The sequence below is a fragment of the Rhodamnia argentea genome, chromosome 8 (genome assembly GCF_020921035.1).
Source record: "Rhodamnia argentea isolate NSW1041297 chromosome 8, ASM2092103v1, whole genome shotgun sequence".
Taxonomy (NCBI): domain Eukaryota; kingdom Viridiplantae; phylum Streptophyta; class Magnoliopsida; order Myrtales; family Myrtaceae; genus Rhodamnia; species Rhodamnia argentea.
In genome coordinates this window covers 28,307,434-28,379,522 of record NC_063157.1, presented here as the reverse complement: position 1 = coordinate 28,379,522, position 72,089 = coordinate 28,307,434, and the positions used below count along the sequence as shown (strand labels likewise).

The window sequence follows — 72,089 nt, the reverse complement described above, 5'->3', positions numbered from 1 at the left end:
CAAAGCCTCTTACCGGTCGCCGATGGTCCAGTGCGGGGAAGGCACTATCGTGGTTGAGGAAGAGGAGAGGAGAAAATTAAAAGGAAAAAGAAGAAAAGAAAAGAAAATTAAAAAAAAAAATTAATAAAGATTGTTCACGTCGGCCCTGGTGTTCACATCACCGCCGATCAAGATGCACATCACCACCGGTCGGCATCCACGTCGTCGCTGACGGACCAAAGTTGGTCGAAGGTTTAGAACCGAATTCGCACAAAAAAAGATTTAGGACTGAATTAGCAAAATTAAAAAGTTTAGGACTAAATTGGCAAAAGTGTGATATTTTGAGGACTTTTTTGACAATTTTCCCAATCAATCTTCCAATGAATCTTTTGGCTTCTTCAACATGCAAAGGCTTCCAAGGACATCAGCATCCTTGCCAGTTCCTCGTCTTCACCGATCGACCATATCAATTTCCAAAGACCTCCAAAGACATCAGCATTCCCGCCGATTCCCCATTTTCACTGATTTGACTAAGTAAGCTTCCAAGGACCTCCAAGGACATCATCATCCCCAATGATTCCTCATCTTCATTGAACACATTCAGATCATCTGTATTATCACAGTCTTCTACCTCATCTGATAAGAACTGCTCTAGCCAATAATTCTTTGTCCCGATAATGATCCGCTCTTCTATCGTTTGGTCCTTCCAAGCATATTGACGATTAGGACTCTACCAAGGTATTCATTTTTATGGTCATTCCAAGCTTTACTGAATTTTCTCGATCTAGGCTTGTTCACCATCACAAGTTCCATCCAATTATTTACTAGATCTTGGTACATCCAAGTCATTATGAATATCTATGTTCTTCCTCAATCAAAATCTTTTTAGATGTTTAACTGACCTCATGGTCCTACCAGCTTGTAATCATCTCCACTCCCAATACCTTATTCACCCTTGACATCGCCAGCGATCAGTTCATATTGACATATCATTCCCATTATAACTGAGCACTCGGCATATTAGGATTACACCTGATAGGACACCATCTACAACGTGCCTTGTGTATATAGCACTCGGCATATTAGGATTACACCTGATAGGACACCATCTACAACGTGCCTTGTGTATATATCACCCCATACTACTCAACATAGGAAAATTTCCCAACATCCTTCTCCTCCACACGCGCACCGTTGGCTTGTCTTCTTATAGTTAACAAAATGGGGACGCATATAAAATAAGATTATAGTGTATAGAAAAAGTGATTGCTAGTTTTGGTCTTCGTACATTGTGTATCTCCTTGTAGGGTCAAAGACTCTATGGAGTTTTCTATTCTAAAATACACCGCATCTAAAAATCATTTTTTAAAATGAATGATGAGATGTAATGAATTCTTTAAAAGCACATAATTTCTTTTTCAAATGTTTTAGTTTGTCATCTAAGCTCTTATCGATCGCAAAAGTTCTACGCTATAAGATTCACTCTCGCAAATTTTACCACTAAGGTAATCAACTTAACAGTTCCTTCTTGTACCTCTCGCAGGAAGTGGAATCCAGATTGTCTTAAAATTGAGAAAATGATATTATCGGTGTCATAAATTTTATACGGTGGCCACTTTAGTGTCAAAACTTGTCACTGAATCACTTAAGTGCTATAAAAAAAATGATTACTTACTTACCAATTCCAATTTAGGATGCTGGAAATCCAACTCGGCAATATTGTAACATTTTTTTGACCGATGTGCCTTGCTAAAAATCTCAAGTGGCAAAATTCAACAACAAAGCCCTTAAACGATGTCGTTGCGCTTGAAAAGCCCAAAATTTCCCTCTTCTTCAAACCCTAACAGAAGGCTTGCTCATTTATCCCAAAGTTCACCTTTCCTTGAAACCTGGATTCAAAATGACGAGGGAAAAAACTAAGAGCTGAATCTTACAATGGAGAAGTGAAAAAGCAGAAGCGGCTCAAATTTGTGTCTACAAAGCCAAACGAAGGTGAGAATCAAGCTCTAGTGGCATTGAGCCCCAATTTTTTTTTTCCTCTGACATCAACCAAGCCCTAATTTTTTCCTATACCAATTGAGTGAGTGAATGAGAGACGATGATGCCAAGTAAGTGAGAGAGAGAGAGACAGAGATAGACAGAGAAAGTCCAAGTCGATGGATGGAGAAATATGTCTATTTGAAGGAGAGATTCGGATACAGCTTTGTTTAAGTATGAAGTGGTCACCTCATTGCCAATGTTGGACTTTTTTTTTAATACAAAAAGTCACGTTTGACCTAACATTTTATTTAAAAGGTCACGTAAGAAACTTTGCCGAAATTTATCATCGCAGAGGTTAAGTAATTATTTTTACTTCGATTTAGCATTTTAGTAATCTGGCAAAAAAATTTGATACTAAAATACACGCCCTACGAAAGTTATAACACTTCTTTCACGGTCATTTTTTATCTTAATATCAGTGCTTTTTTAAAAGCGAGCTTGGTCCATCTGAACAGGGATGATTTGTTGCAGATGCTATCAAATCATTCATCATTGGAAATGATTTTAGAATGATTGACTGTATTAGCTGGAATATATACTGGTCATGTCACATGATCACAATTGGTGTCGGAATTGTTTTTGAGAACATACTGTAGCTTTGGGTTCCCCAATCACTATTGAAGTTTTCGTCCAATCGCCTTGCTTTTCTTATTTTATATAAGTCATTTATTGACGTGTCACCATCGAAACTATTTACTTGCATGGAATCATTTAATCACATAAATCTTCTTTTCTTTTCTTTTTTCAATATGATGGAAAATCACCTGATGTATCATCTAATGGGTTTGAGTTTATTCTTTTGAGATTACTTTTTAGAGAATAGATCTATGTATCTCTAATAATTAGTGCTGGGACATTACCACATCTAATAAAAATCGTCCAGAATGCATAAAGAGTTTCAAACATTTCATTATTAACTAAACAAATGTTATTTTGTGACCAAATGCTATACATATATTTTCTATAAAGTAATCTTCTAGATTTCTCACACTTATCTTATATGTTGGACTAATTGCATTGGATGCACCAAATAACTTGTCGGATCATAAGCTGTACTGTTTGTCGTGTCGTGTGCCTATACACGGATAAACCAAGAGAAAGCATGCCTCGGCTAACTATCCTTCAATTTATTAATATAAGATCTGATGTTAGATAGTGCCTCAAGGACAACTCCTCGAAAAATTAGCTTTTCCTTAGCATGGACATGCAAAAATAATTTAAATAAGAATTGCTAACATGCTATGATCTTTGTGCAATAACTTGCAAGTTGCAGCGCATTGCTTTTCCTAACAAGTATCACATTAAGAGGTGATTGTAAAAAAGATTTTATATCATTTTTGATAGGATGCATGTATGAGTTTTGTTAGAGAAATCTCACAACGGATAATTGATATAACATTGAGCAGTTAATATACCATAGTTGACTCATAACTCATTGATTTAAACTTTTGAGTGAAGGTAGATCCAACTGGATATGTTGACTGGATTAGATTTGGGCTCCCTCTTGACGATCTTCTCGGGTGAAGGTATCGAATGTTTGCTCCTCGCTCCCACCGAATAATATCAAAGTTGATGATTGGTGACTAATGCGATTTTCGAGCGGACCCAGTGATAGAGTTTCATTTCTACTTGCGTGCAAACGTTGACTTTAGAAGTTTAAATTGTTCAAGTAAGGATTGTATTATTTTTATAGTTGAACGAACACTCTCCATCATGCGGAAGCTAATACGAAGTGAAAAAACGTAAAACACGCAACCCGATATGCGTGGCTTTTGGGCGAAGGATTATTGAAATCAGCATACATATTAAGAAGGAACCCGAAATGAATGGCCAATGGGAGAAGGATTGAAGACATTCAAGTCATATTGAAGAGAGGAGAGAAAAGGATACTACAAGTGTCATAACTTCTCATTAGTCTTTTTTTCGATCACTTGAGTGCAACAACTTATGTATGACGCTCATTTGGGTGCCATGACTTTTTTTTGGATCACTAAAGTATCACATAACATTTTATTCGATCACTTGAGAGCCTAATTTTTAAAAAATGTTCACTACAAATATTATGTCACGTTGGATTTTCAACACTTGGATAGATGCTTTTTAAAAGTTATGTCACTCAAGTGAATACTTTTTTAGAAGTCATGACACCCAATTGATGGAAAAAAAAAAAAAATAGAGCACTCAAATGAGGGTCGCACGAAAATTATCACACTTGTGGCGTCCTTATCTTGATAAAGAAAAGCCATACTTCGGTTAAAAGGATATGATGAATCCAACTCGAGATCATTCACTCTGATACTGAGACAAATTCATGTTCACGACATTTTACTCAAAATCTCAAACTATTAGAATTTGGTGCGCAAGATATTTATAACTTAACAAACTACAGTGGAAGACCAATTGGCAGCTTTCATGTAAAATTTATTCGAATCATACCTGATACTGCTGCAATAGCAAGACAAAATAATACCTCAAAGTTAACTACAAAACATAAGTATGCATCCCCCCATCAATTCATTTATTAAAGCATGAATTTTTTTTTAATAAGAAATAGAAACATCATCATTGTAATTTTCGTTAATCAAAAGTAATATTTAGAAATTACATTCCGTAATTTCTCTTAATTGTCCGTAAATTGCTACCATTTAAAAATCATCCGACGGTTATTATTATTATTATTATTATTATTATTATTATTATTATTTTGAATTGTATTCCTTTCGATCCAAGTATTCAAACTACGTTAGACGCCGGTCCCTTTAACCCGTTTGGACCGGACCAAAGAATTTTCCAAAGAGAATAAAGCAAATGCAAAGACCAGTTGGGAGAAAACAAAAGATAAGGGGAGAGGAAGAAGAAGAAGAAACGTCACTGATAACGACGGATCACCCTATTACAGCTCCACCCCACCTACCGAGGCCATTAATATAGCCGCCGGCCGGTCTTTCCTTTCTTTGAAATTTAGCTTAGAACAGCGTTAAATCCGTCCCTCCGACAACCACTGTGACGATGTAACAGTTAATGCTTAATGGTCATTCACGCGACTAGAGTTGTTAAATTAGAATTAAGAATTTGAAAATGGCATATATACGGGGATGATTACCAAGAAAATATTTTTAGGCATATTCCATTCGTATCAATTCAGTTATAAACCTTTCAATTTGGCTAAAATATTCCTCAATCTTTTGATAATTCGCCAATGTAGTACACATCCAACCAAATTTTTCGAAACTCACTGACATGGACACTCGAGCGTCCCACTGGGCATGTTTTTTTTTTTCAATTTTTTTATAATTTTTTGAATTATTGATTTAATTTATTTTTCCTTTCCTTTCTTTTTTTTTCCCTTTCACTATGGCTGGCGAGCACTAGTGATCGCAAAACCCTCGCTAGTCGCGGGCAAGGGCGACTACACCTAGACCATCGTGGGCCTCGCTAGAGCTCGCTAGCCACAACGAAAAGAAAAGAAGGAAAAGAGAAGAAAAATTAAAATAATTATTCACGTCGGTGCATATCGTTTCTCATTGGACAAATGACATCCACATCGTGATTTTTGGACAAAGTTGGCCGAATAGGCTAAGATCCCGATTGGTTCAGCATTTGGCCAAGGGACTTTGAAAAAATGCAAATACCTTTGGGTTAAAGGCCTTTTTTCAAACTGTAAGTAGTGTTTGGCAAAGTGTATTTTAAAAAAACATTTGGAAAGCAATTTTGACGTAAATGTTGTTTGGTGAAAAATGAATTTTGTAAAGTATTTTTACTTTTTGAAAAAAAAAAAAAATTGTCGGCGGCTGCGGCCCGCCACGGGGAGCGAGCGATGGCGGCCGGCGGGCGAGCAAGAAGCGTGGTTCGGCGAGCGGGCGGCGACAGGTAGGCGCCGGTGAGCGGGCGACAGCAGGCGAGCGGTGGGGGCCGGCGGGTGGGTGGCGGCAAGTGAATGTGACAAACTTAAAATAAAAAAAAAAATTAGTTGCATTTCACAAAAGTCTTTTAGTCCGAGAGGTACTTTGGACTAAAAAACTTTGGAGAACATTTGAGATGCAATTGCATCTCCCTAAAGTGAGTTAAAAAAGTAGCCAAATACCATTTGCATTTGACCAAGAAACTTTAGAGCCCCAATACTCATTTCCAATGCTGAACCAAATAGGGCCTAAATTGACAATACGTCAAAATTTTTATGACTAAATTAGCCAAATTAAAAAATTTAAAATCTAATTGGGACAAGTACAATAGATTTATGATTTTTTTGTTATTTTCTCAAGATGCACAACGAGATACGAATTATGAGCCATGTATCCAAACCATGTGAATCGTGTTCTTCTTCATTATTAATCATGTGGGTTCCATCGTGAAAATCCATTGGTATGATTTGTAGACCACACAATAACCCCCCTTGTCGCATTTACGGTGTCCATGCCACGTTTCAAACAGAAATGCGAACGTGTTGTTTTCGTATGTAAGCAAACACGCTAGTACAACAGCACTTGGGAAGTCACTTCCCCCAATTTTGAGAAAATTTCGTTGAACTATCCTCATTTAATTGAATAAGGGCAAGAACTGAAAGTTATTTCAAATAAAAGTATAAAGTAGTCATATCAATCTCAAATGCGGTCTTGAAGTAGCCATGGCAATTTTAAAGGAGGGTTTGACCTTACCGGGTGATTAAATATTTCAGTCGATTAAAGACATTTTGGTTCAAAGACAACCAGAATTTTAAATTATTTTTTCATTTTTTTCTTTTCTTTTCTCTCATTTATTCTTTTTTTTTTTTTACTTTGCTACGTCCGACGATTGGGCAAGGGCCTTCAAGCCTTTGCTGGCTGCTAGAGCCCAGTCCCTCATTGGTGGCTTTCGAGGGCAGCCTTGCCCAACCTCTTTAGGCGGCCACCGAAGAAAATTAAAAAGAGAAAAAAAATTCAAAAAATCACAAAACGAAAACGCCTTTGACTGGCTAAAAGGTTATGTCCTTCTTTGAGACTAACATAGTTACTTCATGTCATTATTTGAAAGAAAAAAAATAAGGATACTTTATGTCTTTATTTTAAACAATGCACGTTTTAAATTCCTATTTGAGAAAATAAGAGCATTTTAGATTCTTATTTAATTTTTTTCTCCAATTTTGTGGATATGATGTACACTTGAAAATTTTGGTCTCCCCTCTCTAACTTTAATTCTCGATCTGTTATTGGACAGCGCCACCCGAGCAAGGGGCTGGGGCCCTCATCTCGGCTCGGGGGCGGCGGTAGCAGCGCCGCCGCCATCCATCTAAGAAGGAGAAATTTCATGGTCCTATCAATGATCTCCACGTTTGCAGGACCTTTTTCTGCCATCTTCACTGCTCTAAAGCTCTTCATCACCAACTCTTTCCACAAATAGATTATAGAATGAAGAAGAGAAGCTGAATCAGCCGATGCTTCCACAAAAACCTCAGCAAATGAAAAAACCCCAAAAATGAATTTCGTCCATCGGGTCCCGCAATCAGCGGATGATTTGTTCAATGTCAATCTCGGCGGTGAGCGGCGAGCTGCCGGCAAATGCCAATGACTCTTGGACAGTGGCCAAGCCGAGCGGCTCTTGGATTCGTAATCTTTCATTTTTTGATTTTTAATTATGTTAATCCCACACACGTTGATCTCCGTAGGCATCATGTGCCAATCGCTGGTCTTAATTCATTTTTTTTTAACGGCCGGATTTCCATGGAAAATCTAACAAAAGGACTTAGTATTATCAGTTAGCGAATGTATCTTATATTAGCTAACCCCGGCTAAATTATAGAAACATGTGAAGGTTAGATCCGTACGAATTTAATTATTAAGCAAGTCTTAAGTTCATGACATTTTCCCAAATCTCTTCTGCGGTTTTTAATTTCTATTAGCAAGTTGCCCTTCGTTACACGTTAAGGCAAATGAAAATTGATGAGCACACTTACCGAGACAACTTTGAAAATTCCCAAAAGTTGAAACATTGCTGACAGATAACAAAATGTTTTTTTTTTTTTCCCTTCTTTTCCTCCCTCGGACCCGCTTGAGCATCTTGCTTTCTTTACGTAGAACACCCACATATAATTCTGGAAACTTTTATAAAAACAGGCAAGGAGAACATTCCACGTGTCATGCAACGGGGACGTTGACGACCACCCCAAAGTAAAATTAAAAAAAAATCAATATTTTTCCTTGTTTTTTTTTCTCTCACACGTTGATGTAATAATTCTATGTTAATTTGACCCCACCCTACTTCGTTAATGCGGCTTAGGTATGACAATTCCTGGCGCGACCCACTTTTACAAGACGTTCTCGATGCGTGGTTAAGCGCGCTTTAATTAAGGCTAATCGTGTACGTGTCGAAACGAGGGCATTGAATTTTGTGGACATATAATAAAGCAAGTTGCTCACAAGTTGACGTTAAAACCCGCTCACGGTGCATTTAGACACTTTAGTTAAACAGCTGAACATGTCATTCGTATCCAAGCGACACGATTATGTCCGTTCGGACAAGCTAATGTATAGATCAATTACCACACGTTTCTATAAACGAGAGATTACATGGTAAATGTCTTAGGGACGTCGTGTCATGTCTGCTGGTTTTATGGATTTACCGCGTTTTGATTGCAAAGATATTCACGACCGATAAATATGTCAAATTTGGTAAGACCTGAATTTGACAGGGAAAATTGCCGAATCAGTTTTAGGTCTATTACATAGATGTTGGTTTAGTCCTAAAGTTTCAATTTTGTCAATTTTCTTTCTTGAATCTTAGCTTTTATCTTTATTATTCATTCTTATCACTATCACTTTACAAGCCAGGTCGAGTCTTAAAACTTTATGCGAAATACTAATATAATCATTCCAGCCAATTTCATCGGAAATCATTGGTAGAGAAAATTAACCGGAAGGACAACATTGGAATTTCACTCAAAGGTTGATAAAATTAGAAAGTATATGGCTGAGTTAGCATCCGTTAGATGGGAGGAATTAAGCGAATTTTTGCACAATCACTCTCTTTTGTCCCTCTAGGGTTTCTAGCACCGCGAGTGGCACTTCCCGAGGGAGTCTCTCTCTCTCCTCCTGTCCCTCTCACTCTCCTTTTCCATACAGTATGTTTAAAACTGATTGGACAAGTTCTCTAAATTTGACATGATACGATTACGTCACAAATTGTCGGCCCAAATTTGACTCCATTCAAATTGGGAATTCAAACTTTATATATATCCACGGCCGTAATTTTTTTTTTGCGGTAACCAAGTACAATACCTACCTTCGACCAAAAAAACAAAAAAAAGTACAATACCTACCAGTTTTTGGGTAATTGGTGTGAAAGGGTGCCAAGTAGCAACTACTCAAAGGTTGACTGCTGGAGACTTGTTGACTGGTTGAGGGGACTCATTCTAATCAAGTTTGAGTTGAATTTGAGTAATTCAAGAATTAAAAAAATCAAATTTGACATTGAAAATAGTTGGACAAAATTGAGCTCGAACTCGCAATACTTGATTCAAGCTAGTAGCAAGCCGAGTTTTGTCGTCAAAATCATATTTACATTAAATATATGATGTTTGTAAAATCATTGAAAATGAAATTGACATTGCTTTCAGTTTTTATTCTGCTTTGCACCTTAGCTGGCTCTAAAATTTTTAGTTGAATTAAAGTTGAGAGCGTAACAACAGTTCTCAAAACCTAAACCGTTTCAAAAAAAAAATCATAATGCACGGATGTAATCCAACATAAGACGATTAATATAATAATGAAAGAGAAACCTATATAGGGATGGATGAAATCCCGTTATGGGAGATTGAACTCAAAACCTTTGGCTCAATTGCGATGTTAATCATAGTATCACGCGTAATCTCTTGGTCTGGGAGCTTAAACTGTTGTAGTTGAGGGTGACTCGAAGCGATTGACCCAGAAGCCTAAGAGTTCAAGTGCGCCGACCAATCACGAGCCATATTTCGAGACACGTTTGGAGAGCATGTCGAAGTTTTTAAGACGTGACGTATCAATGGCAATTCGATGTCTAGCAATCGAGTCCGAGCTCAAGCACACAAAATCATGCATCGATTGAGCATGAGGTTCGGTCGGATCGGTTTAACTCGATTTAACTTTTTTTCCCCTTTTTTTCTCCGAAAAGATGCTAATTTGGACTCTCTACTCCACCTTGCCAACGGGAATGGAATCTCGTAAAACCTAAGATTTTCACACATGAAGACCGTGGAGAATCCGCATAGAACACACCCCTCCGCCCCATGTTTCTCGCCTTTTTCCTTTTTGTACTAACTTACGCAAGTGGACGGAGAATGACTGATAGAAGCCACTGAATGATGAAGTAGCGTAATGATAGAAGTTGGCTTGAAAATCAAGCTTGAGTTTGAAGTCCAGCATCCGGACAATAAAAGAAAACAATACGGATAGTTCCCGAATTTTGATTCAATATGTAATATTATCGCGAAATTTTTAATTTGTAAAATGTGATCCCCGAACTTTAGTCCAAGATCCGATATAGCTCTTAAACTTTTGGTACATATTTAATTTAGTCCATGGGCTAAATAATCTAGAGACTAGATTTAATCCAGGGATATAATAATACATGGACTAAATTGAATATTTACCAAAATTTTAGGGACCATATCAAATAAATTAAAAGTTTAGAGATCACATTGAACAAAATTACAAAAGGTATTAGTCTTTGAACTTTTAATTTATTTGATATGATCCTTAAACTTTTGTAAATGTTCAATCTAACCCATGTATTATTGTATCCTTGGATTCAATCCAGTCCATGGAAAACTTTATTACTTTCAATCCCTTCAAAAAATCCTAAGGCTGTGTTTGGTCATCAATATATGATATGTTTTATCTTATCTTATGTTTGGTAGCTGTCTAAGATATGATAAAGGGAGATATAACCCATGGAATAGACTAGGATAGCATTTCTTAAGAGAGCAAACATGATGAGAACTATATTTTTCCCACAACCACCGTCTCTTTTATGAGTTGGGCTACCTCTCCGGCGGTGGCGACTGTCAAGTGTAATCGCCTCTTCGATGGCGCTAGGCGGGGGACTCCGGCCGCATAGTCAAGTATTTCCATGACCTTATTTTTTAATCAATTGTTTGGCGTGAGATGCGATCACATACCTCATCCTTTAACCGCTTGAACCTTTCTAGCATTTGTAAGGGGTCATGACATGTGATGAAGAACTCGAGGTTGATCATTGACTTTCAAGGTAGCTCTCTTGGACAACCCGCATGAGTGTATCTTCAACTCGTGAAGAGAGGATGAATAATTAGATTGTCGGCACTTATTTATTCACTCGATAAGACAATGAACAAGGCTAGCGGCTCATTCTCAAAGGATTCGATTTCAAATGAAGACCCTCGATTTTATGGGGTCTACTTCGTCGATATTGCGCTCAAATTTAAATGGCACAAATCTTTATTCAACAATAACTTTCTCTTTAAAACTCATCGCTGAATAATTTTTAAAGCATCCTTTTTCATCAAAATATAGTCGATCTCAGAGGCGCCTTACCTCTGTTTATCCAACTTTAAATCCATAGTTCACCAAATAGTAGATAAGATATGATAAAATTCTGAATTTCTTATCTTATCCTATCCTATCCAGACTCTATCTTGACTAGAAGTCCATACCACCAAATGCAGTCTAAGCTTTTTCCCATGAGATACACGAAATATTTTTCCGTCTCACCAATACCTTTGTACTAGTCATCCAAAAATACCTTTTGTAAGTTTCTTTTTATAATTGCCTTTAAAAATATGACAGTGACAACATTCAAGAACAACGTCGGACAAATGATTCCGACATGGCAATAGTTGCGTTAAACCACGTCAGATTTTCAACGGCCACGTGAATTGGAAGGCACTTTCGAATCATTAATAAAAAGTTTAGGATATCTACGAGACAAAAAGAAAATTCTAGGTACTAGTGTCTTGTAGGAAAAAAAAAATGCAACTTTTTTTTTTATGAGATTATCCCTTTTTCATTGAAGATTTTTTTTATTGGACCCGAACTCGAACTCGACCCGACGACAAGTGGCGCTAGGTCTGGCCGCAGTCATGCAAGCGCGACGTAGTCACCTCCACCTCGTAGAACGCGAAAAATATTTCCGTGCATGAAGATCGTGAGGACTCCCACTTTTCACATAATTAATCAGTTTTATTTTTAATCCCTTTATCCTTTTCTCTTTCTGCAGCATTTTCTAAAATATTTTAATTGGCTCCTTTTACCAATTTTTTATTTTTTATTTTTTGGTTTTTAAAGGAAAAGTCTTTTATTCAAAGTCCAGCTAAAGCGACCAAAACAAAAGGTTGCTCCGCCATTGGCCGAATCTGGTGCTTCGGACAGGCAGAAACGACGACAAGAACACGCGTTTCACGAAAACCCCCGTTGGTTCTGGCCACAAGCTAGCAGCGATTTTACGTAAATACCCCTCGGAGGATTTTAGACGCAAACGTTTTCCCCGAAGGGCCCCCCCTCTGGCATTTTCACTTTAGCCTGCTTTTAAAGAACCGTATCTCCCAAATTTACTTACCCAAAAACACATTCACAGAGACACAAAAAAGTTGCCCACGGATGTTACTTTTCAGATATTGTCATAAAAAAAAAACCCTTTAATTTAAAAAAAGAAAAGAAAAGAAATTATTGTGAATTTATTTTAATTTTTTTTCCGATTTTTCCTTTTTCTTTGCATGCTAATTACTTGCCATATGACCTAACTTTCACAAAAGAAGGATGAACAAAGAAGCCCGCCCCCGCCCCTCCTCCTCCTCTCTTCCTGTTGTGCAAAACCATCATCAAAAGGTTAATTTGTCAAATTGGAGATTTTAGGTGGGAGTTGGGTTTAGGTCTCGTGTGGTTTGGCCAGCATATGGGGCTACATTTGCTGTCCCTGACATAATCCACAAGATCCAACATTTAATGTTGCACCAAAAAAAACGAGGTTTGATGGTAGTTATGTGTATTTACTAGCCCAAGGTATGGCATCCAAAGATAGGTGAACAAACTAACTTAATGGACCACGCTCGCCATGAGATTGTGACGAGGTTATGATTTTTTCTTTCTAAATAAGCAATACGAACGTAAGTCGAAGTACTCCGTCATACGATTTAGAAACTATAGAAGTAGGGATAGGTGAAAAAAAATAATATATTCTTTAGAAAAAAAAATTATACCTCACAAAAACATTGCAAGAAAATGTGTGTGCTCGTGTTTTTTTTTGTGCGAGTGTTTGCAAGTTTTTCTTAGGAATTGAGCTTAATTGGGCAAAACTTTACCCACATTACAGCAAGCTGTAGTACTAGGAAAGAACTTGCGCAAAGAGAAACTATCCAAAATTTTGTTACACAATAGTAATTGACGTAACGACACTAAATGAGTGGATAGGATCGTATCGGATCTCACTCGAACGGTAAATAGCCTTTCGTGCGAGATTTCGGTTTCGAGATTCTGTGAGCAGTTAAAGAACTAGCGAGATTAGCATGTCAATAATCACTTACTCACGCGGTGAGCAGCCTTCCATGCGAGATCTCGGTCCTACGATATCGAAAGGTAGTGTGAGACTTGGTGTTCGGAATTCTGAAAAGGTCGTCAGCAGGTAAGGAATAGTGAGATTGGCAAGTCAATCACCAAATTTTTTTTTTTTTTTTGGTGGTGGGGAGGGCCAGAGCAGGTGTCTACTGTGGTGCATGAAGGTTTGTTATGTCACGAAATTTGGCAACAGCCAGAAAGGTAATTTTCAGATTTTTGGAAGTCATGAACTGGTTGGTGTGGCCAGTCTGAAGATACCGAAGGTGCCCCCCATACCCATCTCTCCTATTATATAAAAGTTGCATTTTCTTTGTCATCCAATAAAATAAAATTCTCCCATCTATCTATTTGGTCTACTCTCTTCTCTCTCTTCTCTCTCTCCTCTCTCTCTCTCTCTCTCTCTAGCTTGTTTACCGCGACGAAGACTGGCTGGGCTGCTTCCGGCGCGGCATTGATTCGTTTCTGCAGCAACCCCACCCGACGCCGGCCGGCCGGCCGTCCGAGTCACGACCAGATCGGTGAGCTGAGCTCGAAATCGAATACCATTCTCGTCTCCTCCAAATTCCGTACTTCGGGCATTGACCCACCCGGCAGTCTGCAGCTGTTTCTGATTTTTTTCCTTTCGCTGTTGTTCACTCATTCATCCCCTCCCCGTATCTCTGAAGATTCCGAGGAGATTTCCTTCTTGTCTCGGCTGCCTTGTGGATATCGATCTCTCGCATTTGGGAACTAATCAAATCCGCTCCAACTCCTGCTGATTCAGAAGTTTCCATCATTTTCTCTGATACTTGCTAGTTTTTTTTTTTTACTTTTTTTCTCCTGCAATCTGTTTCCATTTCTGTTCGTGACTTTCCATGTTTTTAAGAGCTGGGCATCGTTAGCTGGATTTAGTTGTTGAGAAATATCTGGGTAAGTCATTAATGTACAATTTGGTTCAATCAGGTGAGGAGCCTTCTCTCTCTTAACAGCTGACGATTTCACTGGGTGCATGGCACTTTGAGTAGAGGTTGTGGTTCAGCAAGAATTCGATTGAGGGATTTCCAGAAGCACGGTGAATTGAGGAAATGTGGTACCAGAAAGGACCGGGTTTTAGAGCCAGACGATAGAATTCTGGAGAATCTGCTGTCTTTTTTATTTTTTTTTTACTTCTTGTTCTTTCGGTAGCCGCATTTGGCTACCAGAAGAAAATAAAGACATTCGAGATTCCAGCCAACTGGAAAAGGAATTGTACAAGGGATCGAATAACCAGGTGGTCGCATGAATTCCGGGTGGAATTCGGGCGGTGGGTTCCCAATGCCGCAAGGAGGAGACTTCGAGATTGGCAATTGGGAAGTACACACACCGCAGAGACCAATCCCAGTAAGATCTCGTGCGACTCCGGTTGATCAAATCGAGAGCCTACATGGCAGAACAAATTGCCCAGTATTTACTGGCCTCCCCAATGGCCATGGTTATATGCAGGAGATGCCTTATTGCAATGGTGGGTCGGTCCAAAATCTCAACTTTAGAGCACCAGCAGAGGAGATTCAGAGCTACCTTGGGTATGATGTAGATTTAGCCCGGACGAACCAGCTGATCAATCGGATTGCTGGACAATCGATGCCTATCTTCGATATGGATGATGAAACAGGTTGGAATAGTGGACCAATGATGAGTTTACTGGGACTCGACGCTTCTGCTTTTGATCCATCAGTTGAAGGAGCTTCAAGCAGTGGTGCCAACGAGGTTCAGAGACCTTGGTCTTCTAACTACCAGCCAATTTCCAGCAGCGGCAGAGATTTCACCACAAGCGACTTGATTGGCAGTCAGATGAATGCTGCAAGCACAAGTGCATTGAGAAGAGATTACTCATCTACTCAGACAACCAAATGTAAGTATAAAGATTGTTTCGGGACTTCCACAGTAGCGCAACTAAATATTATCAATTGCCAGTGCTTTAGATTTTCCTTGCGCATTGAAAATATTAGACTTTGTAAGGGGTATTTCATCGGGATATGCTTCTGTAGAGAAACATATGTCACTCCACCAAGATAGTTACCGCAATTAACACAATATTTGAAGTAAATCAAGAAATAAAGAATAGATCATTCTAATACAAGTCTTTATTTAAAATAAGGTTAAGACACCATGTGAGTCGACAAAAACAAATAGCTCTAGACCAAATATAAAGGCTATTGGTAGGAATACGAAAAGAAACCTTGCCTTCATAAATAAAACAAAACCGAAGAAACATGCATCCTTGGACTGAGTAGCATCCTCCCCATAGTAGAGGTTCCTCAGGCTATGCGTCCTTGGTGTCAACATATACAACCATATCTTTTTTTGGTTTTAAGCTATTCTACCTCAGAATTTGTTAACAAGACTTGAGTGACGCTGAAAATTTTGAAGTTATGTATGCTATGTTGCTGCTGACAGTGCAATACCATAAAATATTCATTTAGCCGACTCAGTAGGATGAAGCTTGGTTGCTGTCTTTCTTGTTTGTGCCTGGTATTTTTAAGCCTAAGAATACCATTCCTTCAAAGATTATACCGTGCTTCCACTAACAGTGAAAGATTGAACTCTGTTTTTCACAGATGAATTTCCTTTGCCTTCACGACCAACCTATGATCTAAACTCCACTCCACCAGAAGTCAGTTCCCCACCAAGCATGACCAACTTATTGTTCACACCAGCAACACCTTACCAGGACAGCCAGCTTTCTGCATTTCTTGAATCCTCACCATTCGAAAGCACAATCCAAGAGAAGAACAAGCAGGGAAAGTTGTTCTCATTGACAAGTGAGACAAACCATTCAGACGAACTCCTGGAGAATATTGTGGAATCTTTCAAGCAGAAGAAGGATGCCATCGTAGAAAGCAGCCAAGGCATTGACCTCAATACAACACCCCAGCAGAAAACACCCAAGCGAAGAAAGCACAGACCGAAGGTGATTAAAGAAGGTAAGCCAAAGATGACTGGAAAACCTGAAACTCAGGTAAAACCAAAGAGAAATGAGAATCCATCTGGAAAGCGGAAGTACATACGCAAGAAAGGCCTTAAAGAATCAGCAAGTGAACAGGCAGATGCTGAACAGGAGACCGCAGTTGGCAATGATGGAACTGCTGCAAAGTCCTGTAGGAGAGCTTTGAATTTTGACTTAGAAAAGACAGCTGAGGCAACCACAGTAGCTGGACCAGAGGAGTTGAGGAATATGGAGGGTTTTCGCTTGCCTGTAGATTCACAAGCCTCAGAACTAAGCAGGAGAGTAAACATTCTGTCTGGAATAACATCAGCTCAGCAGATAGGTCACCATGACGGATCAACCATGATAAATCAACCGGAAGCTGTGAGTTTGTTTGGAACAAATCAAAGGCCCACTACATTTTTTCCACTGCTACAAAGGCAGGCTGGTGAGTGCCTACCAGCCAGAACTACAGACCAACTGGAACATAGAATAGCCACACGGGATAACATGGCTAGGGCCATTGGCATGGCTTGCCAGATGGGTTTGAAAGATGGACAGCTCCTTAAGCAGAAGCAATTTGTATGTGCAGAACGAAGAGAAGTGAACATTCCAGGACTTCGCAACCTTCAAATGTCTAGGCAAGCAGTGCCTCAATCAGCACCATTAATTTTTTCCTACTCCAGTGAGGCAAGGGGACTAAAGAGGGTGTATCATCAAAATAATGAGCAGACGTATCTCCCTAGCGCAAATTCAATGCCCACATGGCTGCAACAAATGGTCCGGACTAGTGAATTCAGCAACACTAGCATTCTCAGTTCGGCTTACTCAGAGACCCAGAAAAGGAAGAAAGCAGAGAAAACACTTGATATTAACAGTGTCTCATCTTGTGTTCCAGCGATCTTAGATTCTTCAAGCCAAGTGCATGTAGGAGGTGTATCCGGTGAACCCACATATAGAAGTACGTTACAGATGAACGATGAGATGTTGAACCCCTTTTTAGCTTCTGGAAGCATTTACCACAATGAAAAAGACAGGCTGCAGAATTGTACGAGTGGATGGAATCTTCCGTCTCTCGCTTTGGGTAATGTTTCAAGAGAGCATCAAATTTCTGCTGAACAGCATTCTCATGAACAGAGGGAGGAAACCAGCAGATTGCAAGTGAAAGACATGCCCAAAATAGCTTGTCAGGATTATCATCAAAGGCAAAAGGCTCCAGAACATACTGTTCAACCAGTAAAGAAAGGAAGACCAAGAAAGCAGCAGGTAAATCGTTTAGCAAAGAAGACTGCACCTCCCACCAAGCGGAGTCCTTCCACAAAGAAGTTCCATAAAGAGCAGAAGGATCCATGCCATGAAAATCAACAAAATGGTGAAGTGACAAGAGGTATTTCCTGGAACCCATACTTTAAGCACTTGCAAGGCCCGTATATTTTGCTAGAGTCCACCATAATTATCAGTCTATTCATGCTATTCAGGTTCAAACTCATCGATGGAAAAAGACCCCAACGCCCTTGATGAGATCATATACAAATTGGAGGTGCTCAATCTCAATGGAGAAGGCAGCAAACTGAAGGAAGCAGAGCAAAATGCAATTGTACCCTATACTGGAGCTGGCATGATTGTTCCCTTTGAAGGCAGGAAACGCAAACCACGGCCAAAAGTAGACCTTGACCCAGAAACTAACAGGGTATGGAATCTTCTAATGGGTAAGGATGGAAGTGGACTTGATGAAAATCACAAGGACAAGGAAAAATGGTGGGAAGAAGAGAGGGAAGTGTTCCGTGGACGAGCAAATTCATTCATCGCCAGAATGCATCTCGTTCAAGGTGAAGTGCTTTGTCTAGTTTATGTAGATCATTGATCCATCGCACAAACGTCAATAGGCACTTCCAGTTGCATCAGAGCAGAAAGACCAGCTGTAATATTCTCGACATTCATCATGAGATGTCCCTATAGCATCTGATCAATTGAGAGATAGAGCAGAAAGTATTACATAGATTACAATTCACCAGCGAAATCATTTGTAGACAAAAAACATAAAATCAGCAATAAAACATCTATATATATATATAAGACCCTAAAGTGCCGACCCTCTCAAAGTCAATATGCAAAGATCAACATTACTATCTCGGTGAAAGTGCATGCATCATGGATCAGGCATTTTATGTTCAGAATTAAAATAACAGAGAGTCCTGCAGAAATCAATTTTGTATTCGAGTTGCAGTCATATGAAAAGTCTCCATATTGCAAAAGTTCATTTCATTATAATTTTCCTATAAGCAAAAGACCACATAACAGCCCACATAACAGCCCAATCAACAGCATCAAGAGTTACTGAGCATGCCTATTTTACCTCTCACAGGTGACAGACGCTTTTCTCGATGGAAAGGATCAGTTGTTGATTCGGTGATTGGAGTATTCCTCACTCAGAATGTCTCTGATCATCTTTCAAGGTAAGTAAACGTTTTAGGAAAATGCTGAACAATTGCCAACAGAACACATCCAGTAAAACTGACCATATTTTGTCGACAATGCAGCTCTGCCTTCATGTCACTGGCGGCACGGTTTCCACTCAAGTCAACTTCCCTTGGAAGTGGTTATAACAAGGATAACACAAACACATTCTCCAAGGAACCAGAAATAATCATGTTGAGCCCAACTGACAGTATCAGTTTGCATGCAAAAAGGCACCCAATCTACAGCCAAAACTCAGTGACTGACCATGAATCAACCGTGTCTTGGCAAGCCGCAGAAATTCCAGGGACAGAAACCATGAACTTGTTAGCGGGACAAACTCATAGCTCGGAGGAGGAAGTCCTCTCTTCCCAAGAATCTTTTGATTGCTCAATCAACGAAAGCATTGGAGGGATCAGATCCTATTCGGGCTCCAATTCTGAATCAGAAGATTTGGTCATCGGCCACAGACCTGAAGAAATTCGCCGTTCAATGTTCGAATCTTCTTTACGGAAGGAGAAAGCCCTTTTCCAGGATCTATTCACCCATCAAAGCAGGGGCACATTGGGATCTGGGGATCAACAATCAAAAGATAATGCAGACAACAATAGAAACTCAGCATTCAACACTACCAATAGGATTAATGGCTCATCATCGTACACTCAGCTGATAAATTCGGATGCTCAGCCTGCCCATTTTCCACCAGTTGCTTTCATTCCACAGCACGTGCAAATTAATCCAGATTCCAGAATATCAAGATTGGAGGATGACATGCTTGGTGATGAAAGCATATGTTCATGGCCAACAGCATCTAAATTCAGCACTGCAGAAGCAGAAAATCTTATAGCTAAACTGGTAGAGCAACAGGAGGAAAGTCAACATATATACGCAGTCAACCACCAATTGTCACTACGCACTCAAGAAATACCAAGGATGAGCTATCACAAGTCTTTGGGCTCAAATTATGCATGTCCTCAGAGTCCCAACTCTGGCCCTGATCTCACAATTAGCCAACCTTCTTGCATCTCCCATCAACATGCAGATGAGAAGTTCTTTCACCTGGAGGGTAGTTTGGCTACAGAAGCGGATACTCTTGGGGAATCAATTTCTCGAAGGCAGTGTAATGACGTACAGAATGTTTCACTGAGTCCTCAGCAAGTTACCAATGTTAGGGACGGAATCTCAACAGTTGTTAATCAAAGCCATGTGGAAAATAAAGCTGCCGCACCGCATATTGAGGAGCAGTTGTCTTCATCTACAAAGCCATCTAAGGAGACAAATATTGAGCCGGTGAAAACAAAAAGAGGAAAGGCTAAGACTGGGAAGAGCAACGAAATTGATTGGGATATTTTAAGGAGAGAGGTGCAACCTAATGGAAGAAGAGAAGAAAGAGGCAAAGATGCAATGGACTCACTAGATTATGAAGCAATAAGGCAAGCCAGTGTTAGTGAGATATCAAATTGTATTAAAGAAAGAGGGATGAACAACATGCTAGCAGAAAGAATTAAGGTATTTCCATCAAGCTCAACAGCCACATGTATTTTAAGAGCAGCATATATTTATATCCTCTTAAAAACGAAAAGGGAAAAAAGAATAGGAAGAATGTAAAAGGGAATGTTATTTGACAATGGCACATTCTGCAGGGATTCCTCGACCGGTTGGTCCAAGACCATGGAAGCATTGACCTTGAATGGTTGAGAGATGTCTCCGCTGACAAAGCAAAGTAAGCAATCTAATATATTGCTAATGGAACAGCATGAGCATCGTAATTAGACCTCGCATTTAGCATCTGACACATCCATATCCAACTCACATACATATTCACATCAAGCTGCAATATCACATAGCACATGTGCACTGCAGACCAAAAAGGTTTCGCACAAATATGCAGCATAAAATTTTCCATAAGCATTATCTGACACCTACATGTGTCAAATTTCAGGGACTACCTACTGAGCATACGAGGGTTAGGACTGAAAAGTGTAGAATGTGTGAGGCTTTTAACGCTTCATAATCTTGCCTTTCCAGTAAGAGCTATTACATGAAACTACCAGCTATATAACCTTTCTGAAGAGATGGAAACTAAAAATTAAGGATGACTTTTGGCTTTGTTTATCATCTTCTGCAGGTGGACACCAATGTAGGACGCATAGCAGTTCGACTTGGATGGGTACCTCTCCAACCACTGCCAGAGTCACTGCAATTGCACCTCTTAGAAATGTAAATCCTTTGGCCTGCTATCATAAGCAAAGCCTCAAGACTATTCATATATCTAACAACAATGATTAAATCCTCAGGTACCCAGTGCTGGAGTCAATTCAGAAATATCTGTGGCCAAGATTGTGCAAGCTTGATCAACGAACACTGTACCGGACTTTCTCCCTTTAATTTCCTAAAGTTCCAAGCGTGATCTCCTCAGATAAATTAGTATATCATATTAACTCCAAGTTCTAAAGACTGACTATTGATATGTTGTTACAGCTATGAGCTACATTACCAGCTAATCACATTTGGAAAGGTACTTCGGATAAACTCTGTGTGTTGCCATAAGATTAATCAGATGAATTGTCATGTTTCTCATATTTGATTTTCGTGCAGGTTTTCTGCACCAAGAGTAAACCGAATTGTAATGCCTGCCCAATGAGAGGAGAGTGCAGGCATTTCGCTAGTGCTTTTGCAAGGTTTGCTGCCTGTTATCTCTTCCATGCACATTTATGGTACCATTAAGCCAGAAAATAAGCATAACGAGCTAGTTATCAAATTCTTGAAGGTAGAGAAAATCCAAAAAGGATACTAGATACTGCACCTAAATATTATAGAATCTATGACATCTATTATTAAGCCTAGCAGTCCAACAAGTTCGGCAGCACTCTTGATACAACTCAACTATTCCTAGTTGCTAGATGCAACTATTTAAGGGAAAACACACACACAGTGTGAGAATGAGTGTGAGAGTGATCACAGGATGAGATAGAATATATAAAAAAAAGCTTAGCTCATATTTCACTGTTTTGAAAGGACGTCATAATAAAACTAAAGCCATACCTGTCTTTTGTAGTGCGAGACTTGCCCTTCCAGCTCCAGAGGAGAAGAATCTTGTCTCTTCAACAGTTCCTTTGGCTGAGACCAAGCCCACAACAGTCATCAATCTCATGTCGCTACCTCCACCCTACTCACAAGAAGAAATGTTTCAAGTTCATAACTGTGAACCCATCATTGAAGAGCCAGCCACTCCAGATGAAGAGCGTGCAGTAGCATTGGAAAGTGACATTGAGGATGCATTGAAGGATGTTGATGAAGAAATCCCCACCATCAAGTTGAATATCCAAGAGTTCACCGAAAACCTTCAGCAATTTATGCAAGCGAACAACATGGAACTCCAGGAAGCTGACATGTCCAAGGCCTTAGTTGCTCTGAATCCAGAAGCTGCTTCTATTCCAGCTCGAAAACTCAAGAACGTGAGCAGACTAAGGACAGAGCACCAAGTGTAAGTCGAATTCTTCTCAAAGTAATTATCAAAAGCATAGGACAAAAGCTTCTTTATTAGTAAAGACTTATAACCATACTAAAACAGATACATATTGTGAACAAGTGGGAAATAAGTGCTACTAAGATGGAACATTAGGGCTTATAACTGCCTGCATTTGAATAATGACCCTTATCCCAAATTCTCAAAACTTGTTCTTCTTACTGGAACAAAGAGGAACTAGCAAAGTTCATCAAAGAATCTTATGACGAAAACACCAATTTATCTTCTCTTCTAAGTTCTTGGCTGGGTTTTTTCCCCACAAACCCCTAAGGTTCACTGCCTTCATATGTTGCAGATACGAACTTCCTGATGATCATCCTCTCCTACAAGGGGTTCGTTTCCTTTTTTTTTTCAGAAAACTTCTCTATATGACTTTACATAGACTACAAATATATGCATACGAAGCATCACATCTGACTAGCAAATCTATTTATCGACAGCTGGAAAAGAGAGAACTGGATGACCCAAGCCCTTACCTACTTGCTATATGGACACCAGGTCAGTGTACAGCTTTAAGTAAAACAATGAGCTATCTGCATGTGACTGCCTGTTATGATGGAAATTATGCCACAAGAAATAGACTGAATGCAAGTCATTCTTCCCAAAAAGTTGATCATTCTATGTCAAATTTTTCAATTCCGATATAATACACCACCAGGTGAAACTGCCAACTCAGTCCAACAATCTCAAGAAGGTTGTGAGCTCCAAAAGACAGGAAACTTGTGTGAGGAGAAGACATGCTTTTCATGCAATAGCATTCGAGAAGCTAATTCACAAACTGTCAGAGGGACACTTCTGGTGAGATAATACATTCCTGCCAACCTTTTTAGCATGAGCTAATACATTTTTCCGACCGTATTAGCTTTTCCTGTAAGCAAGATGCAATGTGTAGATTTGCTGACATTCAAGCAACGCATTTGTAGATACCTTGCAGAACAGCAATGAGAGGAAGCTTCCCATTGAATGGAACATACTTCCAAGTAAATGAGGTAAATAAGCTACCCTGGTACTTCTACAAGACAATTAAATGAAAAAGCAGCTAATTTTCAAAAGTACATCATAGTTTTTGTCGCTATCAGCAGTAACAACACTGATACCTTCATCATGCAGATGTTTGCAGATCATGAATCAAGCATCAATCCAATATGTGTTCCAAGAGATTCTATATGGAGTTTGAGAAGACGGACTGTATACTTTGGAACCTCTGTCACAACAATATTCAGAGGTAAGCAAAGATAGCAAAACCCATTTTTTCACTTTCAACAGCAACATGAAAGAATGTTTCTTACCAAGAAATTGTTTCTTCTAGGCCTGTCAACTGAGGAAATTCAATATTGCTTCTGGAGAGGTAAGCAATGTTTCCATCAATATCATCATCATCAATTTCCTGTTAACCTGCAAAAGTAAAATTCTGTCATAAAACAAAACTGTATTAGAATAAGAAGATACGATGGGAGATATCATCTACAAATAATGACGATTCCCTTGGACATTGCAACAAACTAGTTCTACCCTGTAGTTGTCTATATCTGGGGAGAACACAGCGGTTCAAGAGGAGAAACCCATACTTCAGATATAATATTACCAAAGTGACAGAAAATGATAAAAAGACAATTATAGTTCCAGTCGAACTCCTCACTTGATTGCACATGCATACATCTATTTGATAGAGCCATTTTTTGACAAATGGAAGTTCAAATGCAGGATTTGTTTGTGTGAGAGGGTTTGACCGCAAATTCCGAGCCCCTCGACCACTGGTGGCTAGGTTGCACTTCCCCGCAAGCAAGGCCAAGACCAGAAAATGAGAAGAAAAAAAGGTAAAAGGAAAGCAAGCAATGAAAGGAGGCATCTAGCCAACTAACAGGATTTTTTCGCAGAAGAGCAGATAGCGCTGATAAAGCCAGGACCAGTCTTCTCCTTAACAAAATGCAGCTTTTCTTCATCTAACTGCCAAAGGTCAACAGAAAAAACATTTCAAGTTCAATCTTCCTCTTAACGGGAGAGATATGGTCATCACATGGCACAGAGCAGATCTCAACTAACTACCAGAGAAATAACAAGTGCAGTTTAGCCTGTACATATAATTGCTGTCATTTATTCATTCTTGCTCACAATGAGCCATTCTTCAAGAGCTGCCCTGTCAATTGCGAAAGCAATTATATTGTGACATGGAAAAAGTATGGTGTAGCAGCGTAGACAGTGCTGGGACGGTTCGTAAACATTTATCATTATATGTCATGAAAGCATCAATGCAATGACAAAACAAGCTTTCAACAGGTCATGCCACATTAAGTAGCTCCAAACCTTCAAATACTCTCCAATACATCTACCATGTGCCACCTATTAAGCCCACTTTACATTTCCTTAGCTGGAGAGTTGAAATGAGCAAGCCTAGATGACTTTCTGTTTCCATTTCTTCTTCACAATTCCGAAAGTAATTCTTATTTTTGTTGAACTGTTGCAAATAAAGCAAATCTCACCAGGCCATCTATAATTTAAATCCAAAGTTCTCATAACTGGTAACTTCATTGGTACTGCTTACAGTGGTGCAGATTCCCCAGGGAAGTTGATACAGGTTGCTAACCATCCAAAATTCATACAGATCTGTTTATCAACCAGGAGCGCAGGTTCTTAAAGCATCAGTCAATCACAACTGTCATCTTTTTCTTTTCATTTTACTCTATATTAAGGAAACTTCTAAAATGCTTTTGCCTCCAATTACATCAAGGAAAAGATCAAGTTCTTCAAGGAAAAATTAACAATCCTCTCAATGTTGTTATTCGTAGCTGCCAAGCTTCTCATCAATAAGCTTACAGCTGATGTACCTTCAGAAGTGATATTTCAACAAAAGTCATGCAAGAAACACGACCAGAAGTTGAAATCTCTGTAGCATGGGCTGTCATCGATTCAAAGACAGATCTAACACCTATGAATGCAAAGTAGAATGATATCCACACTGTTAAATCAGGATGATGTGTACATGACTGATTTCCAGCCACAAGGTCAATGGATGTTACCTGAAGCACGAGATTGACATGCCACTGCATTTTCCATCTCCTGACTCAACCAGCAAACAATATCCTCCAATGCTGGTTGGTAAAAATCACAGCTAGCTGAACTTCTAACTGTAAAAACCATGATGTTCTGATGGTTTAGTTTTGGATCTATACTGAATAACATCTGGAAAAAAGTCCATAACCTATTCTTACAGATATTTACTTATCTCATCTTTATCTATCAGTGTAATGTCACTGGCAGGGTTAATCATTCTAATATTATATACCAAGTTAACAAGGGAGTAGTTTGACCCAAAAAAAAAAAAAAAAAAAGGGAGTAGTCCAAACAAACTTCTAGTCAGGTGCCGATACCTAAGCAAGATACGGTGAAGAAACAAAATTGATAGGAAAGGTGGCTTTCTTTCTCAAAGCAGCACTTATTTGCACTGAATGTGCCCCCAGCAACGGTTGCTTCTAATTCATCCGCTAGATGGAGAAGCAGCAAGAAAAAGCGACAACATTCTTTAAAGAAGTACCACAATTACGGAGGACCAACAAACAGTAAGTTCTACTAGAGGATTATACTCCGGTATATGAATATTCAATTGCAAGCTAGATTAAAAAAAGGGCATGAAGAATAAAAGGAAGACAGGAAGATATCTGAAATCAATATACATATAAGAATATCTAACAAGTGAAAACTTCAAGCTTCAATAAATCTCTCAGGAATGTCCTTAAAGCTGAGCTATCTTTCTAAGAATTAAAGACATTAAAATAGCAGCTACAATTAAACGACCTCGCATTATCTTTTTACTAGTGCAGTGCAAAAAAGCCTTGTCTCATTTCATAACCAGATTTATTCAATGACGTAAATGTTCAGCTAACATACGAGGACTATCACGTGTCCAAACTGTTAATCATGATGATTCAGAGCCCGCAGTAGAAATAAACAAGGGAAATCAGAAACACCAACTAAATCTTGCATGAACTCTATTTGCTTTTCATATGTAAATTACACAAACTGTCCCGAGATTTTATCCATGTTAGCAACCATTTCTGACATGATCAACATATAAACAGAGACCTCGAAAAAAATACACCAAATCTTTATATAGATTCCTCCCATGTCAACATTACAGGAAAGCAGAAAAAATCTCTGACTCACCTATGAAACAATTACCATAGTCACATAAAATACGCCATATTATGGTGCTTGTGTGACAGGATATCACATTATTTGGCCAGCAAAATTCATATGTAAAAATGCTAAAAATGAAACATAGGAGGTAAATCATAGTGCTCTTAAAATTTCTTCCTAACAACTCATCATGCTACTCTTACCTATGTCCTCTTCAATGTCTGAAAGGAATAAATTGTACAGAGAAACTTAAGAATAGTAGCTAACGATATATAAGTCAAATTACCAAAGTTATGTACCAAAAGAACAAAGTTTTATCAACCGTATGACAAATTACCACAGTTCAGCACAAAGTACCAGTGCTCAGTACGTGCAAGATAGGAAGACAATCAGTTCTATTATAATTTGGCAGATCTCCTTCTAATTTTCTTAAATACAGGATACTTCTTTTGGAAAATACACAATTACCCTATTCTAGTACCACATACTAAGAATACTGTAAGACCACTTCCTCAGAAAACCTAAGATTAGTTCTTAATGAATGGATCTTGTTGACGAGTGCCCCCGGGGCCACTTGATAACAGTACTTAATAAAGACATGAGGAAGACAGGAACATATGAGATTGTAAAATACAGGATACTTCTTTTGGAAAATACACAAATTAGCCTATTGTAGTACAAAATATTAAATAATCTTATAAGATCACTTCCTCAGAAAATTTAAGATTAGTTACTCAAGCAATGGATCTTGTTATCAAGTGCCCCTGGGCCACTTGATAACCATACTTAACAAAGACACGTTGTGATTTCCCATGCTTTGATCACACTTAACACGAGTAAGACAGCATTAAGTGTAGAAAAGTTTAACTTCTAGAAGACTCCATATTAGATTGTTACTAAGCTTAACCTAAGTGTAGAAAAGCATGAGTACAGCATGATTTTGCTTGTCATGTGCCGAGGCAGGAACATATTGCACAAGACATGGCACATGATAGCAAACGAGTATATGAATTATACGTTGCATGAAACTGAAATCATCTGTCTATTGTTTTTCAAAGAGACTAATTGCTTTTTCCAATTTGCTCATATAATTTTACTGCAACTCTTCATCTAATAATGAGAACATTGTACTGTGCATTTATTATGTCTTTCAGTGTCAAGTGATTGGAGGACCTACTAAGAAAGATCCAAGAGGGAAACATGAAATTGCAAGACAAAAGTAGGACCCCTTGTGCCATATTATTTAGCAAATAAAGTGAACTCCTCAATGACTTTCTCGACGATATTGTCCTATATAAAGCAAAACAAGATCTCGTGCATTTCAGTTGACATTGTACATCGAAAAGTTGTAAATGATAAACTTAGAGAATGTTTAACAGATACCTATAATCTTCATCACGTCCCAAAGTGAGCATGATGTTAATGAGATGTCATAAAAAAGAAAAAAAAAGAAACTAAAGGTTCAATATACATCATCTAACACCATAAAAAATTAATCTGTAACCTTGATCAGTTAACACGTACTACAAAACAATGTATCAAACTTAGCCTCACCCACCTACTATGTTGGATCACTTCTCCGCTGTATCCTCCACAACCTTGGCTGCAAATTTACATAGGTGAAAGAAAAAAAAAATAAGCCCGCAAAACATATTGGTTAAAATTTGGACAGAAACAACATGAATAAAGTAGAGAGACATTAGGAGGACACCACCATAGTAGTAAATTGGTTTTTTTTTTTTTTTGGGTCGACAATTGGTTAATTCAAGAGGACTAAAAATACACAAAAGTGTAATTGCAAGATGTCAAAAGAAAAGAAGCCTCCCTGCACCATAACATTTAATACAATGCATTTACGTAAATAAGTTGAAAGCAACAGGTGAAGAAAACATGGTGTGGATCTGAAGTTAAAGCAGTCCAAAGGTATGAGGGCTTAGATTTAAGCACCCTCTGGACGCTACTTGCCATCTGTTGGTCAATAAACATCAAATGCGTCTAAAAAGCCAATGGGCATGTATAAATAATGCTACAAATAGCTTTTATATTGCTCATAACTGTTGCAAATTTTTTCGGCTATACCTGCCGTATTAATATTACATGTCTAACTAAAAATAAGAAGGTTCACCTCCAATAAAAAAAGGTAGTAGTCTAGCTAAGCAGAACTTGAGGAATCAATCGCTCGCACTAAAAAACTTCATTCCGAATCAAAGTTGAGTGTCAAATGCAAGGCACATGAATACATGCCTTAAACATTAAATGATCCCAGCAAAAAGTGTATTTCATGCCATCCTTGCTAAAAATTAACAAAGCATCAGTTGGTCCTGATCCTTGAGCTCATCAACGAGTTCCTTGCAAGACACATTCTCAAATTTTCCAAGATGCCTCCATCAGTAGCCCATTGAAACGATTAGGAAATTAGTCAGCTGGCAAAATCAAAATGGATTAGTTGAAAAACCTACCAGACAGTCAAAGTTACACACAAAAATTTCAAGAAGTCACTATGATAACATGGTGCTAGAAAAATGAGAAAATGTGGCATTCATGCAAGTTAATCCAATTATTGTTCATTGACAATTGTACAATCAGGTTGTGAAGCTTGCCTGAAGGTTCTCAACGTAACAGATTGCCAAGAAGATGATGGTTGGGAATACCTTGGAATAACTTGGCTACCAGAAAACATAAGTAATAGCATATAGCTAGAGGAAAATTTTGGTGGTGAATGCCAAGGATTCACGCTATAAAAACTTGGGTTCTCTATTATCATGGAAATTTGTAGTTATCCTATATACCACAAGGCGAATTAATCAATACTATTGATGTTAGAAAGAATATATATGGCTTCCTTTTGCATTCATCCACTTGGCCATAATTTATACTCGACCATTCTTACCTTGTTAACCAGCCTAATCAAGAAACAAGAATCACATTTTCTTCTAAAAAAGTTATATCTTTAATGAGCGAAATCTCGTCACAAATCTGGTCATCTGGGTAAAAAAGACAAAGGCAAAAACAGAGACAGAAGAACCTTCGATTAGGCATCATGAGCAATTAATTGAATGACAAGGCTATCGGTTGCCAACTACTATTTCCCATGCAGTTCATACATGTAGGTTAACTGCTGAACAGCGAAGTTACATTAAAAGAAGTGAGGGCCATTTTCAGAAATGGTCGGCCAACCGTGTGTGAAAAGAACTGATGCACTGGTATAATCATCATATCACTCTTCAGTATGATTGAAAAGTCTATTTAATCTATTTCAAGAAAGAAGATATTTGCTTCTGATGTTAATATTTCCACTCTACAATGGAAAAAATAGTACAAATCGTAGAGGCAATAAAAATAGCCAGAAGCAACGCAAGAACCATCTCAGCAACACTAAATGTGAAAGATCAGCACATCCACTGAAGAAGAGAATGCAGAAGAAACTCAATCCGTGAGAGCAGGTAGAAAGCAAATCAACAAACAGCCTTGTGGGCAATGGCCATGAGAGAAAAAGCTCCTCGATTCCATAAATAAGCTTGCAAATCCTTTCTGACCATATGCATAGAGAACCACTTCCAATCCTAGAATCCCTTTTCTTACCAAATTCTTGCCAGATAGTCTGTATCATTCAAGTGGCAAACTGAACAACGAGCAACACCATCATGGCATAATTGAAGACCACAAATATGGATGCAACTGATTCTCTTTTTCGGCTATCCGCCTGGCACATACAGCAAGAACTGACGGGCACTTGTACTCCCCCTGGACAATTAACCTGTCGATATTCGAAGATGAAATGTCTATGAAGACAACTTCAGCACAAAACATTAAGAACTTATATCTATTACTCTTGGCGTGAGGTGAATAAAGCTTGAATAGATCGTGGCAATACTTAAGTATAAGTTGATGGACAATCGTTCCAAGTAAAAATTGATGCCTTTTCATGACCTAGACAAAAGCACTATCAATTATCAATTTCATATGGAAATTGGTTTAATGGTGGTCGGTAACTCCCATGGTCATGCTTGAGAGAACTGCCATTAAATCATAACCCTCTTTTACCTTCTTTTCCTAGCTGAAAGAATTTCAACCTCTCCAAAAATCTGCAGCCCTGAGATCATGTGGAAGTAATCCACCTAGATGATACGATAATCATACAAAGCACAAAACTTCCAATGCATACAATTTGTCATATTGGCTTTCTTATTGAAAATGGGTGACGGGCACAATTCAGATAGGCCTCTTGATGCTACATGTATCAGGTGTCTTGAGTTTATTCATTGTTTGGACGTTTTTAGACCACCTGATTAGTCAATTAAGACAAATCGCGTACATGTTAAAGATCATAGATAAACTTGTCTAGGCAATAAGGGACACGGCAATAACCACCATAAATCACAATAGACAAAACCAAATGAGAACCATCTTTCTACTAAATAACATTGTCTATGACGGCTTAAAAACATCTGGCACTATCTATGCATAGATAAGTTTTGGACACAGTGGCAACTGTATTTCCCCGCATCATAAGCCTAAATGGGATCACTCATCAGCACCCTTGACATGCGGAGACAACAGCTAACGCCTACGACCCACGAATAGTGGTCATACTAATATTGGCTTAAAGACCTAAGAAAGTGTTTTGCCATTTCCAGATCAACGAGAACCTATTCTAATGATAAAGCAAAGTTGCTGAACTTTGACAATACAGCATTTATTTTCAAAATGTAGCATTTAATTATCTTTCAATGTGCTCAATCGATGAGGATAAAACTATCATCTGAACATTATTCACAAAGCTGAGCAATCCTTTCAGAACCTGACGTAGTTTTCCAAAAAGGGTAATTAAAGACGACTAAACTTTACATCGAGAGCTATTAATCTTTATACTAGCTATGAGCTTTATGCTAAGCAAAAATCCTATAGCTTCGTGCAATGAGGCCAGGCCAACAATGCTGCAAATTGCCTTTTAATGCAAACTACATGAAATTCACATTAACCACCTCGGTTAATGCACTCATATAATCTAGAACACCTACTAGGAAAACACCAACCCAAGGAACAAGGGCTGGGCCAAATGGCGGTCCACTATTACCAAGATCCAACACATCTTGGATTCTCGGTTACTATCTTTTCCCTCCCCATCAAACCTATCCAGAGAAGGGGGAATACTTACCCAAGCCACTGAAGATTTTTGACAACAAACGCATGTGACTCGGTTAACAATTGACGGCCATAATCTTAACTAAATATCTCTAAACCTTGTTACTATCAACCTCTGAACCTCATTCTCTCCTAGACTTCGGTCTAATTAGCTTCAACATAACCCATTAAAAAAAAACAAGCATTACAACTCAAAATTTCAGTGAAAATCAAATCAACGAGCAGAGCCAGCCCACGCCACAAAAACAAACAAACAAACTGAACCTCGACGCGGCCTGCTCTCGCCAGAACCCAATCTCTCGTGATCTTCTTACTTCATCGAGGCACTAACCAACATACGAAGCAAAAAAAGAAAAAAGAAACGGAGATAAGAAGGTTTCGCTACCACGACGCACTTCTTCAACCGGCGATCGCGTCGCGCGCGCCTTCGCCTCGAGTCCTGAGGGGCCTCCCCCCCGCTCATCCAAAAATCCCAATGCGAGCGCGAAATCGAAGCCGGGAGCGACCGCCTAGAGGCTACGAACCCCGCTCGCGGGCGCGTGGAATTCGAAATCCCTTCGCGGAGGAGGAGAAGGAGGGGGGAGGGGAGAGCGGCGAGCGATGAACCGATGCGAAGAGCCCCGAGCAGCCGGGAAGAGAGTGGGGTGGCGCTCGCGCGCGAGGACGAAGACGGACGTTCCGGCGCGGCGGAGAGAGAGCAACCCCAGCCCGGGGGTGTAAGATTTGGAGGGAGACCGCCGATCCTGGAGAGGCCTCCCGCTCGCGACTTTTTGCTCCCGATGTTCGTTCGTTCGTTCGTATGGTTTTCGCGTTGCCGCCTTTTGATCTCCTTCGCTCCCGCTCTCTCTCTCCTCTCTCTCTCTCTCTCTCCAGTCTCTGTGATTTTTTATTTATTTTATTCATTTATTTTCCGGCTTTGGCAAGAGAGAGAAAATAAAATAAAATAAAAGGAGTCGGTGGCAGTTTCGTAAATGCGGCTCCTCTTCGAGCGCCACGTGTCAACTGCTCCGGGTTTTGGGATTAAAGGAAATAAAAACGTAGGCACGCGCATCACGAGGGAAGTTTTTGTGTCCGAAAAAATCTCACAAAAACCCGCTCATTGTGAAAAATTAGAATTTTTTTTAAACTTCATCTAATGTAGAAAAAAAAACATATAGTTTTATTGATTGCATAAAATTCTTTTCAACTCTTCGATGACTTGAATAATATGTTGACACTTAGTTGCATCGGCTCAAATATTCCTTTAATTCGATGAATCTAGAGACAAAACTATTCGAGATTTCGAAAATAATCAATCAAACAAAAGTGCTTTACCTTAGAAAAAGAGCACAAAAAAAAAAACCCATCTAAATCCGTAAAAGCCAACGGCTCAGATAACTTCGTTATTCACGTCGTCTATCATTTTCTGCCATACTGGAGAACCAGGAAAAGGAAAAACCTTTGCGATAAAATAATGAATGTTAAAATTCGTAAAAAGCTAAAGACGGAAGAGATCTCAAAACGCAACATCGCAAAATAAATGTGTTTCTTTTAAGCCACTTTAAATGATTAATAACTCTAAATAAATAAAAACTCGACATTCAATCGTGTGGAAGATTTGAACATGCCCATTGGATCTAGACAAATTTCTTTTTCTGCACCCTTTACGTGATTTTGAGAAGGGAAATAAAACAACGTGCAATCAAAACAATTTCTTTTCTGTTATGATAATCCCTAAAATGATATCCTTTCAGATGATACAGAACACTGGTAAAAAGAAGAGAGATATATAATAAAATTCTCGAAATCTCTTATCGAAACCCCTTCGAATTGAATCCTCCTTCAACTAGAAGAGAAATCGCCACAGATTCCATAGCTGAAAGCTAGTCATGATGATCTAGGGTTTGTGTTTTTATGTGTTTTGAGAGCTTTTTGGCCTAGGAACAAAAGAGTTTGATGTTACCTGGAAATCGACGAAGGAGGAAGTCGATTGGGTGGGATGCAGCAGTGATGGAAAATCAGGAGCAGCGACACCCCCAAAAGAGATTGGAAGAGCTGGAGTTGGAATAAATATAACTTGTCAAAGTCATCTTTTTCGGTAACAACATAAAACTTAATTCTGAACAGGCAAGTAATCCGTCCATGTATCCTGCAGGAAAAATTGCCCAAAAAGTCATAAACCTGCTTTACGGCGATCAATTTGAGTCATAAATCCTTTAATGATTTGTCAATTTAGTCATAAATATTTCAATTATCTTAATCTAGTCCTAAACATTTTAACGATTTGTCAATCCAGTCATAAATCTTTTTGGCAATTTGTCAATATAGATCATTTTATCCTACTACCCAAATAATAGTTTTAGGTCTAAATTGATAAAATTTTAAAAGGTTTAGGGCTGAATTGATCGTTGTCGTGTAGTTTGCCAATTGTGCAAACTAACAAAAGTTGTACATGACAAATGTCACGATGAGCTTGCCTATTTAGAATCTCGTGGTTATGTTGTTACCGAAATGATGAATCCCCAAAATCCCATTTGTATACCCCCAAGTAGAGGGTGCCATTTGGGCCCGTGGGCCCGGAACCGGCCCGTTGACCGGGCCCACGGTTCCGGAACCGTGGGAACCGGCCCGAAACCGCCGGTTCGGAACCGTAATTTAAAAAAAAAAAAAAGTGGGGCCCCACCCTCCCCCCTTCCTCTTTGGGCCGTTGCCAACGCCAAAAAAAAAATTAAAATTAATTCTTGTCTATAAATACATATGCTCCCCCTTTCATTTTTGTCACAAATTCTCCGAACAATCTCTCGAATTCTCTCCGAAATCCTCTCAAATCGCTCAAACTCTCCCAATTCTCTCAATCCCGACTCAATTCTCTCAATCGGATTTTCGATCAATTCTCTCAAAAATGGCAAGTGGAAGCAGAAATGCCGACAAGGGCAAGATGACTATGGGAGATTCCGAGTATCCCATTCCCGAATATGATCCTCGTGAGTATGCAAGTTGGGAAGACGACGACGATAATATCAACTATGTCCCGATTCCGAACGTCGAGCACATCCCAACACAAGAAAGTCTTCATCCTCCCACCGGTGTCGAAGAAGCGTCAACGGCAAATGAGCCGGAACGGAAGGGCCGAGATAATACATCCGACTTGTGGCTACACTTCGACAAGGTACGTGATGAAGGCGAAGGTAAGTATAATATAAAATGTAAATATTGTTCGCAAACATATAAATTTATGAAAGGAGACGGCTACGGAACATTCCGTCGGCATTTGACGAAAAAACATCCAATGCAAGCGGGGATCGACAATACGCAACAACAAATTTCCGGATACGCCACTTCTAATCCTCATCATATATTTCGTTTTCTTGAAGCACTTTATAAACAAACATTAGGTGAATATGTTGCCCTTGATCATGCTCCGTTTAATACTGGTGAAAATTTTAATATGAAATATTTGATAAATACTGCGTTGGTTCCCCAAGCGCCAACTATTCCAAAAAATACTCTTAAACGCGAAGTTTTTCATCTTTATAAAAAAGGAAAAAAATCTTTAGCAAAATTTTTTGCGGAATTCAACGGATGTGTGCATATAGGTAGCGATATTTGGAGTGTTTCTTGGCAAATTCATTCTTATATGGGTGTCACGTGTCATTGGATATGTGACAATTGGAGGATTCAAAAAAGACTTATTGCATTCCGAGTTTTTGATGAAAGACATTCGGCTCATAATATTTATAGAATAATTAGGCAAGTTTTAGAAAAATATAATTTAATAAATAAAGTATTTTCAATTGGTTTTGATAATGCCGCTGCAAATACCGCTTCTATTCCCGAATTAGAAAATATTTGCAAACCCACTTTTGGCGGACAATTTTTTCACATTAGATGTGCTTGTCATGTTTTAAATTTATGTGTACAAGATGGTTTACGAACTCTTGACACTTCTCTCGCCCCAATAAAGAGTGCAATTAAATTTTTGTGGAGTCGTCCCCATTATATGAAATCGTGGGGAAAATTTTGTAAACAAAATGGGAGAAGGGCAAGAAGATTTCCAAAAGATATTCCGACTCGTTGGAATTCTATGTACGAGTTGCTTCGGCAAACTTTTGAATATAAAGATTTATTATGTATGTTTATTTCACAAAATATTCCCGAAATTACTTTACTTCCTCAACATTGGGACATTTGCAAGAAAATTTTAGATATTTTGAAAATTTTTAATGATGCTACTAAGACTTTATCTGGTATTTATTATCCTACTACGCATTTATTTTTAATAGAGTGTGTTAATATTGTAGTGTTTTTAGTGAATATGAAAATGATACCGAATTAGGTCGAACTATTTTAGTAATGCGAGAAAAATGGTTGCATTATTATTTGCAAATTCCTTTTGTCTATTTAGTTGGTATTGTTTTTTATCCACGTATTAAATTAGACGGTTTACATGATTATTTGAATGTGTATTATCATGATTGTTTACATTTGGAAGATTCAATAGATATTTCAAATATACTAGGAGATGTTAAAGAATCTATAGTAGCATTATATGAAGAATTTTGTAGTAGATATGGTTTAAGTGATTTTGGATCTTTACAATCTACTGCCTCACGTAGCGAAGGTGGTAGTTAACTTAGTAGATGGTATAATATGCTTAAGAGTAGGCAAAAAAAATAAAAAGGGGCAACAGGTAGTATTTTTGAATTAGAAAAATATTTAACCACTTAATTTGAGTTTCGTGATGCAGAACATAGTACAGATTTCGACATCCTAAATTGGTGGAAGAGTCACCAAATCGATTATCCAGTTCTCGCCCTCATCGCTCGTCAGATATTAGCAACCCCTTCTTCAACGGTTGCGGTTGAACAAGCATTTAGTGCTGGATGATTAATTTTGGACTCTCGCCGTTCAAGATTAAGCCCGGACTCTGTGGAAGCTCAAGCTTGTGTCGGCGATTGGACGAGGGCGAAATATCGACACCAAGAGTTAGATCGTGAACACGAATTTTTTAGCGATGATGTTTGAGATACCACCGCCACGGGTACCACAACGGGTAGCGACGATTGACAATGAGGTAAGTTGGGGTTCTCAAAGGTAAAAAAACTATATGGGCTTTGATTCTCCTATCCCCAAGAAGATATGTAGGCGCTTAATGATAATTCATTAAGTTCAAGCCCATTCCTCCTCTTTTTTTTTCCCCATATTTTATTACAATGTACAATTTAATTGTATTTTATAATTTATAATTTATTATGTTTATTTTATTATTTATTATTTTAAAAATTAATATTAAAAAAGAAATCGGAATGAACCGCCGGTTCAGAAGCGGAACCGGAACTGCCCGGAACCGCCTGTTCCTGAACCGGAACCGGCAGTTCCACCGAACCGGCCACCGCTACCCCCAAGACTCTTGCGATTTCTCGTGGGCGCCTTTGTTTCTGATTTTCTTTTTCATCGCTATTCACCACTTTAAACTTCAATTAGATACTAGCTGTGACATCCCGTAATCCGGCTCGTTTTGAAGCCTTGAATAAATGAAAAGTCTCATCGATGTACTTCGGTTGAATCTCACTCGGAACTGATCCCTCTCGAGTAGACTAACAAAATGGGAATGGCTAGCTAGGAAAATCAAGTACGTGGACCTAAGAACTTGGTCATGGACTGACTCTTTGGCCATGAAAATTGTCGAGAGAATATTTTGGACCAATATAGGCCGATCCTAGAATAATTAAGGAACGATTTGGATAATACCCAACGCTTGGATCACGGGTGATTCCGTTCGACCTCGTATGGGTTCCGAACGTCTCTGAATTATTTTCTAACGATCGTGTCCATCGGGACTAGTGATTGACCCTCGCAATTGATTGACAACCAAGGTCGCCATGGCTCAAGTAATTCTTAAACGTGATTTTAATCACGGGTCGATATGCGTAACTCCTAAAAGCCGCCCGTTAGTTTGAGATACGCTGAAAATTCTATTGATCGAGATTGATCGCGAATCGAGCTTCAGAATTTGATGTCGGATCTTCAGGGGTTTCAATAAATAAAATTTTGGATGTTTCCTCATCCCGTGTGAAATTCCTTCGCGGTTCGCCCCAAAGAGGTTCAGGAAAAGTATATTTGGACTGGATATGGGAAAGAACCCATTTGCCCTCGAAAAATACCCCATTTTTCACTTGGAACTAAGGGTATTTTGGCCATTTTCCCTTTTGGCCGAGATTGACTAGTCAATGAGGGGAGATAATTATTTTTCTCTTGACTTTGGGAGCATAATTAATTATTATTAACCTATATTAATTAATATATTGGCATCTTCTTCTTCATTATCCAAAGACTCTCTCTCTCTCTCTAGCTCACTTTCTCTCTACCTCACTCTCCCTCTCCCTCACTTGGCCGAACACCCTCTCTCTCACCCTCCGTTGCCGAAAATTCTTCGAGCCTTCTTTGGTGTCGCTTTGGATCGCTTTGGAGCGCTTGGAATCGTCGCCGAGTCGCCGGCCGTGCAAGGATCGCCGGAATCGCCGATTGGTTCAAGCTTTTCCTCAACCGTTCAAAGGAGGTTTTTACGAGTTTTTGAGGTAGGATTGTTTCTAAACCTAAATTAGGTGGTTAGGTTGCTAAAAGACCATGAAATTGTGAATTTTTGATGAAGAAAAGTGTTGGATTTGGGCTTATGGAGGGGCTGGACGAAAATTGCAGAAATGGAGGTGAGATATGCTTGTTCTTGCAATGAATAGTAATTGCAAGAGGATATTTGTTTGGTCAAAGTTTGACCATGGTCACCCTACCAACCCTAGTTACTTTATGCCCTAACTAGAGTTACTTTATGCTATAGTTTAATCATGGTTAGGTTAGTATTTGACTCTAGTTAGTTTTTGAACCATGGTTAGTTTAAATATTAACTAGGGTTACTTTTATGTGACATAAAGTCGTTATGCCACGGTGCTAATTAAATGTGACATTATTATAGTATAGTACTATGGTCGTGAATTAATTGTATGTTAGAAAATTATTATTGTTCGGCCGTGATATATTTCCACGTTAGTATAATTATAATGGCACGTGATTTATAAATTGCTACGTTAGCGTAATATGGTCGCATGACGTGGATTGGATACTATGGTAGTATTAATTGATCGGGTAGTCTGGATTAATATTTGGATTAGTGTGAATTAATTGGGTGATCCCGAATTATTAATTCTCTAACGTGAGTGAATCACGTGGTCCCGATCTATTCTGAGAAAATGAGAAGGGTTGTATTCAATCAAGTCGTCTGAGGCCAAAGTGAGCCGTATTCGTCTGATTGTCCGAGACCGAGGAAATGTAAGGGTCGTATTCAATCAAGTCGTCTGAGGCCAAAGTGAGCCATATTCGTCCGATTGTCCGAGACCGAGAAAATGTGAGGGTCGTATTCAATCAAGTCGTCCGAGGCCAAAGTGAGCTGTATTCGTCTGATTGTCCGAGACCGAGAAAGTAAGAAAGTCGTGTTCAATTAAGTCGTCCGAGACCAAAGTGAGTCGTGTTCGACTAATTGTCCGAGACTTGATCCGGTCGTGTTCCTATGTGTCCGAGACCGAGATCCGTGGGTCGTATTCCTATGTGTCCGAGACCCTGATATATATAGAGCCGTGTTCCATAAAGGTCCGAGGCTCAATTTCATGAACTTATGATGGTGGTGGAGTAATATGGAATATTTTTGGAATAACATGGAATATTCTGGAGTGACGTGGAATATGTTTGGAGTAACGTGGAATATTCTGGAGTAACGTGTAATATTCTAGAGTGACGTGGAATATGTTTGGAGTAACGTGGAATATTTTTGGAGTAACGTGGAATATTCTGGAATGACGTGGAATATTTTTGGAGTAACGTGGAATATTCCGGAGTGACGTGGAATATTTTCGGAGTAATGTGGATATTTATATTATGGCCGGATGTGTTAAAAATGGGCCCCGGAGTACATAGAATATTTTATTGTCGGACTGAGGCGTGGAACGCCGAGACGGGAGTAACGTAGAATATTTGAGAAGGTGTGAAAGTTTTCGGAGAAAGAATGGAATTTTCTGGAATTTAATTGGGGAATTTTTGGGTAAGAAAGAAAGAGTTGTTGGAAATTGTTGCTCGCCTAGATTGTGTTTGGAGGCACTAGCGACCTGATCTAGGGTTAGAGATTTTCCTACTGAGATTTTTATCTCACCCCGTCGTGGGTTCGTTGTTTTTCGGACCCTCCACTGCAATGATCCGACCCAGAGACCGAGACGCCAGGAGAAATGGTGGAGCCTTCAGAAGCTGAGTAGCCGCTTGAGATAGCGAGGTTGAGGCTTAGGATAGTTGGCCTCTCGACTTTTGTAGAGTACTTTGTTTTGGTTGTGTAGCGGGCTTCGACCACGTGTCTTTTGTTAGGTGGTCACGGGCTTGTACAGTGGCCCCCGAAGCCCTAGGTTTGACAGTTTGTAACAACTATGTATATATGTACATATGTGTGTTTTTACCATCCCAAGTTATCGTAGATTTATTGGTTTTCTGTACGGAGATTTTGTTGCTTCCGCATGTGTTGTATAATATTGTTGGCCTGAAGATCCTGGAGAACTGTACACAAGTGAGGCCAGGTGGGATGTCGACGATTCATAGGGTTCGGGTCGTGACACTAGCGGCAATTTGATCTTGTTAGCTACTGTGAGGTGGATTAAGTCATATACAAAGTGCAAATACTCCCGCCCTAAAATTGAAGTCGATCAAATATCAGAACCATTATGGAAATGTATTTCGTAATGTTTGCAAAAGATAAAAAAGTATTTAAACCTTTTTTTTCCCCGGCAATTCTAAAGATAATGAGTGTGCTCTCGGTTCAGTTTTCTACCTTAACGACAGTTCGAGACGAAAATGTAATATGATTTTTAATTCATCGTTCCATTAACAACAGCTTACGTGGCACCATGCAAGCGGACTCACCCTACAGCTGTCAAGCACGGATTGGCCAGTTTCCACACTTGCAAATCATGCAAGGGGCCAACTCTCTGAAAAGTGGCAATTCATTAATTACAATATCTTCTAGGGCATTAATTTACACATCTTAAATGAAGGCTTTTAATTATACATAATCATCTTTATTTTTTTCTCTTTTGTTGACTACATAAAATTCTTTTTTAACTCTTCGATAATTTGACTAATCTGTTATTTAGTTAGATGCATCGACTCAAACAAAACACACATCTAAGTTCTCAAAAGCCGACTCTTTCGATCACTTCCGTATTTACATGGTCGATCATTTTGTGTCCCACCGGAGAACCAAATGAGAACTTTGCAACAAAAAGATAAATGTATCAAAACATTGCATATTCATTACGACTTCGTTATTATCACGAGGCTCCGTTTGTTCAATGAAAAATGGTAGATTTCTGGAAAATATATTTAAGGAAGTCATTTTCTCGTCATTTGGAAAGAAAAATCTAGATTTTCCTAATTACATATATACTATTCAAGCGCTAGTGGCCTGTGCACAGCCAGTCAGGAAACTAGGCACGCGCATCAGGATCCTAGTGACCGTGCCTGGTCAATCATTATTTTACTTCATTATTTACATGGTCGGTCATCTTTTGTCCCACTGGGAAACCAAATAAGGACTTTGCAGTAAACAAAATAAATGTTAGATTCCTAGAAAGGTAAAGACATAATAGAAATCAAAACACTACATATTCATTATGACTTGGTTACAATCATTATTAGGCTTCATTTGTTTGAGGAAAAATGTTACGTTTTTTAAGAAAATATTTTATAGGAAGTCTTTTTTTTTTTTGTCATTTGGAAAGGAAATTCTAGATTTTCCTGATTACACGTAAACTATTCAAGTATTAGTGACTTGTGCACAGCCAACCGCGAAACTAGGCACCGGCATCGAAATCCTTGTTCCCATGCCAGGTCGATCATTATTTCACTTCATTATTGACATGGTCGGTCATTTTTTGTCCCCCCAGAGAACCAAATAAGAACTTGGCAATAGAAAAAATAATTGTTAGATTCCTGGAAAGCTAAATACGGAGTAGAAATCAACATTACATATTTATTATGACTTTGGTGGGCTCCATTTGTTTGATGAAAAACGTTATATTTCTAGAAAATATTTTTTAGGAAGTCCTTTGTTTGTCATTTGGAAAGGAAAATTTAGATTTTTTTAATTGCACATACACTATTCAAGCACTAATGACTTGTGCACGGCCAGCCGGGAAACTAGACACGGGCACTAGGATCCTGGGTCCAACCACGACGAACCCCAACCCTAGCATCAAGGACCTGGGCAAGGCCACTTGTGTCCTAAGCAAGAGCGCATGTACCCGTGCAAGACTTCTTGGCGACTCGGCCTGAGTCCATAGAGCTTGTACCCTAGGCCCTAGTGCTCGTGCTGGGATCCTCAACACCTAGGCCACAGTCCACAAAGGCCAAGCACGGGAACAAGCCCATAAAGGCCAAGCATGGGAACAAGCCCACAAAGGCCAATCGCACTAGGGTCCCCGACGCTCGAGCTCGGACCATGACACTTAAGCCTAGGTCCATTGAGGCTGGTCCGAGGACGCTAGTGCCCGTGCCTGAGTCCTCGACAATCAAGCTCGGGTTCTCGATGAACAGGCTTGGGTTCATTGAGGTCGGGTTCAAAACCCCTAGTCGCTAGAACCGAACTTAGGCTCAGTATTGACGGACACAAGCTTTGGCATCGAGGGCCCGGGGCACGAGCATGGATACAAGCACAAGCATGGGGTCCAAGGCTAGCCTTGATGGACCTAGGCATACGCATACTAGGTTTATGGGCCTCGACCTCAATGGTCTCGGACTAGGGCGTAGGGGATCCAAGCACGGGCACTAGCTTTCGGCCCAAGCCTTGATGGATGTGGGCTCAGGCGTCGAGGACCCGGGGAAGGGCATTGGGGTCTTGAGTCCATTAATGCCCAGCCTCTATGGATCAAAGCTCGGGTGCCCGGGGTTTGGGCAGGGGTATAGAGTTCTCGAGGTCTCGGGGTAGGCTCGATGGACTCAAACACAAGCACCAAGGTCCTGGGCCTCGGCCTTGATAGTCTCGGGCTCAATCGTCGGGGATCCGAGCATAGGCACATAGATCTTGAACCCAACCTCGATGGACCCCAGGCACAGGCACCGAGGTCTCATGCTTTGGCCTTGTCGGACTTAGGCTCATGGGAGGGGGATCCAGGCACAAGCACCCAAGATTCAGGCCATGCCTCGATGGACCCCGGCTTGGATACTAGGTACTAGGTACTAGGCCTCGGCCTCAATGGATCCAAGCTTGGGCGCGGGGGATCCGGGCATGGGCACAAGTATCGTGGACTTGAGCATTGCCTTTGTGAAATCGGGTGTAGGCATAAGTGATTCTAGTATTGGTGTTCTATGCTCGGGTTTTGTGGACTAGCCCTATTGTCAGAGCATGGGGCACCAATATCGGGTTCCCATGCCCGGCCTCGATTGATTTGGACACAAGTGCTAGGGGACCCAGTCCCGGGTGTGGGGACGCGGGCACTAGCACCAGGGTCTCAAACTAACCCAAGCCCGGGTGCTAGGGACCCATCCCGTGTCCAAGTGCAAAATTTCTGGTCCAATCTCCGATATTTAGTTATATTGTGAATAATGATTTTTGATTTCTAAAAAGGAAATCATTCCTTGAATTTAAGCATAGGTTCTCAATTGACCATGAGAACGTTTTCCATTCACTCATTTTCCTACGGAATCCAAACACCAAAATATGACAAAAAAAAAATTGACGAAATAAATGGAGCCTTAATATATATTTTTTTTTTGGTCCGGTCTTATTCTAATTTACAAGCCACCATGTGTGCCATGTGTGTGCATAGGTTGTGAAACCCCGCTCCCTCTTCACGCGTCCTCACCCAAACTTCCCCCAAAAGTGAGGATTCAAATCCTCCACCTTTCCCTTCTCAAATAAGAAGGATGACCACGGGAGCAAACCTCTAGTGGTTAAACGGAGCCTTAATTAAACATTCGATGATGGGAAGGATTTGAGCATGTGTTTTAGATCTAGACAAATTTCGTTCTCTGCTCCACTTAGTCCGTCATAGGTGATTTTGAGAAAGCGAAGAAAAATTGCGCCATCAAAACAATTTCTTTTCTTTTTTGATAATCCCGAAAACGTTCTCCTTCACAAGCTAAATAACACTAATAAAAGAAGAGATCCATAGCGAAAATCCTAAAATATCTTACCCAAGTCCCTTGAATTGAATTCTTCTTCAACTAAACGAGCAATCCCCACAGATTCCAACATTGAATGAAGTCATTCACGGCCAAACAAAGATGAAGATGAAGATGAAGATGGGATTAAATTCTCCTTTGGCACAAGTGTCATAAAGGGTACATCAAGATTTAAAATGACAAGAGACAATACTATGAAATCGAGATGACAATCCCAAGTTTGAACGATATCTCATCAACATTAATGATCCACAACAAACGGAATCAAAATTTTTGAGACATTTAGAAAAAAGAAAAAGAAAAAAAAGAGAGAGTTTGTGTCTTATGTCTAGTCGAAGAACAAAATAGTTTATGTTACCTGGAAACCTCACAAGTTGAGGTTTGTGAGAAAATTGTCTCTAATTTTGGATTTATTAGTAACATTAAAACACATTGATGTTTGCATGACAGTTTTAGAAGTAGACCACGCTTCGATGCTTCATTTATGCCTGTTGGTCGAACTTACCTCCACGTGTTTGTTAAAATGCCCAAACGAATCAGTGTTATAGTTTGAGAAGTGCTCTTTCATCTTAGTGATTGATTGACTATTGCACGTTTAAATTGTGAGCACACGTGCTTGGTTCTACCCTTATATCTTTGAAACATGTCCATTCGTTTCGTGGCTAAGACTTATCTATGCATGATGTTGCAGAGTATGTCTCCTATCCGGCAAAGAGTGATTTGATGGAGAAAACCAATGCTAGTCAGCACGGAGAGCTTTATGTGAAGTGGATCTCATGCAAATGATGTTAGATTAAGTGGTTGTAAATCTGTTAAAATTAAAGTTCAGCGAAAAAAGAAATCCTGCCCGGAAATTATTTCGCTGTTCAACTTGGAGGGTAATTTATAATTACTTGATGCGGTCATTCATATTAGAAGTAAAGCCATACTCTTAGCTATAACTTTAGCAATTCTGTTATAAAGTATTACTTTTTTTTTAACATGTTGATGATTGTGGGTTTTTTCAAATAGATTCGTCTTTATTTGACAATGCAAGAGAAAGAATTGATTTGCCAACTGATGAATGACAACAAGACCTTGAAGGAGAGGCTGCAAAATGTGGAGAATCAATTGAACAATGGCTTTCAGAATGATATCATGAGAATGCAAGCAAAGGAGAAAGACATATGTTAGAGTTGTATTGATAGTAGCTCGGTTTTTGTGAATTGTAATTATCTACTTTAGTAGAATTACCATAGTCAGCCTTTTTCATTTCAAGAAGTCAACTTTTGTCTTGGTAAGAAAGTATGTGCTTATCAATCATCAATACTATTTCTAAAACATTCATTTCTGATGATACAAAATTTGTCATATGAGAAAAAATATCGAAATCTTGAACCGGCTTGAAATGACAGAATCGAACCCGACCACATTACATATCACTTGAAATTGTCAAGGTGATTTCAAAGTCACGGAATAAATGTTTGTTTCGATCAACAACATCGACATGTGCACGACCTGATAAGAGGTCGTCGAGCAATCATTTATTGGTGCCTCATCGAAGTTGCGGTTAAATATAGATGTAGGTCGAAATGACATCATGTTTAGAAAGATGAGTTATTAGGTCTCTTAAACTATATTTTGCCCCATTTGCTAACATTATAATGTGAAAATCCCAAAGAATAAATGCGGTATAGAGAATAAAAAAAAAATACAATAGTCAGCGAGAACATGGTCAGCAACATGCTCGCTCGCATCTAATCCACGGTCATCATGTTCTTGGGAAGACGAAATTACAACAGTCGGCGAGAACTTGTTCTTGCGTTGGAACTCGGGGAACATGCTCTGCACCGCATTGCTAGAGGCTTACAACCTCTATCACTAAGCTTTGCAAAAATCAAAGACAAAACAAGACATCTAACTAGGAGTGAGAGAGAAGGAGGCCACGCGTCCGACCGCGAGAGATGGAGGACTTCGAGCGCGAGAAGTACAAGAGATGGAGAGTACCAAGCGAGAGAGATGGAGGGCTTTGAGCGCGAGAAGCGTGAGAGATGTAGGACTCCCAGCGCAAAAGATAGAGGACTCCGAGCATCTAGAGCCTAGTAGCGCAAGAGATGGAGAACTCCAAGCACAAAGAGATGGAGGAGTGAGCGGCATGGAAGATCAGACCGAGTGGAATGGAGACGAAACAAGACGAACAAGAGTAAGCAATTGAAAAGCCAAACCCAATTGCTCATCCCAGAAGACGTTTTTGTAGAGTATTTGTCCATGTCAGCTTGAGAGGTGAATTTAATTAATGACGTGGAAATGCCATGTAGGCTGACTAATGGCCATTTTGGATGAAAAGTTAATGGTGGTAAATTTGGCACAAAATCAAAAGTTAGAGGTTTTTTAGGAGACAAAAAAAAATTTTGGGTAAAATTTACACAAAAACTAAAGTTGAAATTTTTTTTTGGGCATTGAGCCTATTTAAATCCACCAGAACTCTTTTGATTCTTCGCATGTGCTGTCGCTATTCACCACTTTAAACTTCAATCGGACATTAACATGAATTTGATCTTGTTACACAATCGGTGGATTAAGACCTATAGGAAGTGAAAATAGTCTCACCCTAAAGTAAAATTAATCGAATATTGACACCATTATGCAAATATTTCCTAATGTTGCAAAAAGATCGAAAGTTCTCAAACTTTTTTTCCTAGCAATTCTCAACATATTTTCTTTCAAAAGTAAGAATTGCTAATAAGAGAAGAGAAAAGAAATCGGGATACTTACCAAATCAGTATTAAACTTATTGTACGGATACCCATTCATTTCTAAACATTTTAAGTTTGTCAATGTAATCCTAAATCTTTGCGCAAAATTCCAATGTAGTCTTTTTGACTAGTCGGCGTCCGGACCTCGCGAGCCACGTTAAAGATTATTGGCGAAATGATCACATTGGAATTTCGCGTAAAGATTTAAAACTACATTGGCAAAATTGAATGGTTTAGTACTTAATTACTATCCGTACAATAGGATTAGGATTGATCGGTTAATTTTCCCAAAAGAATTCCCTGAAGTTTGTTAGTGGAATCCTTTGAATTGAACTTTTCTTTACCTAGATGAGCCATCCATAAATTCCACCCTTAAAAATAAGTCCAAGATGGCCATGGAGATGAAGATGATGTTTTGAAGTTAGACCAAACTATCAATAGCTTATATCAATCCCCGACATGCACAAGAGTTGTTTTTATTTATAGTGGTATCCGAGTTAAACAAGCCTTTGATATGATCAATGAGAAGATTGTCTTTAACCAAGAAGAACCTTTATGGAGTTCATATAAACTTAGAGCTATTGCGGTGTCAGAGTCTATGTCACTATTGTGCATGAAGTGTCTTGAGTATTGGTAGATACCCGATGTACTTGAGTATCGGGAGAGACCCGATACACTTGGGTATTAGCAGAAGCCTGTGCTATCTGGATATAGGCAATATCAGCAGCGCACTTCTTCAATATAAGCAGAGAACTAAAAGGCTGAATATAAGCGGAACCTTGGAAAACCGTATAGCTGCGTTTGGTCGTCCGTATAAAACTCGGGATAGGATATGTTTTATTCTATCCCGTGTTTGGTAGGTGTCCCGAATAGTATAATGTCGGATATAGGGGGATATAACTCGGATAAAAAAATTCTAGGGGAGAGGGCGGGATAAGGTCGGATAGGATTTCTCTTATCCGTCATATAAAAGCTAACTTTCTTGTCTCATTTGTTTCTATTTTCATTTTATTTATTTATTTTGCAAAGAGATTTGAAAATCTAATAAAATGTGTATATTTTCAAGTTTTTTTTTGTGTATGAGAACATTATTTTTATAGTAATAAGATCAGAATATTTCATGAGCATCACGTAGGGCATATATGTCCTTTATATTGATATACAATTGTTACCAAATACAAGATATGATAGGATATGAGAATATCCGACTTTAAATCCGTAATTCACCAAATGATGGATAGGATATGGCTAAATCCCTAGATTTCTTATCCTATCCCGACCAGAAATCCCGACGACCAAACGCAGCCTATATTTTAGGAGGATTTATACTACCTATTCAACGACAATCTTGTTACATTTTTCAAGATCATTATTTTGAGATACTTTATCTCTGTGATTTGGTATGGATTCCTTTATTAGAAGATTTTGATTGACCAAGATTATCTACGTGAACAATTTGATAAGATATCTTGATTGATTGATTGATAATCATCCAAAAGACAATGTACTTTCCTTGATTGAAGCAATCAAATATTGAAAATCAAGATTTGACTGTATGGACGACCAAATATTCAGAAATATCAATTGATTGACCTCAGCGACTATCCTAATCTTTTTGACAATTGTCCAATGCCTAGTTTGTGAATTGATTCCCTTGAAGATTGTCCAAATCGAAGTTTGGACGAAGAAGAGTTAATAAGAAGATCAAGGTGCCGAAGAGAGAAATGAGATGATTAAGAGTTTATAAACCCAAATTTCAAGAGAGCTGCATATACTTTCATTTGTCTTCAAAGGGCTTCTCATATTGTAAACCTTGTGAAGTGCTAACAAAGAGATAATTTGTGTTTAGGAGTAAGATAGTGAGATCTTGTCGCGACCTAAAAATCAGATTTTTAGGCTAATGGATTATCATGTTAATTTTGATGACTAACCTAATATGGACTCTCCCAAGCCCTACCAAATCGCAACTTTGGTTAATTAGAATGATTCAGGACTCGGAGTCGCCACTAACCATTTTGGGTAGGTTGATTAGAAATCTAAATAAAAATAGAGGGAGGACCATTTTTATTCCTACGAACCGTAGACCGAGGATTCGGGGACTTGGTTACATTAACTAATTAAAGCTAATGCCCTTTCGGTACCTTAATTCCATGAAATATCTTACTTCGACAACTCAAGCTTGATAGAGTTTGCTTTAAATTTCAAAGGATGAAGTTATTTTTGGAGTTTTCATTTTTTAGAATGAATGCAGGCACGAATGAAATAACATGAAACTATATAGATGACAGGATGAGATGCAAAACATGCAAGTTTAGGAGTCCAGTTACCCTATGTGCAAATATTAACTAATTAATTATGGCATGCGAAATGACATGCATAAAACACAAAACGTGATATGAAACATAAGGCAATCCACTTTAACCACTTTGTGACATGGATGTGCATGAATAGCAATCAATTACGCAATCAAAGTGAACTAAATATGCGAAGACTATGTGACATGCAAAAACTATATGCTTGATGTAGATGGTATGCAAATTCTAAATTATATGACTTCATCATGCGGATTAAAGTGGCTAGCCTAAATGAATGAATCCTGACGTGTTTCTACATGACGTGCGAATGACTTGGTGTAGTGGCAAAGAGAATACAACATGATGACATGGCAAGCTATGATATATAATTATGTGAACATGTGAATGACTATGACATCTTAAAATATGATGTAAAAATATAAGACAAAAAAAAAATAAAAAAAAGGCATAGCAAGTGAACATGTGGCATGTGAATAATCATGATATACACGACATGAATTTGCGCCTATCCTATGTGAAATGCAACATGTGATTTTCGGAAATATGATGTATGAATGTGTAAATTTCGAAAAATATGGTAAATGATGCAATGATATTCAAAACATGACATATTAATATGAGATGATGCAAAAATATGCATGAATGACATGAGATATGGCAAGATATGCAAGATATATGAAATATGCAGAATATATGACGTGAGATATGGATATGCACGATATACGAATGACATTTTTAAAAAAATATGGAATGCAAGATAAGATATTCGAAAATATGCAATGGATATGTTATGAGATATGCAAAAGTAAAATGAGATGTGTAGAATATGCAAGATATGAAGTGAGCAGATTTTTTATTTCGGCAATATAATATGCATGAAACTAAAGATGATTCAAAGATATGCAAGTGATTTTAAAAATGTGGAATGCAAGATGGGATACTCGAAAATATATGAAGTGAATTTGGCTAGATAAATGAAATAATGCAAAATAGATATGCATGGAACGTGAGATATGTGAAAAAATAACATGAAGATATGCATGGAATTTTTTTGTAATTTTTTCGTAAATAAGATGAGATATGCATGAAATCACACAAGATGACAATGAATTGATTTTCGTTCCTTTTCTTTGAATTTTCGACTAGATTAAGGACATTTTGATTTGATCCTCTTAACCTAGATTTTCAAGATAAACTTAGTGAGATAAAGTTTTTAAGAAACTTTATCTTCCTAAAGATTCAATTAGACATGGTTTCTAAGAAACCATATCTCACTAAATTTTAGGAATTCTTTTAAGTCTATCAGGAAATTTAAAACGGACGAGATTCGTGTCAATCACAGAATATCAATCCAATCAAATAATTCAAGATAGCGATCTAGATCAAACCAAATCAAATCCTATTCTCTCGTAATTTTCGAAAAAAGGATATTCATAAATCTAAATTCGGCTTTTTGAAGATAGCGAATCGGATCTAAATGACGATAGATCAGATTAACTAAATTACCATCTTTAATAAGTTGGAGGGTCGTATCCGAACGACGACGGACAAGTTTACCCAACTTAACATAGATGTTGCCTACTAGGAAATAAAATTTCCTAATTTAGATTTAGATTTTTTTTTATTCTGAAAATATATCCAATGAATCCAATTAAACCCGATTTTCAAAGTCCATGATAGAAATTAGGGTTTTGATATGCAAAACTTGCTCCTTGAATTTTTTCCAAAATTTTCAGTGTTCATGCCGAAGAACAGCAAGTAGACAGCTTTCAATCCATGCACAACAGCATCTAAAGCGAGTAAAATACTTACCTTTATGCTCCCGCAAAGATCTGCATGGTTAGTGACCACAAACATGCAAAACAGCCTCGATTCGGACGAAACAACACATAAACAGAATAAACACAGCATGTGAACAGTGGCAAAACAGCTTGTTTTTCAACTTAAAGCGTCATCAAAATCAAACCTACAAAAGTATAGAGAGATTACCTTGAATTGAGCCTGAAAATTTGCACTTTAAAGCTGTGAATTCGCCTGAAAATCACCTCCAAACAGTGTTGTCTCAAATGTTAATTTGCAGCAGAATTAACCTCTGGACAGCAGCTAAAATACTCATCAAACAGCGAGCAAATAACAGTGAACAAAACGGGGCTGATCAATGGACACAAGCAGGAAAAAAAAATCTATTCAGCGGTGATGTGTAGCAAACGGCGTTGGCCAGCAGCTCCACGTGAGACACCAAATCAAGGTGTTGAATTCGTCAAACAAACTCCCCTAGACTTTGATCGAGCTCTTGTAACCACGTTGAATCGAATCCCTTGGGTGGCTCGATGGAGAGAAAATTCTCTTCGTATCCTCTCTCTCAAAACGTGAACGTGGTCAATGTCTCAACATTCTGGCTTTTCTGAACGTGTGGAACCCCTTTAACCCTACGCATAAAGATGTATTTATAGAGAAAACTAGGGCTTTGAGTTGTAGGTTTTTTTTTTAACCGTTAGATCAAAAGCTCCAATTAGATATCGATCGTTAGATCGAAAATTCTGATCTTGAGAAGTCCTATTGGACTTAGACTCTTACAATTTTCGGCCAAATGAATGAGGAGGGCGAAATGGGCTATTTTTCAATGTTTTATGGACTCGTTTTGTGATTCCGGACTCACTTGGACCTTAACTAATAAAATGGGTAATTAATTAAGGCTTTTTTGCAATTTTAAGAGCTCAAACGGGCTGTTTTGAGTCCAAAATTATAGTAAAAAAATTCTGCACCCTCTCTAGTGACTTTCGAGTCGATTTTAACTCGATCATCTGTTGGAATTATGCTCAATTGACTCATCTCTAGCCCTAGCCGACATGACGTACACTTGATCGATGAAAATTAAATATGCAATGCATGAAAATTTATTATTTTTTTTGTGAGAATTATGAATAACTCTCATTTTATGTTTATATGAATGATTTTCTAAAAATCAAAATTTAGGTGTCAACTGATCTACCAAAGAAGTGCTTGACTAGAAGCAACACCGACTATTGTATTTTCGCATTGATTACTAGCGAAATCCAGCTAGTAGGCTATTATCCCGAGAGACTAAATGTAAGCTTGCACCAAGTCGAACCATTAAAAGCTTTGTGCACATTATTCTCTATCATCCGGCTCATATTCATTTACTATTTGATATAAATACAACACTGCACTACTTGATGTTAAAGTTGTTGTTCCACATTATTTGACAATGAGTTCTATATGCTTTTTATATTCATGTGATCTCCCCTTCACCTATCAGCTTAAACTCTTATATTGGACTTTTTAACATGGTATCAAAGCCAGAATTGTCCCTTTCGCGAATGTGCTTCTATTTCTCATTAGTCAAATTCCACGTGTTACTCATAATCCGGCTTGCACATGAGAGGAGATGTTGAAGTTGTTATCCTACATCGCTTGACAATGGGTCCTATATCCTTTTTATATTCTTGTGGTCTTTCTCCACCTATCATCTTAAGCTTTTGGGAAGGAGTTACTCTCTATTTTTCCTTGTTCGCTAATATCTAACTTGACATCTTCAAGTTCCACAATATTTAGTCAAGTTGATTGAAATCACATATTCACCTTCTTTAGGTGATACTGTTATCCTTTATTAGATGACATGAGATTGTACTTCAAGATGTCAAAAATAAACAAGATTTTTTATATGTTCAATCAAAATCTAAACAAACTATCCCGCCGCACTTGAAATTAAAATGCTTTAGTTATGTAAGAACTGAATGACATATTGAGGTTGCCTCGGTGCGGGGTGTAGTAGAGATTCGAATATCGGAAACAACGGCAACCCCAATAAACTAAGGGTAAGGGACTTCCAGTTGATCTTATTAACATGGTTTTTGAATTCATCATCTTATTAGCAACATGACAAGTGGTTGAGCACAAACTCTATTGAGAAAATCTTCCTTCCGAATAATTTGATTCTGACAAAACTATCCATCTCTTTAAAAGGAATTTGTTTAATGCCTTTAATATTTTATTACCAGGTGAACATGTGAACGAAAGCTTATATTGATCCAAACCTGGCGATTAGACTCAAGTTGTAGTTATCATATATTTGCTTCTAAAGTTATTCAGATGGAGTGTGTTACTACCTCTGAAGAACTGTTCTTCTGAAGATCTATGTGACACGTCGGCAAGGACTTTATTGGAGCTCAAAGTCACTATTCAAATCTGTTAAGATTCAATGAGTCTTACTTCTGAAGACCGCTTCTGAATAATGTTCAGATCCTGCAATATCTTTGAGACAGATTCTAAATATCCATGTTTGGCTGGTATCCAAAATTGACGTTATCTTTTATGGAAGTCCGTAATCTTTGGTTGACAAGATTATTTTCCAATCAGATCAGGAGAATATCTATGATTGGATATCACCTTCCATGAATAAGGTTTGCTGAATATTTGAATTAACTCTGCTTATGGAATATGAAGATTTAGTTGTGTGGGCGACTAAATCTGAAGAGTTCAGATTCAACTCCAATGGCTATCATATCTTTCCGGATACTGTCTCGTTCAATCACGATTGATGGTGTTCAATTTATGATTGAAAAACGATCCTTTGAAGACTTGTCCAACGGCTAGTTTGGAGATAAATGAGTATAAAAGAAAGATCCATGGTGGCCGGTAGAGAGAGATCAGAATTTACAATTCCAAAAGTGTTTGAGTTGTTCATATTCACATACTTGTTCTCGAGAGGTATAAGCTGTATCTTTGAGAGATTCTTGTAAGAGTGATTGAAAGTGATATCTCTTGTAACTTCCATTGATTCATCTAGTGGAATCCAGCCAATAGGCTGTTAGCGTGGGAGAGTAGATGTAGGCTTGCTAAGCCAAACCACTATAAAATTTGCGTGCACTTTTCTCTATTGTAAATCTCATTTACTGTATTTAGATCTTTGCACGTGATATTCTGAACTCTATTTCTAAACTATTTCTATTTGTGTTTTGAACTTGTTTATATTTCGCAATAAAGTTTCAAAACAATTCAGAATCACCTATTCATTCCCCTCTAGGTGATATTGCTAGATACAACAAACTCTCCCTCTAGTTGTCATGCATGTATTCCTCATATTGTACATTTGTAGATAATGCAATGGCCAATCTTAAAATTCACTTCATTAATTAAAATGTCTTTCGTGAAATTAAATGTTGAGATACATGTGTGAGTTGTGTTAGAAAAAAGTCTCACATCAGATAATTGGTAGATTGTGAAGTAATTAATATATTCTAGTTGGCTTATAAATTATTGACTTAAGCTTTTAAGTAGAGCTGGACCAATTGGATATGTTTACAATTTGGATTTGGGATTCCTCTTGGCAATCTCCCGACATGAAGGTATTAGATTTTTGTTGCGCGCTCCCAACAAATTAGTAGTAGATCCAATGATTGAAGGTTCTCCACCCTCAATCTTGTTCCTATGTTTGGTGAATATCCAGAGGCAATCTTCATGGTTCGGTCCGGAGATGGGCTTTAATGAAGATTTAAGTTAAGGTATCTTGGTGCAAAAGTATAACTCGATTTAAGGGAATCAAAGACCTAATATTGAGCTTATTGTTGAGACACACATGTTAGTTATGTAGAGTGGAGATAGATTCAACCGAACTGATGGGCTTGGATTGAGCTCTCCCGGGCAATCTCTTGTGTGCAGGTGTAAAATTACTCTTACAACACGAAAACATAGCAATACTCAACATGTATGTCATTCAAGAAATACTAGTGTCATTACTTCTAATTTGTTCATGAGTAGTGCCTTTAGATAAATACGTCTCACTACTAGGGTTGGTGAATTCTATGATAGTGACAAACTAAAGTATATGAATGTATGGTTCACATGCAATGCCCAAGTGTGTTACATGCTTTTTGTGAGTTGGAAATTTTTGGTATGTACTTTAACTCCAAGAAACATCCTACATGTGGTAGCATCAAAATGTGATAAATTTCATTTCGTCCTATGTTTGGTTCCTACCCAAGACATGAAAATGTTGTATATAAGAGGGATAAACTCGAAGAAATGTCCAACGTTTGGTAGCATCAAAATATGATAAAATTCATCCATCACGTGTTTGGTTCCTACCCAAGACATGGTAAGCTTGAATAAAAATGTCGTATTGGGGGTGAGATAAAGGTGGATATGATTTTTTATATCTACAGTATAAAAGTTATTTTTCTCGAATAACAAACTTATTAAATGAATGAATTAGAATACTGATTAAGTATTATTATTTGAATCTAATATGAAAAACCAAAATTCCCAATAACAAAAAAAATGATAATTTTCGTTTTTATTTATTTATATCATGTTTTTATGTATTTATATTTAGCACCTCTATTTACTACATATTGTAAATATATTAATATTGTTTACTAGTCATAGAATTTTTATTATGGAATGATCGAAGATAATTAAAAATAAATAAATAAATAAATAAATAAAGGGGAAAATAAAAAATAAGTATATAAAAATGAAGTAAAAGATTCCATATTTTAAATGAAAATATTCAAACTTGAAAAAGTTCTTTCTAGTTCTCAAAAGACGAGGACCAATAAGATTTTTAAAGAGAAGCTACCTTCTCCGGCTCTTTCACATGTGAGGGTCGAGTGGATCGAGAGGGGACAAACTTACGCATCATGTGAAAAGATATGAACAATGATTTTGGGCCTATCAAATTGAATCAAGCAGATTCAATCATTTTTCTCGGTACATTATAAGTGTCAAAACTTGAGTACGGTACTCACTTTAGTGCCATAATTTTCAAAATGATCACTTAAGTGTCAAATTTTTTAAAAACGCTCATTTTAGTGTCATAACTTTCAATCGATCACTTAAGAGTCAATTTATGTTTTAAAATGTTTGCCCAAGTGTTGTAAATCCAACATGACATAGCACTTGTGGTGAATGTTTTATGTCACTCAAGTAATCGATTGAAAAGGTATATGGTATTCAAGTGATCGAAAAAAAAATTATGGCACTTAAGTGAACGCCATACATTAGTTATGGCACTCAAATAATTGAAAGTTATTGCACTAAAATGGGCGTCGTACACAAGTTTTGACACTTGTAGTATCCTTAAACTCATTTATATCAAGCTAAGTTCACTGTTCATCATCGTATAATTCATGTTATTCATGCAATTCTTTTCCAAACTTTTCACATGGCCACTGGTTAGAAATCTCTAACGTGAATGCCAATCGTCATACGTGATACGATTAATGTTGACGTGAACAACATTTAATAATATTATAATATTCTTTTCTATTTTTTTGTTTTTCGTTTGCTTTTCTTTATTTTTTTTCTTCTTTTTCTTCCCTTTTACCCTTTGTCGGCCTCGGGCGAGGGCCATCCTCAAGTGAGGGACACCTAAACCGAGGCTAGCGAGGGCTAGTCAAGGGCATAGGGTCACCCTCACTCGATCCGGCAAAGGGTTGCCTTGCCCGAGGCTGGTAACCTCTGTCGGCCATTGTCCGGGTTGTTGATGATCGGCGGAGGGAAGATAAAAAGAAAAGAAAAGGTTAACATAAGAAAAGAAAAAAAAAGGTAGAAATAGAAAAATAGAAAAAATGTTATTATAGTATAACAAATATTCACGTTAGCGCTTGCCGTGCCACGTTAGCGCTTGCCGTGCCACGTAAGCCGATCGGCACCTACGTCGGTGATTTTTTGCCAAAATTGACTAAGTAGACTCAATTGGTAAAATTAAAAGATTTATGATCGAATAAGCAAAATCGCAATAGATTTAGGAATTTTTTTGATAATTTTTCCCTTTGAGATGAGTACCTCTCTAATATACGATATTTGGACCCCACTCGTGACAAAGCATTTATTGGAACTCGCAGCATTCCATTATTTTAGATATTTGGCTCGACCACCTTGACTTTGAGCAATTGCGCTGCGCTGTGAAACCTAATTGAAAAAATAGTATGTGGTCCTTTCTGTGAATTTATGGATAAAATGTTTTATTTTGAGGGATATATCACATGACCGACCAGTCACGATTGCCTGCGTATAAACCCGTCAATTGGGTGGGTTCGATCAAGTTTGAGTGAATCGAAAGTGAGTACAACCCAAATTGACTCAAGTAACCATATTGATCTACTTTTATGTAGTACCATTTTAACGACCTATACCCGATCCGGACCTAACCCATGTCCAATCCGGGCTCTAATTCTTACCAATTTCCCATTTGAAATATGAAAAATAGCATACTGAAAGAATTTAAAAAAAAAAAACCCAATTACACATGAGAAGAATTAGCAAATAAGAAATTACTAAAAAATTCAACAAATCAAGTTGCTAGAACACATCTCCTATTATTTCTCCACTCGTGCAAAAAATTATTTCTAGTCTAGCAGAAGGGACCCTTTCTGGGAAGATCAACGTTAAAAGAATAACTAAGGACATCAAAACAAGTTTAGTCTAATTTTTTTTTGTTTTTTGTTGTTGTTGCAGGAATCTACATTAGGTTCAACTATTACAGCCGGTTTGATTGGAGATCGTAATGCAATTAAAAAGTCATTGTAGATAAAATATCTGATTCCGACTTTATGTCAATCTTCCATCTTTCAACTATGGCTTGATACTTACTAGGATAATTTCGCCCCTTCGCACAAATGCTTCAGTTGCCAAACCAATTCCTCTCCGCGTTATGAAAGCTTGGCATTTTTACCATGGGCCGAAAATGGGTTCTCTAGAAACTCATTAAGACCGAAATCCGATAGAACTTAGATACTTTAAACCCATTTTCACATCACCCTTTAGATGTTTAAGTAACCCATATGCAGCCCGATCCGAAAAATAGGAGTCGACGAATGGGCGATGACCGATTTTTAACAGCTCAAGGGCTCTAACAGCCATGGAGAAGAGAGAGAGAGAGAGAGAGAGAGAAGAGTGGTCGCTCGCCCTTGTAATCTCCACAAATTGATCGATATGAGCTGGTGATTTGACTCGACTCCAAGCCTAGAATCTCACTCGACTGCTCCTCCTCTTGCACCCGCGCGTAGTTGTCTTCTTCGGGTTTTGAGCTCGTTTTTCGTTTCGGTCTCGCGGTGTCGGGACTAAGATTTGTTTATGTTCCTTGTGCTCTTGGCTTGGGTCGATTCTTCGGCGTGTTCCTCGCTCCTTTTCGTTTGCGATGGTTCCGTACATCATTGCGTTGTTTTTTTGACGTGTTGAGGTAATTGAGGATAGAATGATATGTGCTGCCTTTCTGGCTCTTGATTTCGTGCCACCGATCCAATGTTTGGACCGCCCGAGAACCGGACTGTACCAATCGTTCCGGTCCTAAAGACCAGTTGGGCCGGTACCGCTTTCTAGGTAAGATCAGACCGGACTTAGAACCGATCGCTCCCAGTAATTTGGCCTTTGCATCGCAGCGGACTTTTTGCTCAAGGCGGTGCAGTGTCGCCGCGAATTCGGTATTCTTTTGGGGCGTGACGCTGCAGCAGGCAATTGAGAATTACAATCCCAGCAAGCTCCCCATATCCAAGAGGACCATCTAATAATCTATCTTTAATGGCCGATTCAACTTCATCAGGAGCTTCGAAAAACCATTCCCGTACTCCATTGAAATGGTTGTGCAGAAACTAGCAGAGATCGACCCCATTTCACACCAGGGTTTTGAAATTCGATACAAACAGAGAGAAAATTTTATTATATACAGTTTTGTTCACCGGATCACAAGAGCGTGATGAGGATGAAGAGCAGAAGCGCAGCGATGAAGGAGTACTTGAGAGCGGCCACCAGAATGGCCACCGAGATGAAGCAGAGCTGCCACAGCACCTGCACGCTCGCCCACGCCAGGAGCCCCGTCAGCCCCACGGCCAGGATGTTGTCCGGGTCCGGGTCCAGCAGATCGCGCAGCCTCAGATTAAACAAGGGCCGCCGATCGCTCTTCGAATCGCCGTCGCCGTCGCTGCCGCCCCCGCCCGCCCCTCCTCCTCCATCGGACCCGTCCTCTCGCCGCTCGACGCTCCCCGGTCCTTGATTCCGAACGTCGCCGTCGCCGTCGTCGGTGGAAACGGCGAATCTAGGTGGGTTTCCGCGGGTCGGGATTGCGGCTTTGAAAATGGAAGATGGGAACGCGAGATTGCGGTGGGCGGTCGCGAGAGAAGGCGATGGGATTCGGAGAATTGGAGGGTGGAAGCGAGACGCACAAGCGAGCCCCAGCATCGTTTCCTCTTCCGCCGCCGCCGCCGCCGCTTCTTTGGCGAGGAAACGCAGATGCTGCGAAATCGTCTTCCCCTTCGTTGGGTCTTGGCTCTCAACTGGACTGCAACGGATTGGGCCTGTGTAGTCGAGGTGGCTTCGGCCCAGTTCGGCTTCAGGAGTTTCACGGAACGTTCCCGTGTATGTGGCTCTCGGAGAGTGTTCCCATTAGGACTAATCTAATAAGTATTTGTGCGTAGCTGGATTATATTGAGTGCGAGCAAAAGCCTCGTACTTGTGTTGTTGAAGCTTCGAGTTCCATCATTCAAGAGTTTACAAGGTGAATTTATGATGGTTTTAATCTGTGTTGTTAAACTAGTTCTTGTTATGAGATTGAGAGACGTTAATATTTGTTCTTGGTTTTGCCTTGAAGGTGGATAAGGCTTTCAGTTGTCACAGTCTTTGTTCAAGGCAAGTGAAAACTCTTGAGACTAAGTTAGATTGATCTACCTAGTAATCTCTGCTTAGTTGATTGAGGGTTATTAATTTTTTATCAATCTTTGTTGTCGAGTGTGGGTAAGTTTCAATGATGGTATGCGGAATCTTTGTGTTTATATGAATTGGGTTAATAAGCTTGTTACATGCTTACGATGTATTTTGATTGAGTTCATAGGGGTATTTACTTGTTTCTGTAAGATGTAATGGCATGTTTTTAATTGTGAAAATGTGGAATCGATGAAAACTAAACTTGAAAGTGATATTTTTGTAATTTTGATTCAGTTTCCGATTTACCAACTAAGAGTTGCTTGGCTTATTGCGTTGTCGATTTTTGAGTCGTCGGTTGTTAAGTTACTAGTTCTCTGAGTTGTCAATTGTTAAGTTGCCGATTTTATAACTTGTTGATGTTCTGAGGAGTTTACAAACCTTTGATTAAATTACCATTGGTTACGTGAGAAATCAAAAGAGGTAAGCATGTGATTATTATTACCTATATATGTGATTATGGACATAGCATGATAATTGTATTTCAAAACCGATTTGCATAAGAAGATAATTGAGTACGGAATGTTGATTCTTGAAAATGGGAATACAACAAGTTAATAAATGGATATTGATTTCACTGTTGAGAAAGGAAGATCATATGATTATAGTATGATCATGTGCACTCCTATTGTATCATTATAAGGATAAGTGAACTAGAATTCCTAAAATTTGATGCGAAAGTATAATTGAGTCCAAAAACTTTCAAAAAGTATAATTAAGTTCTAAAACTTATCAAATTGATACAATCAATTCCTTCCATAAACTCCGTCAAATTTTGTTAACGAAAAATGCTAACTTGACTTTTTAATTATTTTCTCTCTCTCTATGTAGAGCTGATGTGGCTAAAACATGAAAGATAAAGCTAAAAGGACGTCGTTTGGTACAAATATAATTTGTCAATCTAAAAAATATTTAAATTAGATTAAAAAAATAAACTAAATTAAAAAAAGGGAAAAGGTCGTTTTAGCCTTATCGTTAATGTTTTAGTCATGTTAGTGCCATGTAAGAAAGAGAAAATAATAAAAAAGCCAATTAACATTTTCCATTAACTATTGGCATAGTTAATAAGAGGACTTGATTGCATCAATATGACAAGTTTTAGCACTTGATTGCACTTTTTGAAAGTTTTAGAATTCAATTGTACTTTCGTGATAAGTCTTAGGACTTCTAGTAGACTTATCCCATGATAATATGTAAAGTATCAAGTTATATTTTTCGGTCACTCATATATTAGTGGTGATAATGTGCCATATGTCGGGATGCTCTGTGTTTGGGATGCCTCCGGAGTCGAGATACCTTGTGTGTCGAAATGCCTCGGAATTGAGATACCTCAAGTGTTAGAATGGCTCGAAATATCGAGATGCCTCATTAATCGAGATGATTTGCTAGTAACAATATGATACACATATATAAATGTGCGTATAGAAATAAAAACACACACACAATATATATATATATATATAAACACATATTCACATGCGCACATCGATGAACTACCGTGGATACCCCGTGCATCCCAATGAGTCACTTGCATCGGAATAAATGTTGTTATGCATCATTGTTCAGCGGTTTCATTGGCATATTATAATAAGGAATATAGTGCATTTACCCATTTAATTGCCATATGTAATTATTTTGTACTTACATTGAATTTATGTTGTTCTATAAATATCATGTTGAGTGGTAAGATGATCTCCTATCTTAAACATAGAGATTCATTTACCGAGCATTGATTTGCTATTTTATTTTTCCATATTTGTAAGATGGATCTACCTCCCCGCTTTATGTTTCGGAGTACGTGCATATGTAGAGTGGGAATACCAAGATATACTTGTGTCGGGAGTTCGATATAGTGTATGTTAAAAGTAGCTCTGTCGTCTGAGTTGATGTGGGACTACCCGAGTTGCTTCCCACCGTTCATCACTAAGTACATGTTTTTTTGGGTCCAAATCACTAAGTACATGTTAATGGCAAGAAAATGAGATCTTTGAGAAGGTTTGATGGTTCCCATGGCTTCATTGGTGACGGCAATTTGTTGATGGGCAAGGTTGTCGATCCCTATTATAGTCGCTTAACTTTTGTATAGGTAAATTTTGGGTGTCGGAGTAGGGGTGTAGAGATGATTGTCGACCCAAAGCCCTTATCAGAAATACATCTTTTTTTATGCTTGTCCTAATACTTGGAAGATGAATATTTGTTGGGGTGTGATTCACATCGGGAAAGCACGGGATCCCGTTGGATACTAGAAGGCTTTTATAGTTTAAGCCAATATTTTTTCATTGGTAGTTTGAACTTGAGTTCATGAATAATTACTGCTATATATATATTCCTTTTTTTTTGTAATTGAGGGATGTAATGAAAGGTAAACGAATCATCCGCTGAACATAGCTCTAATTTAAGGATGAACACTTGTCTCTCGATTTCTCTTTCTCGTTTTTATACATTTCACTTTTTTGTGATTGTGCGCCGAATCCTAACAATATTAAAAAAAATATGCATACACAAATAACTTAATCTTGTCGATTTCTTTTCTCGTACGATGTGATTATTTTGTTGTGCTTCTACGTGCCTAAGAGGTCCCATATCGCGTGATGTTCTAGTGCGTCGCAATGTAGGTGGTGTGAGGCTAAAGTTTTTAGATCTTCACGCAAGGAAGGGTAATCAAGTTATTTTGGTGGAATTGATGTACGAATCATATTTTTGAAAAATGGAGTTATTAATTTGTTATGGAGTAAACAGTGAGACCTTTTTTTTGCTAATTTTCCATAATATTAGTAACTTTTCTTGGTTTTATTTTATTTTATATTTTAATTTTTTGGTTCGAAAACTTTTCTTGGGTTTTACAAAGTTTCATCGTGCAATCTCTATTTAAGAAGCTGCTGCTTTTGCAAACGAAGAATGGTATCCTGCAAAGAAAGACACCCGATTGCCATAGTGCAAGTCTTATCGCTAAGCTCTAATATTAATTCAGAAACCTACCGCCACCTGCTGCCGCCGCCAGCCAGCCGTTGCCCCCACCCAAACGCCTCCGCCTCCGCCTCCGCCAGAATTTGTTCCTAAGGCAAACGTCGTCCCAGGTTTTCCGTGGCTTCCTTGGACCTGAACTGTCGGCAACTTCAAGCTACAGAGGCTCGAACCAGAACTCGAAGCGACGTTAGACCGTCCGATGAGACGACTTGTCCAATCCCTCCTTTCGAATCGAAAAGCCTCCCCGTCATCTTCCCTTTTCATCTTTCTTTTGGGCAACACCAAGATTATCTAATGATGGCGAACAAAAGCGCCTCCTCTTTTCTTGAAATTTTCCTCTCTCCGAATCATCATTCGCCATCATCATCATGGCCATTGGCCATCTCTCTCCCTCTTCTCTCTCTCTCTCTCTCTACCCACCATCCGTCCATCCATCAAGTGCCGTCGACTTCCGATCTGGGCCCCTCCCTGGTACGAAGAGATTATGGTGATATGATGTCCAGCTGTGAACGTAGGGGCCCGCATTCCCTTTTGGGCAAGACAAACCCTACCTTCCCTCCATGGGCATAGGATCTCCATCTCCATTTCCTGTCGGGTGGATCGACCGCATGTGCTCTCCAATGCTAGGTCACATGAGTCTTGGACATGATGTCCATGTATTCACGGATCGGGATGGGGAGGAGCGCCCTTTACTTCTGATTTTAGACGAGAAAAGCTCCTCCTAGTTGTCCCCGTAAGAGATGAGACGATTTTGCTTGATACCTTGGTGTCAGGATGAAGTGGTATTGTATGTCAATGTGCTTTGTTCTTGCATGAAAAATAGGATTCTTAGTTAAGAATATAACACTCTGGCTATCACATCTAATACTTGGTATGTCAACGTGCTTTTATTTGAGAAGCATACTTATCGTCAATTTTCATTTAGGGACATTATTAAGAGAAAGCCTAAATCCGAGCTCGTGAACATATCTAATTGGACCCAACTTCACTAAAAAGCTTAAATTAATAAGTTATGGGTCAACTATGATACATTAACTGTTCAATCTCATATTAATTCTTCGATGTGAGACTTCTCTAGCACAACTCTCACAATAGAAATTATGGGTTTTCTTGATTAACGAGAATGCAAGTGATGGAGTGGAATTGGATCCTCGTTCCTATTCTCAGGTCTTTTTGGTAGGGCAGGGACATTGAAGAGTAAAAGATGTTTTCATTGTTATATTTTATTCAACCGGGAGGATGTGGCGTGGGCGGGCGGGAATGAACGAGCAAAAAACCCAATCAATGTAGGTTCATAAATCAACAAAAATTAGGCGTCATGATTATCGCAAGCCCACATGAGGTTTAAAATGCGATTAAAAAGTACTTTATATAATGATCGCAACACATGTTACGGAGAAGAACAGCTGAGATTGTCCATTTGGGTGGGCTTAGTAAGGGTCGTTAACTTGACTAGACCCTCTCGAAATTTTTTTTTTTTTACTAAACCGACAAATCAATTAATACTTTTTCGATTATGGACGGAAAGCAAACGAGTTAGACTCTTCACACGAACCGACATCGACTCGGCCCGATCCGGCCTATTTAATGATGCACACTAAACCTTTTTTTTTTTCTCTTCGCGTCATGATGACCTCCTGCTGGAAAAGGGTAAACATCACAGCATACTTCGAGGTTACGTTTATATTCTCCCGAGAAAAATTTGGATACTAATCCACACCTCCGGTTTCGATGACGACAGGCCGAGATCAAATAACCCAGGGGCTTCACCATAAGAATCGACTCCACCTGGTCCGACCTGTTCGGGGATCAGCTCTAATTCCGTGTCTTCATGTTTGTGACAACCTCCTGTGGGAAAGGGAAACATCACGCAATACTTGGAGAAAAATTCGGATATTAATTCATATCAAATGGGAATTAAAAAAAACGAAAAAAGGAAAAAGAAAAGGTGGGCTAGGGCTAGGGTTTGTCTTTATGCATTCACTCGTGTGTACAGTGAAGGGGGGAGGAGGGGAGTGTCAGCAACTTCTGAGATAAGCAATCAGACCTGAGAGGGGCCTGGGGCTTTGCTCAGGTCAGGTCAGGAGGTGGGAAGGACTGAGATTCTTTCCTTTTTAATGCTACATGGGAAATGCACTGTCAAAGTCCCAAGTTGAGCCCCTCTCCTCCTTTCGACTGCTGATTGTTAACACCCCCCCATGCGTTATCGAAGTCCGAGTCGTCCTCCTCTTTTTTTTTTTTTTTGGGTGCCTATCCCCTCTCTTTTGTACCTTCTTTGAAAGAAAATCTCAGCCCCATTCTTCTTGTTCCTATTTCCCTTTAATTAGTGCTCCCGATCTAAGCTTAACGATAGGATGATCGTAAGAAGAAGACTTAACGGCACGTGCCAATCGCCTAGGTATTCTGCGTGGGAGTCACGTCGAATTCTCGACACGTGAATTCCGCCTACGACGACGAGCTCGAGGTCTCATCGAGACTTTTAAGCGTTTAGTACTGTTCCACCTTTCGTTTTCCGTTCTTCGTCGTAGCAAAGTTTTCTCCCGTTATAGGAAGATCTGCTAAAAGTTTTCTTCATGTTTTGTTAATATTCGGTGTATCTAGAGCAATACAGGCAATTACGACATGCATCGTTTGCGCTTGCTCATGGTGTCAGAGCATGGTGTTCAAAACACGCCACGCAATTCGACCCCGCCTAGTTTGTGATGTGGCCGAGGAAGCATACGCAAAGAGCATGATTGATTAGTCCGCACTGTATTATCTTAACACATTGGACGATCTCGGAAGCGCGCTCGTTTCATGTGTGTTGACCCGAGGTAAGTATGCAAAATGGTCGAAGGCGATGGGATGCGCATTGCGGGCGAAAAATAAACTTGGATTTATCGAAGGGTTGGTAGAGAGGCCAGCTCCAACGGCACTAGAATTTAATACCTGGGCTTTTTGTAATTTCATGATAGTTCTATGGATTTTCAATTCCCTCGACAAGGTCTATACGGAAGCATGGCATATTGCTGAGGAAGCAAATATATGTGGGATGAGATGAAGGACCGACTCGCCCAAGGTAAATGATCTCCACTCGATATTGGGCTAATACAACAAGGAGGATACTTGGTGGTGAAATATAACACCAAATTAAAGGTCTTATGGAATGAACTCGAGGACTATGATGACATCCCAAGATGTGCCCATGCTACGACCACGAATTACGTGAAGAAGATCCACTAGTTTCTTATGGTTCTCGAATCTGAGACCTATGGGGATGTTCGTTATCGAATTCTCAACCTTGACCCACTCAAGTGTTTAGGAAAGGGAATAAAAGATCGGGGGTGTTATTTCCTAGTGTTGGGGTTATTTCATATCGGTTGTGAAAGGGGCTAGTGGTCTATTTATAGGAGTGAGGGAAAGCCTCATCATTTGAGTTAACTTTTGGAATGAGTGGGTTCAAGACCACCCAATACTGGTATCAGAGCTCGGGTTACCAACAAATCTGGACTCGACACTCAAACGGGAGAGATTTGGGTTATTGTGGCTTCAACCTAGGGCCTAATGTGTGAGGGGGAGATTGTTGGGGTTATCTCACATCAATTGTGGAGGTTATCTCACATCGATTGTGGAAGGAGCTAGTGGTCAATTTATAAGTATGAGGGAAAGCTTCATCTTTTGAGCTATCTTTTGGGAAGAATGTGGCCTAAGACCACCCAACACAATAATTGCAATGCAGCCGCAACTATGCATCGCAACCAACTAACATTAGCCGCCAATTTTGGATTGCATCACCCATGGTTTCTATTTTGCGTCTCCCGACCAACCGTCCATGGTCTTTTCTCGCGAGACTCGCGTTACTAGACCAATTGTCCATGGTCTCTTCTCGCCAGATCAATCGTGATGGCAATTATTTTTCACCCGAAACAAGCATCGATCATGAGATTTCTTTCTTGAGATAGTCATGAACACCGAAACAAATTGGAGGCCCAATCAATCATCGGCTCTGATATCAATTTGTTAGGAGCTCGCAGTACAAACCTAATAACTTCGCTTGAGGAGATCGCTAATAGGGAGCCCGAGTCCGGACTCGTCAACATATTCGCTGGACTCGCTTTCACTCAAAAACTTAAGCCTATGAGTTATGGGGCAACTTGAATATATTAATTACTCTACACCACACAAATTCTTCTATGTAGGACTTCTTTAACACAACTCACACGTGCATTCTAACACTTATGTTGGAAGAGCAGATCTTAGGAAAGGATTGTTCATGAAACTTAAATGTGACCACCGTGGGAAGGTTAGGCACAAGAAGAGTCATTACCTGGAGGATATCCTTTGAATTAGAAGCCAAGATGAGGCGAAATGGCATGCTAAGGGGATGCTTCCACAACGATTGTACAATTCACAGAGTCTAGCAATAGTAGTTACGGTACTATTGCGGTAGCAATTGATAAAGTCCACATGGGACTGAGATAGCAACAACAAAGAGCAATGATCAATATCAACATCCGGTCGATCTACTCGCGGCAATGAAACCACTCATTTCTAATGATCAACTCTTAGGTATGGTTTATTGGCTCAATGATCTTTCCACCAAATTGGATTATCGACATTGGCACCTCCGAACATTTGACAAGGCAACTTTTGCTTCTAATCAACCAAGGAACATCACGACTGCATAACCTATATGACTGATGATGGAAAAGCGATTCATGCCATCAAAAGAGGTAATGTCTGTTTAAGCCCCGACTTTATTTTGCGTAATGTTCTATATTTCCCAAACTTTAAGTGCAATTTTACTTTTGTTGGAAGGTTGCGTTTAAATTTACTATGATCAATAAAGTTCTTCTCTTCTCAATGTGTCATATATAGGACCTAGCCTCAAAGAGATCAATTGGAGCGGGTAATCTTCAAGAAGGGTTTATTATCTCAATGGTATGGACACTCATTCGGTTTTTCTAGCGATCAAGGTACAAAATATTGGCATGCAACCATTGCGACAACCTTGTTCCACTACCTTGATGGCCGAGGAAGAAGGTTTTTATAAGGAAGACGACCCAAAACTCTTTGCAGGAGAAACTCTTCTCCTTCAAACTAATATTTCTAGAGCTAATACAATCATCCCTAGATCAATTAATTGGAGTGACATAACTAAATTGTGATTTTGCACTTTGATTTTGAGAGGTTGCCTGTGATTTAATCACTAGCTCACTATAAATTCTTTTCATTTGTTGGCCTTCTTTTTGCTTTTATGATGCTAATGGTGATGGATTTCCAAGTCTTTTGAAACAATTCTTCTCCGAAATAATGAATTTCTTAAAAAATATAAAAAAAAAATTAGTTACATTCATGTTGGTTTGGTTCAAATAATCATTAAACCCCTCAGTAAAGAAGGATTAAAAACATCAATCCTCGTAATCTTAAAAGATGCGAGACTTTTAAATTTTGAAGAATCAATATTAGGAATAGTAGAAATAAGTTTATGCAATGGTCCGATCCATTTATATGTAACTATATAGAAGGGGCTGATTTGTGTGATATATGTTGTCATACAAACCAAACCCGTTCTTCATTTACTTTGAGTAATAATAAAGCCAGCGAAATTTTTGATTTGTTGCATTGTGATGTTTGGGCATTGAATCAAACACAGTCTCTCTTATTTTTTTAACTGTTGTTGATGATTATAGTTGGGAAGATGGTTAATGAAGGAAAATTCAGAGACGGCTAAAGTCTTCGTTAATTGTTATCATATGGCAAAAACCTAATTTGGTCAAGTAGTTAAAATGGTTCGGAGTAATAATGGTCATTTTTATCTTTTTCATAAAGGAAATTTTTTCGTAAGGTGGAGTCAAGCATAAGATCTCATGCACCTACATGCTACAACAAAATGGGTAGGTTGAAAGAAATCACCGACACATTCTCAATGTAGCATGGGCACTTCGTTTTCAAGCAAATTTACCAATCCAGTTTTGAGGAGAACATATAGTAATGGTTGCTTATTTAATCAATTATACTCTAACTACGTTGTTATTTGAAAATATGCGTTTCGAGCTTTCGTTTGGGAAACCCCGAATTCATAGTCATTTGCGAGCTTTTGGTGCACTAGGCTATGCTCACAAACCATCAAAAGGCAAAGATAAATTTGAAGAAAGGGCAAGAAAATGTGTGTTTTTGGAATGTCCATAAGGAACAACAGTTGGAAAGTTTTTTATTTGGAAGTTAAAGAATTATCGGTATCCCGTGATATTGTTTTCTACGAAAATAATTTTCCATATGCTAAGTAACCTCCACATGAGGATCAAACATCTCTTCCTCTTTTAACGCTAGCTCGTGAGTGAGATCTTTTGATAGTGGGCGAAATCACCTTCAAAGGGAGGAAGAAAGGGCGTCAAGCCAAGTTCATGAAGAAAATTGGCAGATGATGATACAAGATTGCGAAAGTTTGGTCCAACTTGAAGAGTAGCCAAGCGAGCAATTTGATGACCGAATTTCAGTCCCAACTCATCTCGCACGATAGAAAGACACCCATCCCATCTTCGAGATTATGTTTGCCGTATTGTTCAAACAGAGACCACAACTCTCTCGATTATGTGTTGCTAATTCGATTTGATGGAGAGATAAAACAGTTGCTCTTTCCATTGTATGGATTACATTAAGGACATGAAAAATCCTTTGTGGAGAGAACTGCTGGCGGTAGAAATTAAGACACTCAAAAGATAATGGGACTTGGACTATGGCAACTTTGCTAAAGTGTAAGAAACCCATAGAGTGCAAGTGGGTTTGCAAAATCAAACCTTGAGATGATGGCAGTATTGAGCGATTTAAAGTTGGTCTTGTCACGAAGGCATTCATCTAGATAGAGGGTTTGGACTTTCATAAAACCTTGGCAATAGAGGCTAGAGTAATCAAAGTACAATGTCCTCTTGCCTTTGCATTAACTCATGATTGGGAGTTGCATTAGATGGACATTAAAAACACATTTTTACACGGTGAGATGGATGAATATTTTTATGTGAAACTTCCACCGGGCTTCACGACAATATACTTGAATTGTATATGTCGACTACAAAAGTCTTTATACGATCTTCGACAAGCATCTTGAAATTGGTTTTCAAAATTCTCTAGTGCATTGTGCGAGTATGGTTTTGATCAATCATTAATAGATTACTCATTGTTCACCTATTCTCTTGGCAATACTTTTCTAGCCATTTTTGTCACGCTCTAAACCCCGAGCATGCAACAAATTGTCACGCCCCAATCCCCGGGCATGCAATAATCCTACCAAAACACCTTAGGTCTTTAAGGACGACGTCCCAGGCACGTTATCGACCCATTCATTTTATCTTTGATTAAGCGCAAGTGGAACGTGCTACTTCCCCATATAATATTTAAACGATAATAGGGATAGACTAGCGGGTAGCCAAATCAATCAACATCAGCAAAAGATCACTTTTATTTATTTATCTCATTAACTCTAGGAGGCCGACATCTACAAGCCCAACCTTAGGGCTGCTTCCTATGACCACCAAATGATTCCAAATCGGGGTTGAGGGTTAAGGCTACTCCCCAAATCTACACCAAAAGGATCCATGATCACAGCCTTGCTCTCTATAGCTAAAGTCCCGAAAATAGTTAACAACACCGGATGAGAAATAAAATCTCCTTGAGTCGGCGCCTAAGTTCGAGTAGGGCATTGATTCACTCGGGGTGGCCCAAACATACAAAACAAGTCGATAACAAATTAACAGCATGCGACTCACGCAACGATTTACCTATTACAGAGTAGGCACAACTCAACAGTTTATCATCAATCATATGCAAGTTTACCTCGTCTTGTTTCACACATAATGTAGTACTCGATACCAATCAACGATTTACACGACCAAGGCACACAACTAGAACATTCATGACGGTTTGCATGCACAATACACCATACGTGTTCCGGTTATTAATGACCGATTTCGGTAACTATAAAACCATGCTTTTCCGGCAGGACCGGGTATCGTTCCATTCCTTCGGCAACGGCGACCGATAAGCCATATGGTTCCAAGTACCCTCGGCATGGACTAACAATCAGACATTCCTATAGGGAGCATCGGTGCGCACCTTGCCGCGACCGGCATCCGATAAGCCGTGTGGTTCCAAGTACTATCGGCACGAATATACCATGCTCAACCCCAATTACCCTCGAGCGTCGGCTTCATCCCCAATTACCCTTGGGATTATGGTAAGCATCATATGACCACACAAGCACACTAGGCAACCAATCCTATTTATATCTTTCCACCATATTTCAATGCACACACAGTCGTGCTCAAAACTTTGCTCAATGCCATTTTTCATGCTCAAAATTCTATTCACGCATGGTCATATGAATACATATTATCCACCAAACTTTGCATCTATATAAGGGTGATTAAACTCTCAATATATATATATATATACACAATCAAGGTATATAGCAGTTATCAAACAATCATCAAACAATCACCCAATAATAATTAATTATCCAACCAAGGTTAATTAGCAAAACCGTTGTGAATTAACCCAATTATAATTAATTAAGTAAATCTTAATTAATTAATCGAATTTAATTAATTAATCTACCTTGAATAATTATCCCGACTATAGTTAACTAGGTCCACATCGGTTAATTAACCTTTCAATAATTAGCTAGGCCGGTCTTGGTTAATTAGCCTAATTGTAATTAATTAATCCAATTATAATTAATTAAGTCCATCTTAATTAATTAACATGACTGCAATTAATTAGGCCTGCATCGCTTAATTAGTCCCACAATAATTAATTAACTCGACCTCGGTTAATTAACCTAACCGCGATTAACTAAAGTAACTATAGTTAAATAATCTAACCATGATTAACCATAAAGTAACTCGAGTTAACTAAAAGTAACTACGGTTAAATTTAACTAACCGGGATTAACTAAACTAAACCATCATTAAACTAATCTAACCCACGATTAACACTAATTAAACTAATTCTAATTGCAATTAACGACCTAATCGGAGATTAGGGGTTAACTCACTAACTAAACCATGGTCGGTGACAACTCGGGCGCGGCGGCAACGACGACAACAACAACGGGGCTTGCGGGTATAGCGGCGGCTCCGTGGACTCTCGGGCTCGCAAGCTTGTGGGTTTGGGTCTCGAGGGTCCTCGGCTCGAGGGAGCAATGGGTCGGCGAAGGGGAGCTTGGGTCGGCTCGGCACAAATACGGGGTTACAAGGTGGCGGCGGCTCGACGGCTTGGTGGGCACGTGTTGCGGAGGCGGATGGGGAGTGGAGCGACGAGGGTGGTTGCCGAGGCTTGGGGTTTGCGACGCTTGACGACTTACTATTCGGCTGGTAGCGATACTTGGTGGCCGGCGACGACAAGGTGTGGAGGTGAGAGATG

At 38.9% G+C, this 72,089-nt stretch overlaps 4 protein-coding genes across 6 annotated transcripts; 1 reads left to right on the top strand and 3 right to left on the bottom strand.

Moving 5' to 3' along the window:
• Positions 1-13,878: 13,878 nt before the first annotated feature.
• Positions 13,879-24,762, top strand: LOC115738172 (transcriptional activator DEMETER-like). 2 transcript variants are annotated; one of them, XM_030670706.2, is made up of 20 exons: positions 13,879-14,074; positions 14,499-15,426; positions 16,133-17,887; positions 17,979-18,329; positions 18,866-18,956; positions 19,041-20,466; positions 20,601-20,680; positions 20,900-20,984; positions 21,086-21,177; positions 21,255-21,323; positions 21,439-21,475; positions 21,556-21,638; positions 22,016-22,444; positions 22,782-22,818; positions 22,927-22,984; positions 23,145-23,284; positions 23,410-23,475; positions 23,597-23,711; positions 23,796-23,834; positions 24,191-24,762. In XM_030670706.2, the coding sequence occupies exons 2-20, from the start codon at positions 14,814-14,816 to the stop codon at positions 24,289-24,291; spliced, it is 5,667 nt and encodes a 1,888-aa protein (XP_030526566.2). In that variant the 5' UTR covers positions 13,879-14,074; positions 14,499-14,813; the 3' UTR covers positions 24,292-24,762. The 2 variants fall into 2 exon arrangements, with proteins under 2 accessions (XP_030526566.2, XP_030526565.2); XM_030670705.2 differs by having other exon boundaries at positions 16,133-17,908.
• LOC115738173 lies at positions 23,772-28,225 on the bottom strand. Of its 2 annotated transcripts, XM_030670707.2 has the most exons (4): positions 28,179-28,225; positions 25,504-26,004; positions 25,312-25,412; positions 23,776-23,881 (listed from the first exon to the last, which is right to left on the bottom strand). In XM_030670707.2, the coding sequence occupies exons 2-4, from the start codon at positions 25,664-25,666 to the stop codon at positions 23,801-23,803; spliced, it is 345 nt and encodes a 114-aa protein (XP_030526567.1). In that variant the 5' UTR covers positions 25,667-26,004; positions 28,179-28,225; the 3' UTR covers positions 23,776-23,800. The 2 variants fall into 2 exon arrangements, 1 of the variants encoding a protein (XP_030526567.1); XR_007199638.1 differs by lacking the exons at positions 25,312-25,412; positions 25,504-26,004; positions 28,179-28,225 and adding an exon at positions 24,126-24,262 and having other exon boundaries at positions 23,772-23,881.
• Positions 28,226-29,463: 1,238 nt separating this feature from the next.
• Positions 29,464-42,901, bottom strand: LOC115738174. Its single transcript, XM_048284362.1, has 3 exons — positions 42,784-42,901; positions 32,151-32,620; positions 29,464-30,377 (listed from the first exon to the last, which is right to left on the bottom strand). Exons 1-3 carry the CDS (start codon positions 42,899-42,901, stop codon positions 30,231-30,233), a joined length of 735 nt encoding a protein of 244 aa, XP_048140319.1. The 3' UTR covers positions 29,464-30,230.
• Positions 42,902-58,502: 15,601 nt separating this feature from the next.
• LOC115738277 lies at positions 58,503-59,320 on the bottom strand. Its single transcript, XM_030670865.2, has one exon. The coding sequence runs from the start codon at positions 59,202-59,204 to the stop codon at positions 58,710-58,712; it is 495 nt and encodes a 164-aa protein (XP_030526725.1). The 5' UTR covers positions 59,205-59,320; the 3' UTR covers positions 58,503-58,709.
• Between the last annotated feature and the right edge of the window lie 12,769 nt (positions 59,321-72,089).

What these genes read in the sequence shown, in the direction of transcription:
- LOC115738173 (XM_030670707.2), bottom strand. Translation starts at nt 25,666, where the DNA reads ATGTTATTCAGTATAGATCCAAAACTAAACCATCAGAACATCATGGTT. An exon ending in ATGTCAATCTCGTGCTTCAG is followed by an intron (nt 25,413 to 25,503) that starts GTAACATCCATT and finishes TTGCATTCATAG; the next exon opens with GTGTTAGATCTGTCTTTGAA. An exon ending in TTGAAATATCACTTCTGAAG is followed by an intron (nt 23,882 to 25,311) that starts GTACATCAGCTG and finishes TTACTTTTGCAG; the next exon opens with GTTAACAGGAAATTGATGAT.
- LOC115738277 (XM_030670865.2), bottom strand. Translation starts at nt 59,204, where the DNA reads ATGCTGGGGCTCGCTTGTGCGTCTCGCTTCCACCCTCCAATTCTCCGA.
- LOC115738174 (XM_048284362.1), bottom strand. Translation starts at nt 42,901, where the DNA reads ATGAGACCTCGGTGCCTGTGCCTGGGGTCCATCGAGGTTGGGTTCAAG. An exon ending in GGCCGAGGCCCAGGACCTTG is followed by an intron (nt 32,621 to 42,783) that starts GTGCTTGTGTTT and finishes AGAGAGAGAGAG; the next exon opens with AGAGGAGAGAGAGAGCGGGA. An exon ending in GGTTGAAGAAGTGCGTCGTG is followed by an intron (nt 30,378 to 32,150) that starts GTAGCGAAACCT and finishes GAATATCGACAG; the next exon opens with GTTAATTGTCCAGGGGGAGT.
- LOC115738172 (XM_030670705.2), top strand. Translation starts at nt 14,814, where the DNA reads ATGAATTCCGGGTGGAATTCGGGCGGTGGGTTCCCAATGCCGCAAGGA. An exon ending in CAGAATGCATCTCGTTCAAG is followed by an intron (nt 18,330 to 18,865) that starts GTGAAGTGCTTT and finishes TACCTCTCACAG; the next exon opens with GTGACAGACGCTTTTCTCGA. An exon ending in TCAATATTGCTTCTGGAGAG is followed by an intron (nt 23,835 to 24,190) that starts GTAAGCAATGTT and finishes GTTCAAATGCAG; the next exon opens with GATTTGTTTGTGTGAGAGGG.